The sequence below is a fragment of the Chelonoidis abingdonii genome, chromosome 2 (genome assembly GCF_003597395.2).
Source record: "Chelonoidis abingdonii isolate Lonesome George chromosome 2, CheloAbing_2.0, whole genome shotgun sequence".
Classification (NCBI taxonomy): Eukaryota; Metazoa; Chordata; order Testudines; family Testudinidae; genus Chelonoidis; species Chelonoidis abingdonii.
The window spans coordinates 238,233,285-238,305,373 of record NC_133770.1 but is presented as its reverse complement, the minus strand read 5'-3'; positions in this window follow the sequence as shown (position 1 = coordinate 238,305,373).

The following is a 72,089-nucleotide window of genomic DNA, read 5'->3' as shown; positions in this document are numbered from 1 at the left end:
GGTGCTGATTTATCTAGGAAATCATAGTTAAAGTGACAACACCTTTCCAATTGTAAGGTGCTTGTACTACTGCGGCCCATTTTGTATCTTGTATTGATAGAAAACTTATCTACTATGCAATTTGGCACCTGCCAGGAGCACTGCATACCTGGGCACCAAGCATCTAGCTACTAGCATGATCTTTTGGATATATGTATAATTTCAGCATTGTCAAAAATAATGAGACAGGCCTAAAAAGCTCATGAGATTGGTTTAAAATAATGAAATTTAAAACAAAAATAATTGAGGTTCTTATTCTTCTCATGTTTATAAGCTGCCCTTTGCAACCAACTATTTCCTAAAAGTGAAAGCCATCTCTCATAATCACTTAACTCTTGAAGGTGGAGCCTAATCAAAAGCATCAAATATCATGAGACTTGTGCTAAAATTATGAGAGTTGGTAACACTGTACTATATTCGTTCAAAAACATTTTAAAAAACCCAGTTTTTACTATTGATTAAATCCTGAGTTTCATTGTTTAATCAATCATTTATTTTGTTAAATGCTACATGGGAACAGTTTTATTGCTTAAATGAACATACCTACCTACCTATGAATAATTTATTTTGATTCAATGTTCCCTTTTCTTAAAACTGCTAATAAATTTGGAGGAAAGGCTGGTGGAAAAAATAGTGATTGGTCTCTCCAATTTTGATTGGATAATGCTATATATTGCATAGAGGCTGAATATTTGGTTTATTTTAGGATTATAAATAAATTTGATATGTACTCAATACTGATATAGTAAAAATTCACCTGCTGGGCTGGGTTAAATAAAAAGATCCATAGATGCACTGTATAATAATCAATTAATTGATTGTTTAATAAAAAACTTTCACTAGGTTTTTCAGGCAGTAGACAAAATGTCTTGAGAAACAGAGGTTACTATTTGGTTTAATAAAAAATACAATATAATCAGTGCAACATATTTACCGAGAGTCTAAATGTTCATATTCAAGCCATGTTAGGGCTTTCTCATGTTTAAAATCTTTCCATTAGAGTAGGTGGAAGGGTCATAAAGCATTCTGTGAAATCAGGCACTGATATATCACTCTTGAAGGGTGTTAATTTGGTTCTCCAGTTCTGATTTGTTTAATAGATCATATTAATTGCTTGGTGAACAGAATTAAACTATTTGTGCTCTGAAAAAAAATAGAAATCACTGAAAATAAATAGCTGGATCTTAACAGGGGATTCATTCTGATTGCAGCAGCTTGTTTTGAAGATGGAACAAGATTATTTGATCTTTTGGGATCCTTGGACAGCTGTTAAAAGCAAACCCTGCTACAGATGAGAGATTAATGCAGTGAGATTTTTATTTTCAGGCAAATATTTTTCAGATCATGTTATGTGGTCTGCCTCTGCATCTCAACTCATGCACAACTTGCCAGTCAGAAAAAGGATTTCAGAAAGCAATTTTACTTGAAAGCAAAAGTGCAGGGTTCTGTCACAGCTGCTGGGACAGGAGAGACTTTCGGGCCCCAATCTGTAAGTCTGTGTAGCTGGACTCCTTTGCTGAAGTCAATGAGGTTTAACCTGGGTACAGATGTCCACCTTTATGGAGTTTATAGAAGTATCAGAACTTGTGTGCTTAAGTTCAGAGTAAAGATGAGACCTTAACAACTGAGATCCTGTGTGCTTGCATGATCTTTAAACATACCATGACACATTGGGTTGGCATGCTAACACAGTTGAAAGCTAGCACAAGTATCTCTGTGAGCTGGGAATCACACCCCTAGCTCATAGTGTAGACGTAGCCTTAGGGTAGAAGTTTACCCCTGTGTCTTTGGTCAGATGGTAGAACATAAAAAGACTGTGAAAGACAAACAGTAGTTATCCATATATTAAAAAGTGAAAGGCAAATGTTATGCTATTATCTCTCAGTTCTTCACAAAATAGATCACATTTAATAGAGTTATAACCAAATGAATTATTTAGAAATTTATCTAATACATGAAGAATTTGATAGAGAAGGATATCCCTGCTGCAGAACTCTGTAAATTGGTTTAAAAATTGCATAGCAATGCTATCCTTCTCTATTCAATTCTATAGAACTTTCCCATAAAGGGTACTATTTCTGATGTATGCTGCTTAATTTTTGTACATATAACAGTCCAACCCAGTTTATTCCTCTGATTTGCTAAAAAACCACAGAATGTAGCTTTATCTTGTGGATAAAAACAAAAAGAGAACACCTGCTGCACATAATCTGATTTTAATAGAAGTTTGTATTCTCATGATATGATTAAAGTGATGTTTGAGAGCAGACAGAGGTTAAATATTTAGGGCAAATGTTATAGGATATAAACGGCATCTCTACTTCATGGATGTAAACTATCTGAGGCCAGGAAGTCATTGTGATTAGTTGTTACTGTATATTTATAGTCATAAAGTTGTAAGTGTGCTACCACTCATCTTGATCCAATGTGTTGCATCAAGCCACTCCTATCTCTTTTGTGATAACAACGGAACAGAAAGGCCACTTGAGCTCTTGCTTTCTATGCTTCTAGAAGCAAACTAAGAGCTGATATGAATATCAAACAAGATAAGATTTTAAGGTGTGATATGATTTTAGCCAGTGGTTTGTTTTGTTTGTCATATTAGCTATCTGTGCCAGACCTGGCCAGTGCTCCCTTTTTGGAAGCTTCTGTTTTTGAATATCCTTATTTGGTTTTCCTTGAAGTTATGTTTATTTTTTGAACATGGCAGGCTTAAGGACTAGAGCACCTGGTTGCCCTTTCCACCTAATACGTTTGTGGTGCCTACTGCATTTCTGTAACACCCACCATTTTTTCTTTTTAAACTCCTTGTGCACTGTGTGACAGGGTGAGGATTCTTGCAGCAGGAAAGAAACTCCTCAGGACTCCCAAGCATGGCAGGATAAATCCCTCCTGGCTATTATAGGACCTCGATCAGTGTATACTTAAATAGGTAATAGGTTAAAGTGCCAGTAGATGGCACTCAAGAATATGCAGCATCGCTCCTTGCTTTTGTAGGCCCAATAAAGCTTATTGTGTGCACTACAAATGACTTCCTCAGGCTGATCTTCACAGCAGATCTTAACACTCCATTCTCAAATTAATTTACCTTTCCCCCCCTCTCCCTCAAGGAAATTCTTTTTTAAAAAACCAATCTATAGCCACATTCTCCTTATCCAGCTTAATCCTGGCAAATTTCTGTGTGAGCCCAGCATCCTTTTAAGCTCCACCTGTTTACTTGAGAGGTATTCAGGAGGTCTAGGGCTACAGCATGTTAGGTGCTGTCTACATTAGAGAAATTTGCACTGGTGTCACTAAGCTGGCGGTGCTGGCTCCTAACATAAATGTACTGCACAGATGGAAAATGGGTCTGACCCTGGTGTCACATACTCCAGTAATTAACTAGACTAAGGACAAACTGGTGCTTAGGTTGATGTAATTTATGTCACTCAGGGGGGTGGTTTATTCACACCCCTGAGCAACATAAATTCTGCTGACATAAGCTAGAATGTAGACACAGCCTAAATCACGCTAATGTAAGCTGTGTTGATATAGTGACACTGGTGCAAACTGTTTTAATGTACAGTGGGCTTTATTCCCATCTCAGGAACTTGCTTCCAGATGGGAGTCAGAAACCCGGTCCAGCCTCTTTACTGAGATTTAGTCATTGCTATTTAAGTTCACATGTAAACTATTTAAGGATATGTGGTGAGAAATCTAACAAACTCCGCGAGGTTGGTGTGTGGGTGTCATGGCAGTGAAGTGCTCAATGGCTACAGTTGTGCCAAAAAGAAGAACACCGGAGATTTGGGAAGGAATAATCTAGCCTCTTATTAACAGATGGAAATCTCTTCCTGTATATTGTAGAATAAATACTGAAAAAAAGAAGAAATGTGAACATAGTCTAGATTACCAGGTATCACTTATTTAGCACTGATAATATGTCTCTAATAGATGCAGATGTGTCAAATGTACCTTTGGAGTCTGTAAAATAAAATCCAATCTCAAATCAATTTGAAAACTTTTTTTAAAAATTATGGCTTTCAACATATACAACAGTGAACACGCAGTAATATTAGATTGTGGAGCAATGTGTGTGGGGGAAAAACGTTCTCCTCTGTGGTGCACCTCCAACTTACTACAACGATTGTCAATGTATAGCAAGAAACAATAAGTCCATTTAAAAAAAATCAAGTAAGATGTCTGAATAAATACTCACAAAGAAAAGACAAGTATATGTATCAAAATGACGTGTTGTACAACAACAGCAGCAGCAACAATTTTACATAATTTCCATGGAGAAAGCATAGACTTTATATTTTCCTTTTCCGTGTCAATTAGCTTTCCTCATGCTTCATCAAACTGCTTTTACGTCACCTAGAATCATTATGATAATGGGAGTCCAACTTCACAGGAGAGGAGTAGTTCAGAAAAGGCCAGAATCTGGGAGAAATCTGCACTTAACAAAAAATACCTCTCATTCATAGACTGCAGTAATACAGTACCAACACCCATCACTGAACACAACATACAGTGTTACTGCAGTTCCTGCAGTTCATTACCCATGTACGAGGCAGCAGAACAGCATTTGCAAACTGATATCATACAGCATATACAATGCACAATATGTAGACTCACCCATTGTGTGTAACAACAAACTGGGCTACAATGGGTTGGATTCTTGGCCTTGTTAAGGCTACTTTGCCCAGTTTCAGCAGCACAAAGCAGTCTTGAAAATGGAGTAACCAGTCAGTCGGGGATTCTCCCCTGTCTATGGCAATTTATGGGTGGTGCAAAGTCAGTTTAGTAGCTCCATCCTTCCCATGTCTCATTTAGGGACAGTAGCAAGAGCACTCTTGCCCTCTTGTGAACCTTGGCTGCCAGAGTGCTGGTCCTCTACTATACGAGTATCTGTCAGCATCATATTGGGGTTTTGGGGCTATTAGATGGTGCAGTTTAAAGCTGCTGGAAGGCTGCTGTAAGTTGCTCCTAGGACCAGCCTAGTGCTCTGTGACGCAAGGCTTAAAACCTTCTCTACACACACGCACAACCGAGGCTGTGCCAAGAGTAGAAGAATCTGCCTCAAAGATTTGGGCCCTTTATTATTTTTGCTTTGTCTTGATCTGATTGTTATGTCCCTTTGTCACCTACAGATCTCACTTTGGTATGTGCCTCATTAATGGGGAAACCTCGAAGTAAAATTAAAAGGACATTATTTTTTCTCTTACTTAATTTCTGAAGAACAGGTCCAGTTTTGTATGCGGTCTAGGCCAGATTCTCAGGTGGTGAAAACCGGCCTTAGTCCATGGAGGACGTGGCCTTCTGTGGCCCATAATTCTCATTCTCAAAGGGAGTTCTGTGTGCTAAGCTCTTGCAGAAATAGGCCCACAGTAGACTCTGTCTGATTTGCATATTTTTGCATGTAAATAAATCTTGCTATGAACTACAGAACAAATTTTGTTTGAACTCTGTGTCCCTCATAATTTTTTTCCTTACTATCCTCAATATGTTTCTGCATTCAGGGTCTGGAAGACCTTCTGCAGCTAAATTAACACATACCAATTCCTATGGTTCATAATAAAACACTGTTAAGCCTAGTAAAATTTTTCACAGATGCTAACCAAAGATTGTGTTGGATGAGGTGCTTGGCCTGTATGTCAAAGGTACTGAGTTCAAATCTTGAAAGGATGTATGTTTTAGCTTTGTGATTTGTGGGCTTGCTAATGAAAATACAGAACTCTGAACCAGATATGGCAGTATTACCACAAATAAAAGCAACACACAATTATTTTGTTACAATTGTTATTTAACATTTCTATCCAGTTTCAGAGGAGCACATGGAGCTTCACACAGAGAATAAAGGCACAGGGGCTGATTCTCCAGTGCCTGGCACCGTAGGTGGTCATTTATATGATGCTCTTACAAAGACAGGCACATGCTTAACTTTAAACATGAGTGGTCTCATCAAAGTCAACTTTACTACTCAGAGAGTTGAGTACATGCACATCAGGGTCTTTGACCTGTGAAAAAGGAATGTAAAGCACTACCAGATTTGATTGGAGGTGTTATACATTAACTTGGCCCAGATTTAATGACTACACAAGGCTAAGGTTGCCAACTTTCTGACTGCAGAACACCAAACACCCTTGCTCCACCTCCTGCCCCACCCCTTCTCCAAGGCCCCTCCGCTACTCACTCTGTCCCTCCTGCCCTCTGTCGTTTCCTCTCCCCCACCCTTGCTCACACGCTCATTTTCACTGGGCTCAGGCAGGGGGTTGGGGTTAATGGGGGGGGGCAGGTTGTGGGCTCTGGGAGGAAGTTTGAGCGTGGGAGGGGAGGAGACTCAGGCCAGGGGCAGACAATTGGTGTGCGGGAGTGTGTGCACTCTCCAGGAGGGAGTTGGGCTGCGAAAGGAGCTCAGGGCTGCGGGAGAGGGCTCTGGGTGGCACTTACTTTAGGCAGTTCCCACAAGTGGCAACATGTCCTCTGGCTCCTAGGCACAAGGGTGGCCAGGTGGCTCAGCTCTGCATGCTGCCCTCGCCCGCAGGCACTGCCCCTGAAGCTCCCATTGGCTGCGGTCCTGGCCAATGGGAGCTGTGGAGCAGTGCTGATCGGAGCTGCCAGGGTCCTTTTTTGACTGGGTGTTCCAGTTGAAAACTAGACTCCTCGCAACCCTACACAAGGTGCAAGGCTGTAGAGAATTGGCCTCTCTGTGCAAAAACTGGATCTTGCGGCATGGGTGTTACAAACATTGATTGCCACATACAAACTAATACAAAAAAGGCAAACGGTCCTCTCTTTGGATTCTAATGTGTATTTTAAAATTAACTTCCTACAGTTACACAGACTCCTTCCCTATTAGGAGTAACTTTTTTTTTTTAAAAGGTAGTTAAGGGGGTTAGATAAGACGACACTGTATACAGACTGATGACAGTGAATCGGACCGACTTGTTTATACCAATCAAGGTTCATAAAACCCAGAGGGTTTTTAATTATTAATGAGAAACATATTGTTCAGGGTAAAACAAAATTACAAATTTGTCTGCCCAGTAGTATCTGAGTTAATTCAGACTGACAGAAAGAGAGAGAGAGAGAAAGCTATCTTGAGTGAATTACTACAAGCAAGAAAAATAGGTCTCTGCATTCAGAGGCCTCCATTAGAATATACAGTAGCTGGGCCAAATGATCCCTCTTCTTAGGAACTATGGCAATAAGCCTCTGTGTCCAGTGCGGTGCCTGAGCAGTTTCACAGGCATGTTATACACTCTAGTTTTAACAGGAAAATGCAATTTGGCAAATACAGAACAAAGCAAATGTTCTGTAAATATGACAGCTGCTCCATAAATATTTGGCTCAAGTTGGATACGCCTGTGTTCTCTTCTTAGCTGTCCTGTAGAACTTGGGCTCCAAATCTCGGGTGCATCTTACAGCTCTGGAGAGCCGATTAAATCATGATGGGCCCTTTTCCTCAAATGTAAGCAGGAGTGATTAAAATACTTCATTGGGTTTGGATCCCAGCAAGCTTTCAAGGAAATATTGCAAAACTTTACAAGTGCAATGATTGTTCAATTATTAAATTTTAAGGGTTAATAATAATTATGATAATCCCCTTAGGGTTTAGTATAAAAGGGAGTGTTGGCTACTATTACTAGTGTTTAATAAGTGATTTTTTACTTTCAGACAGCAATGTTAAAATAAGTCACGTTAGCTCTTCCCAGCTTAGCCCCCAAGCCTGAAAACACGTATTCATGTGTTAACCTTTACTCAATGAATTAAAATAATTCTAGTTACTATAGTTTGATCTCATGAAGTCAATGGGATTACTCTACTCATGTGAGTAAAGTTAAGAATTTAAATAGTTTTAGCATCACAACCTTACTCTTTATTTGAGAAATTCAGCACTATTCAGAGGACCACTTCAAATATTCAAAGAAAAAGAAAGCAAGGTTTTAAAGAAAACATATGGATTTAGAAGCATTTTAAAATAACAATACACTCAAAGTTTATAGGCTGAACTGTTTATACCTTCTGCCTAATATTAGGCTTTTAAAATCCATATTTGGGCACCTTTATAAAAGTGACTTTAGCGCCCACTGAAATCAATGGGAACTGCAAGTACTCAAGATCTCTGGAAATCAGACCATTTTATGTAAGTGTCTAAATATGGGTTTAAGGGCCTAACCTTAGGCATCGAGTTTGAAAATTTTGGCTTAGGCCTTTTCAGGCCCTTCTAGAATTACAGATTTTTGGATTCTGCTTTAAAATGAGTTTGCTCACATCTGTGTGATATAAGCGGCAAAATCCTTTTAAAAACATTTTTAAATTAGTTTTTGTATACAGTGTAAACTGCAAAATATTTTATTGTCTCCATGTTAAATTCACCAGACGTATGGGCACTTGGAATTTAAGCAAGATCATGCATACTGCATACCCTACATAGGCATAACGTTTTATTAGTACAAAAATGAAAATTATTCTTGCTGTTGATATACTCTGGACATCCCTGGACTTGTATCCTGACAAGAATAGATACAAGCTCTTATTTGGGGGAAGGGAAAAGAGAGCTCTTGTACGCAGACCTTGAATGAGTTACATGGAAAATGAAGGCATAGCTTAAGCACAGGTCTGGGATGCAGGAACTGAATTCTAATCCTGCCTCTGATACTGACTGCAGTTATGGCCTAGGACAAATTTAAAGCCAGATTTTTGCCTCCAGCTTTTCACTCACAGTTTTGTAGGCGCTAGGAATGATGCTCAGGCATCTGATTGCAACCTCAAATTGGTCAGTTAGACATCTAAATGCCAATTTTACGACTGCAAAATTGCACCTGCAACTGATTGTGGCTATCTGGTTGAAGGTCTTCTTGGGACACCTTTCAAAATAAGGCTCAAATCTCTCTGCTTTATTTTATCTGCCTGTGAAAATGATGATAATACATATCTATCTGCCTCACAGAAGTGTTGCAAAGGTTAATTCATGCTTGTTTTGAAAGGGAAAAGTGCTAAGAACTAATAGTATATTTATAAAGGACTAGACATTTAATCTTAGAGGAAATTTTAAGAGAACTGTAAGTTGAACAGAGCATGTAGGTCCATGTTCTGCCCTTTAATGCATGTGAGAGCTCCCACTGAAAGGCACACATCCATGGGTAGAATTGGGATTAAAAGAGCATTGAGAGACCTCTCAGTTAAATGACATTCACAAAGCTGAATTATAACCACTACTCAATATTCTGTTGCACTATCCTGCAAGGAGTTTGAGTGGCTTTAACTTCCCATAGAAGTCAATGGCAACTGGTGTTCAGCACCTCTCAGGATTGGGCCGAATCCTGCTACAACAGATTTATGTCAGTAATCCTTATTCTGACAAGTCCTACTGACTTCAGTGGAACGATTCAGCTGACTAAGGGTCTGCAGCATCAGGGCCACTAATTTCAGTCATTAACCCTCAGCTAGTAAGGAATTCATATCACATCCTTAAATAAACAAAACATTATATACCCCAGTTTTCTGCCTTTGGACATCACAGTCTATCTCTGATGATGCAAAGCCTTTCTGCTCTCTTCTCATGACACAAATGGGGTAAAAAAGCTGAGGAATTGCTTTTTCATGAAGAGAGTCCCTCATGGTATACATTTTTTATTTTTGGATAATCATAACTTTGCTGGTAACTTTAATAAAATTGATAAAGGATATTAGATGTTGTTCTTGTGAATATATGTGTATGTAATACGACATGTTAGTTATTCACAACCATAAATGAAAGATAAAATGAAGTAAGTGGCTACAACAGGGAACGTTACTATTAGTCTTTGCTAGCCATGAATGTCTGAAAATTTCACAGTTGAGTCTCTAGTGATCTTATTGAAAGGCTTTGTGTGGGAGTGGTTGAAAATATGGTACTTGGCCTTTGGTGCCAAACTTTCTGACAGTATAATCTGTCTTTACACAAAAGATGTGGCAGAATATGTTACTTCCTATTTAATATTCAGAGCTCTGTTACTCTTGTCACCAGAATAATATACATGTGAAGGGGAATGCAGATTGTAGGTAGTCGATGTCTACCACACCCTCAGCTAATGAAGTTTCCGTGTCCAATCTCCGTGAGTTTGTGTTTGGGTTTTTTTCAGGGGTGGAGGTGGGGAGCGAAAGGGGGTCTGAGAAAACTTCATATAGGATACTGCTAAATTCAGCCTCTCTTTCATTTGTGCTTCGTCTGTTTCTCCCATTCAAATTAATTGCCTTGCATGTCTTTTTTTCCTACTGCAGTAATTGGTTGCTATGTAAATAGTGCTTTAATTTTAAACTCCCAAGATGCTCAGTCAGCTTCCCTTGGTTGATATCTATGCTCTGTTGGATGCAAATAGCTTGAACGGTGTTTTTCTTGCCAATGGAACCTGCCACACTTGTGGAAGGAATGTTCTCATTCAAGGTAGCAGGAAGCATCACTGAAAGCGTGGGAGAATGAATACACCCTTATTCTACTCCCCTTCTTGTTGGTGCTTCTTTTCTTTCTACTGTCTTGTCAGGTGAAGCCAATTTAGCCCTGGAGTTGCAAGCAAAGATAGGTGGATTTGAGAATGAGAAAGAGATACCTGTATGAAGAGAGGTCCTGAGGGAGGGTGGGAAAGGGCCTTGAAAATGAGGATGAGGCCAAAGAAGGATGAGAGTAGGAGAAATAGGAACAAACACAGAGATATAGCCCATAGTAGATATCAAATGACTGAGGAGAGCTTGGTGCCCAGGAAAATGTCAGCCTTGCATTTATGTGTGTCTGTTTCACCATGAATGTGTTTATCATTTTTCATTTGGGGGGAGACTAGCTCAGTGGTTTGAGCATTGGCCTGCTAAACCCAGGGTTGTGAGTTTAATCCTTGAGGGGACCACCCAGGGATCTGGGGCAAAATCAGTACTTGGTCCTGCTGGTGAAGGCAGGGGTCTGGACTCAATGACCTTTCAGGGTCCCTTCCAGTTCTATGAGCTAGGTATATCTCCACATATTCTTTTTAAATTAGGTCCATGACAGTCAATGGCAAAACTTTGCAATGGACATTCAGTACATGGCTGCTGTGGCATTCTCTTGTGAGCCACCATTTTGGTGTGAGGTAAAATGACGATTGCTTTACTTTGCTGAGCAAGGGCCCACAACAAATTCCATCTCTGAACATTTATCACTCCCTTTCACTTGCGTGCACACACATACACACATATTGTAAGCACGGTCATAATGGCCCGCATATGGTTTAGATACACAAAAGCAGGCTACTTATTATTTTTGAATGGAGTATTTCAGTTCATATTTATAAAGAAGCACAAAATCCTCCTCCCCCAAATAGCCACAACACTCTCTTCAATATTCAAGATAACACTGAAAAAAAGTTTAGTGCTCAGTAATTTAGAGAAAGTGTGTGTATGTGTGTGTGTATAGATGCATATATATAAAATAAAAAATAAACTGTTCTTTCTCTCTGTAGCAAACCATATTGCAGATTAACCACTGCTTTCATAAACTACAAGTGGGCCATTTAAACTATTTCACCACTGGTTAATGTACTGTCTTGTGCTCACTCTTTCTATAGTACCTAGCTAGTGTTTTGTTTTTATTAGAAATTCGCCTATCCTTGACTACTGAGGAGAAAAGAAATTACCCTACAGAGCCCTGCAGCCCATAAAATGGCAGAGATTCCTAAATAAGACTGGCCTGAAACTGAAACCTCTGTCTGCCTGCACTGTAATGAAATGCATGACTATAGGAGATAATAATAATTGCAGCAATAGCTCGTTACAGCTCCCAGATGATTTGGTGCTGTCAGGAGTGCACTGTCCTCTGACATCCCAGGAGGCGAGCAGCATCACTGACTGCAGGCCCTGATTGGTGTGATGAAATATTGCTGGCAAAAATTAAAAGGTCTTGGTGTCAAAATAATTCATGATATGCATATCTTCCATTCTGATGAAATGGCTGATATCTGGATTAGCAAGATAATAAAACTGATCAGGCTACAGTTAAACAATTTAAGTTGGAGAGCTGTTCATTTTGTAGGTGTCACTTGTCAGATCAAGGGGTCAAAGAGGAATGAAAGGCTCTCCCCAGTAACCTTCTGATGATTTGGATCTGGAATGTTCTTCATGATTTGTCCAAAGTTTTCATCACAGTGCTGCCGAATAGCATTACCACAGCAGGCTGTATTCTGACATTCAAATCCTGGGAATGACAGGTTATTAGGAGAAGAGAACTGGCTGTACATACATTAAGCTCCATATCTCTGACCTGTAATTTGAACTGATAGTGATATTGTAATTGAGTGAGTAAAAAGGGGAATTCTTTATTAAAACACAGGAAGATGGAGAAAACGTTTATTTTCGGGAGATTTATGGGTTCATAAAATAAGCTTTTTGATGATGATTTATTTTACAGTTTTTGAAATGCTGAGCTGTGTGCTTAATATTTATTTTGTGGAACAGCTATTTAAAATAGCTCTCTACCTCTCATATATTCTCAGCCTGTTCTCCAGAACCCACATCTGTGCAGCTGGAAGGATATTTGTTTCATATGGGAGTTCATGTATCTGAATAGTTCAAAGATTATTCCAGTAAACTGGGCCTAGGGAAAATATTGTACCCAGTTAATGCTCATTGCTTCAGGGACCTCTACCGTCCTTCCTTGACACCTTATTGTAGGCTATTACTACACAATGGATCTTAAGTCAGCTGGTTATGGGGAGTGGGGCAAAGCTGTACTCTCAGGGTAATTGAGTCCATTGTAAGGTAGTGTTATACACTTGAGTAACTAATTTAGTGGGATGTGTTTGCATGTTCTTCTGCTCAGGCTCTTGCTGAATAATTCTCCTGTCAGGTACAGAGAAATGCAGGACAGGTGAGGAGGGTCACAAGGGCTCATGATTTCCCAAGACAAGACTGTTCTGGAGCACAGGCGCTCACACAGCTAGCACCCAAATGAAACTCATCGCCAACAAAACAACTGCCTTTTAACTTGAATATGTTTAATTAGGGTTAAGAACAATTCATTACTTTCAAAGGGATCAAAGCTGGACCATAAATATATAAGAAACATAAACAATAAGACCTTCATTTGCCAATTGTTCCTGAAGCAGTTCATTAGTTTTTTTGTACAATTTAGTTTTAACAGTTTACCACAGGTAAAGCACATAAATGACATGTTGAGAGAGGCAAACATACTATATATCTGTCTGCTGCAAAGCTCTGCATGTGTGTGAAGGATAAGGGCTCAATTGGGCATTCACTGAAATTGATGGGAGTTTTGCCCCAACACAGTTTTTTGTATGTGTTTTTTGCAGCATTTATCAACCTGTACAGAAAAGGAAAGGGGTAACGGTGTCAACAGAGCAGCTGGACATGTAAGTGCTGAATATTTACAAAGCCATCCCAATTCCCCTCCTCTTCCAGTGAAGGCAAGCAGACCTATTGCTTGCTGCTATATTTCAGATGCCCCATTTGTTATTTCTGTTCCTAGCGATGAAATGAAATGAAGCCCCAAAATGCCTACAGTGCTACAGTGTCAACTAGTACTTTTATTTCTCATCAGTTACAGTGTATCAATTTAGTTTGAATATTTTGTCATTTATAGGCATTTGGTAGCTGAGGTTTCACACAATATTTATTTTCACAAGCAAGAATACTGATCACTGACAAGTGATGTACTTATGATTTTGTTGTTGGGCATCTCCGCTCAGATAAAGGAGGACTTGACTTACTCGTAATTCATTAAAAATGAAGAACTCAATCCTGCAAACATTCACATCACTTTAAATGTGCGGTTAGTGAGTTCAGACTACTTTGCCTTTGCATTTGGTACATTCAAAAAACAAAAAGAAAAGGTTCACTTCATTTAAAAATCATAACTACCCACTCTGCATGTAATTATATCATATTTATGAGGTGACTAAAGGGTTGATCATGAAAGTACAGTGTGCTTATATATTTGTATAATTGTAAAAATTACACTGTTTCAGAGTGTAAATTTTATGGCTCCAATCCTGCAAAGAGATTCACAAAAGGCTGACCCTCACACTCAGAGTACCACTGAAATCAGTGCAATTATTCTGCACATAAGTAATTGTTTGCAGGATCAGGCCCAAACACCTCAGCTGTATAAAGGCAAGACCTATGAATTTGATGCAGACTCCCATGGACTTTGGTGGGACTGTGTAAGGGTCCATATGCATAAAGCTTTTGCAGGATTGGGAGGCCATTAGAGTTTAAGCATTGGAAGCAGTTTCTTTTTACATTGTACAAACATAATATGTGCACAATTTGTTTTCATGATGATTGTTGACCATTAAACTACAAATGTATCAATATTTCTTTCATAGTTGCACTGTAATCCCAAGCAAAAGAAATAATTATTTTGATTTTGAAGTGAATTGAAGCTTGCAAGATATTTTCTTCTGTATGTACCAAGTATAATCACCAAGCAACCTGCAGGAACATGTGTTTGTATAGTTGTGTAGCCACATTGTATTTCTAGCTAGTCAGAGCAGGATTTTTACTGGCACTTATTACCATAGTGTTTGACTGTCTCCCACGGGGAAAGATCCATAATGAACTTCTGCAGGCCTTCAGCTCATCTCCCTTCTTGGGTACAGGGCTAAATTCTTGCTTTATTTGCTTTTGTTTTTTTGGTGGAGATGTGTAGGACTGCTTATTGTAAATGGCTTCAGGGTTATGGTAGAAAAAAAATATGAAGCTTCCTCTTCCCCATCTCCTTCCCTGCCCCTTTTTCTAGTGCAAACCAAAACCAACTAACTCAGGTTAGTTCTCTTGTTTATGTTTATTTATATACATGACTGTAGTGATTTTGTCCTTACAAACCGAAGTCATGTCTCCTCTATTTCTGCATTTCAGACTAGAATTCTTTTTGAAAGGTAAACCCTTACATAAACCCTTACATTTCTCCTTCTCAGTAAGTAGTGAATCCTGTTCAAAGAGAAACTAATTGTTTATTTTCAATGAATTAGCACATTGTGATTCAACTTCATGTTACCTATACAATATGTAAAAATATCTATTAGCCAATTCAGAAAATACATAAACTGGGCAAGTTTCATTTTGTAAAACATATTGCTTGGTAATATAGTTTTATATTTAAATGATACTTTGTAATACTGTCCAATCATGATATAATGAGATGGGCCCATTCTTAGTATTTCCAATATATTTACTATGTTATCACATATGTCTGTCTATAGCTAAGTTCAATTAATTGATCATGCATGTATAAATATAGATGAATATATTGTTTCCATATGAGATATACATTTTGGGATTGTCTAACAACTGACTCAGTAGATAAGCTTATTTGATTTTCCTTAATGGGTTGAGGTCTCTACCCCATTTTAATTTTTCATTAGAATATAATAATAGTCACAGGAAAGGGTGATTTGGTATGTGATATATTTCATTATATTTCTTTGGTAAGGGCAGAATCTAAAGTGGGAGAGCTCACTAATTTTTCGGCAGAGTAATTTATTCCACAGTATTTAAATGTTGTAATTTTCACACTGAGGCACATGCTGCCACATCGATCTTCCCCTGGACCAGTCTCTGTCTTGCTCTTTCCTTTTCATCTGTTTTGTTTTTTGCATTTTTTCATAAATTCGACAGATGGCCTCTTGATGAATCCTTGATAATACTGTCATGTAAAGCTGCTAAGACTAGAAATCATCTCGCAACAATTTTTCATTGCAAAGAGAAAATTGAACCAAGACAAACATCACTAAGTCCATCACAACAGCAACAAAATATCTACTTCATGTAAATAAAGAAGACAAGCTTTCCTCATACTGCTCAAGCACAAATGCCACTATCCTTATAAAGCCCCTTGATTTTTTTTAATGCTACATTTAATTCACGTTTCAAGCCTTGGATTTGTTTAGTATTTTGTTGGTTTCATATTCAGAACATTTTCCAGGCTTTTAATGTGTTCTCCCTCCTCCTGTTCCCCCTCCTTTTAGGTCTTTATAATTGTGGATCAGGTGAAGTTTGATTCCCCTCATTTCAAGGTCATGCACCACTAGGACCATTTTCCTGACTCAGAGGGCACGTAATTTCACAGCCGTGTACTCCTCATTAATCCACCCTGAGTGGGTGCTCAGGAAGTTCCAGATCACAGATTTGTTTTTGTCTTGTTCTCTGACTCAGTGCTTCACAAAAGGATTAGATTAACCCCTTTTGATTGTATTTATATCTTACGGCATCATGTTAGAAATAACGTGATTTCTTCTTCTCTCCACATGGTACCCAGTTTTGGAAGTGGGAAAGGAAGGGGGTTCACATCATTTCTTTACAAATAGGTCTTAGTTAGTTAAAGTAAAGCTTGTGGCAGACAGAGAATTATTAGTTTGTTTTCTTGTTCCGTTATTACTGCAGCTTCAGTGATTGATTCCCCTCTTCCCCAGTTAGTGACTTGTTTATAAACTCTGAATGATCTCTGTATAAATGAAAACTGCCGCAGTCCACTGGCCCTGAACTGGGTCTCATCTGGACCTGAATTATCCTGGTCCCAAAAAATTAGATGTGTTGAACATTGGAGAGGATCCATTTTGTTTTTGGAGAAGGGTTCCAGCCAAGAGCATGAGCAATAGTTCTTCACTGTGAGGCATTCTTTCCTCATTTGGTGTCCAATTTCTTCCCCATAGGGGCTGTAGAAGGGGAGTATTTCTCTATACGGTGGTAGTGTGACCCTGTGGTTAAAGCTCTTGACTGGTATGTTAGAGGCCTGGGTTCTGGTCCCAGCTTATCAGAGTGATCTTGTGTAAGTGACTTGCACCTCCTTAGGCCTTAGTTTCCCCATTTTGTTGAATGGAGATAGTGATGCTTACCTCCTTAGGGCATGTCTACACTTATGGGTATATTGGCATTGCTGCGATTGACGCAGCAGTATCAATTGAGCAGGTCTGGTGAAGACCCTCTAAATCGATGGCAGAGGACTCTCTCATCGACTCTTGTACTCCTGCTCCCCAAGAAGAGTGAAGTAAGTCAGCAGAAGAGTGTCTCCTGTTCACACAGAGCATTGTGGAAACTGCCGTAAGTCGACCCAAGCTATGTTGACTTATGTTATTCATATAACCGAAGTAGAGTAACTTAAGTCAACTTACCGTGGTAGTACACAAAGCCTTAGTCAAGAACTTTGAGATCTACTGAGGAAAAATATTATACAATAATGTATTATATGGCAGCATGGGAGGAAGTATGGTTCAATATTTAGAACAGCTGACTGGGACTACAATTTCTTCCCCCAGCTCTGGTGCTGATTCACTATATGGCCTTGCTGAAATCTCTATGTGTAAATGGGGCTAATGTTTGCCTGCCTTTGTAACATGCTTTTAGAAACCTTAGTTTCTTTCTTCCCTCATCTTCCTCTTAGTTTTGCCAGTTTTGGTTGGATATATTCCTGGAGGTTTCATCACATGACATTATCTTTAATTAAAGATTAATCTTTGATTCCTGGAGACTCTAGGACAATCCTGGAGGACTGGCAACCCTACTTCCTCCTGGAGAGAAGGAAATACACAGACTCGACTGTGGGAGCTAATGTAAGCAATTCTCCTGAGTGAGGTCTAGTGGCTGGGAGGATTGAAGAGCTTGTCCTCAGGGACACCCCAGAATCATTGGGTTGGGCCCAATATTGCCTGTCCATTCAGGGGCTCCAAAGGGCTAATGGGGAAGCCCCACCAACAGGGGCAGCTCCAGACACCAGCACGCCATGCGCGTGCTTGGGGCGGCAAACCGCGGGGGATGCTCTGCCGGTCGCCATGAGGGTGGCAGGCAGGCTGCCTTCAGTGGCATGCCTGCGGATGGTCCGCTGGTCCCGTGGCTTTGGCGGGCCTCCTGCAGGCTGCCGCTGAATTCACAGGACTGGGGACCTCCTGAAGGCAAACCCCCGAAGGCAGCCTGCCTGCCGTGCTTGGGGCGGAAAAATGCCTAGAGCTGCCCCTGACCACCAAACTGCTGCAAAACACTCCCCCAACAAGGAAAAACTTAAATGCTCTGGAGATTTCAGACTATATGACCCTGCTTCCTTGGATCTTGCTGTGCAAAGAAAGCATGTAGGCCTTACGTTTAGAAGAAGAGGAGGTTGTTATACTGCAGTGGGGGAAAATTTTTCCCACTTGTGATCATTTCAGATTACTTCTGTGGTGTGTTACCTTAAAAAAATTACCACCACCCAGTTGCTTCTTCTTTGCACCTAAAACACTGTTTCTTTTCATAGGTTCATCATTTCCAGTGCCAAAAGGGACCATTGTGATCATTTGGTCGGACCTCCTGTAAACACAGGCTATAGAACTTCCCCAAAGTAATTTCTTTCCAACTAGAGCACCTCTTTAAAAAATACACCCTCAATCTTGATTTAAGAATTGCACTGATGGAGAATTCACCACAACCCTTGATAAATTGTCCCAATGGTTAATTACCCTAGTTGATAAATATTTGTGCTTTATTTTCTGTCTGAATTTGTCTGACTTCAACTTCAGCCATAAAAGGCCAGGTGATTTTTCCCATTAGATATACTATAAGGATGATCTTTCTCTCAGCTTTTTCCCCGTAAGCAAAGGCACTGGTTTCTTTCTTTGGAATCACAAAGTCAAAAGACCATGACATGACTATGTCCTGCATTTCAATTAGGCAATAAGAAAAAGCAGAGCTGTGTGAAGCAACCAGCTTTTCTCCTCCATGAAACATTTGCTATGAAAACTGAATTTAGCTTGCAAATGCTGAGATATGGGGCATTGCCTATTGTTGGTAGTACACCACTTCTTGGTATTTTTAAGGAGTTCTTGTTAATATTGCACAAATTTTCTCTAGAAAAAGAGGTTGCCTTTGCTATCGCATGAAATACCAAGAATTTTAGATAAACATGCCATGGCTTGCATTGCATGGCTTTAATCCTCATGCACAACTCCCATGCCATCAAACCAGTGTTTTAGGCATGAAAGGAAGGTATGTTATGTCTCCAGTCAGCTAATCAGAGGTAATGTTTTGTAAACTTCAGTCACACTAGGGACATCTATGCTGTTCAAATTTACTGGCTCAGAGGTCAAATACTTAAATGTGCTTACAGAAATGCAGTAATATGGGATCTGAGAAAGAAGATCTGAGATGTTAATAGGCTTCATTTAGAGTACAAAATGTTCATTTTAGATGTTTTTATGAACCATTTCCATTGTTAATGTGGTTATTGTTAGTTAGCATCTTTGTTGAAGTAGCACCTAGAGAGTTAAACCAGGGTGGGCTCACATTGTGCTAGGCACTGTACAAATATATAATCAGTTTCTGTCCATGCCCCAAAGAGGTGTGACACTTAAGTTTGTTAATAGTTTTAATTTTTTTTCTTGAGACTAGGCTGCACTCTACATTTAATTATCCTGTTTAGAAGTATTTTTGCAAAGTTATGTCATATCCACATTGGTGGCACAACTTTGCTAGGTGAAATCAGGATTAAAAATGACACTCCTTTTGCCACCTAAAGGAGACCAATATGTGGGAGGTTAGGAGTTGGTGGGTGCAACTGAAATCTGGTGTGGTGATTTTTATAAATGGAACATCAGTATAGATGGCTACTGAAGGAAAGTGAGAATGGAAAATACTCAGACCAGCTCTTGAGCAATTTTAATCAGAAGACACAACGTACATGGGGAACTCTAATTGTCCTGATGTGAGGTGGACAACTAGTACAACTAACTGACTAACCATCATTCGGAAGGTTTCAAAGTTACAAAGAAGATAATGTTATGATCCACAAAGAGAACAGAGTAGCATCTCCAACAATAAGAAACGCAATCTTCTCATTGATAGGAGTGAGAATATGAGAGTGATAGAGAATACAGCAAAGAATGGATTGAGTTAACAGGACATATCCAGTCAGGAATGTGCCAGTTCTCAGCACGCTGAATGCAAGTAGCTTTCAATCTTCTGTCTTTGTGGGATACCTGAAGCCTGTGGATATCTTGGAATAATTACATGATTTGTGCTATGGTATGTTGCTTGCTTATGTATATATTTTACAATGCTCAACAGATAATAATGGGGTGGAAGTGAGCATAATGTTCACAATATATCACGTTAATAAATTACATTGCCAAAGTTCTGGTGGTATTTTTATATTTCAGGTATTTTTTTCCATGGGAAGAAATAATATAACTTTCTTCACTGTCCTTTCAAGTTTTCAGCATATTTTCTTATTAAGTGTTCCTCCCTGGTATTTGACTTCTGGCTTTTATATTGCAGGCTGGATCTGCTGAGTGCTGGGCTTACAGACATTTAGTTGGTTTTAGAAAAAACAGGAGGTTTTTTTTTGTTTGTATGTGTGTGTATGTGTATGTGAGAGAGAGAGAGAGAATATTTCATCAGGCAAACTCCTCTCCCTCTTCTTGCACAGAACCCAAGTAAATAGGCTTTGTTTAGGGACCAAAGTAGGAGCTTGGAGGGTGAGGATCGAATTGTCTTTCAACTTGCAGAACGCAGAGTGGATCACAGCCTCTCTGCAACTTCCATTATAATAATGAACTGTGACCACTGCCCCAGTACCAGGTTTTCTGAGCCACTGGATCAACATAAATATGGATACAGCTGTCCTTCTATGATCTGCTCAAAACTTAATCAGCATGGGCTTGGAGACCTCTGTCCTGGTGTGCAGATGATTCACAAATCCTCCTTTGTGGTCACTGCATCCCTTCTCTCCTCCCAAGGGGATCACAATTGCTTTTTTGGAATCCTGGAATTTTTTTTTTAAGCGCAACTGCTAATGGAAGTACATGATTTTGAATAATTTACATTTCCATCTGGTTTGAAAATCACCAGGTGGAGACTGCAGATCAGGATGAGTCCAAATGGAAGGAAATCTTTGTTTAAAATATTAAAGCAAAAACAAACATTTATGTGAACCACATTTTTATGGTCCACAGTGATGACTTCTTATATCTTCTCTCCCATCGTTTTGGTCGTACAAGGAATGTGCTTCCCTTCCTCAGCTGCATTACATGAGTTATTCAGAATTAGCATGGGGGAACCGGGGAGAAGGGAAAAACGAAGAGATTGTGTGTGGAATGTTGGAGGAATTAGGGGTTAGAGGGTTTCTTCAGCATATTCCTTTGAGCATTACAATGATCTCCTTTCTGCTTTTCTAGGGTACCATATTGAGCCCTTACATGCATGCATGGGACTCCCTTTATGATCAATGGGAGTCACCTGTATTCATCTTAGGGCTCCCATTTGAGGCTGCTGCCTCTCCCAAGAGGACCCCTGGACCCAGAACCATTCAGGGGAGAGACCCCCTCCATTCTGGTGGCACTGCCACACAGGTGGTGCCTCCCCTCTCCTTGTCATGTGACCTTGAGGTAAAACTGCAGAGGAGCCAGCCAGAGACTCCAGCTGGTAGGAGCAGAAAACAGGGACCTCTGGGTATTCACAGAACTTTCTACAGCTTTAACTGGCCTTTCTCTGCCCTGTGCTGATTGTCTGTTTGCTTCAATCCTCTCTCTCACCCTCTGTCGTAGTCTCTCCACCTCAGTTTCACTCCACGCCTGCCCCTTTTACTCTCTTCTCTCTTGCCCTCTCCTCCTCACCCCTCCTCCCTTCTCTTTCCATTTAGCTTCACCCCTCTTAAATAACCCCATCAAAAAAATTGTGGAACTTATACGTTTGTTACCATCAAATAGTCCACTCTGCTTATGTGTTGTAGCCCTTCTCTCCATCCCTGCCCTTCCCCCCTGGTGTGGCTGTCTTGTCTATTTAGATGTACATTCTTTAGGGGCAGAGACCATCTACCACTCTGTGTTTGTACAGTGCCTGGCACAATGGGGCTCCATTTTTTGTTGATCCTTAGGCGCTGCCATAATAAATATGATTAATAATAATAAGAACAATGTAGCTCCTTGAGGGGTTTTTTTAAATTGTGTTGGATAAGGACTGAAAGATTGGCCCCTCTCTGGTCAACATTCTAAACCACCCACCAGCTAAGAGCTATCCTTCCTTCCCACTTCCCTCACTGCTGAGCCAGCTGCCAAACTTTTATTCTAAAAAGAGTATAAAGATCATCAAAGGCTCTGTTTTGTAAAACTTTTTCTGATAGATGTTCCTTGTATCTTAGCAGTCAACACTATGATGGACTCCCCCAATTTCAGTGTACATTTTGCAAGAGCAGACTAAATCCTTCAAATCAAGAAGAATCTTATGGTGAGGCTCCGCTCTATTAACTGTTTTCCTACAGACGTGTTCATACCCCTTCCTGCAGAATTTTTCCAGATGATGAAACTACTGCAGATGGTCAGTTTAAAAGAAACACATTTCTTATACCGATCTCAAACAAATGAGCTACAATAATATTTCAATCAGACTTTCTTACTGTTTTTTTTTAACCGGACATTACAAAGTCTCATTGTCAGCCAGTCATGTAAGCCAGTAATCTTACTGGACCAAATTCCTCCCTGCTGTAATGCAATTGATTTTAATGGTGTTACCTCAGGGTTGAATTTACCTCACTGTATTGAAACTCCCAGTGCTACAAAATGGAAAAGATTTTATACATACCGGTATTTAGATTAAAAATATTTGAGACACAGTTAAAGTTGTCTTTTAATCTTCCAGTACTGACCCAGGATGGCCATTCTTACGTTCTTATGTACGGTGTTCCCCTTTAATGCTACCAATCATCCCCCAGAGAGCTTTTGTGTTTGATTGACAGATACCAACTGGCCTAGAGAAAACTGTACATACTGGCCTGTAATCTAAATTTCTCCTCCCAGCTATGCTATGGGGACCCATTCCTCCAGAACATTGGCCAGAGACTGTCTCACATTGCCATCCATGTGTGGTCCACAAAGATCCTCTCCACTATTCCATTAGCTCCTGAAAACTTCATCCTGCCCTAATCACCCTGCCTAAACTGGTCAATCCGCATACAAGAGAGAGAGTAACTTTTTCCATATGTACCCTGAATGGATAGGCTACAGACTCCAGTGCTGTACACATCCTTTCAAAATGAGCCAAAGATCCCCATGTAGGCTGGATTTTTAAAGGGGACGAAAACAGCAAGGTGCACAACTTCCATTGAAAGTCAATATCCCTTAGAAAGGGTGGATGCAGATTGTATTGTCATGCAAGACCCCGCAGTCTGCATATGCAATAAGAAGGCTTAAGTATCTATAAGGTAGCAACTAATGGGGTTGTCTCTCCAGTAGATACAGTTTGTCTGAAAGATACAATAACATTACAATTGACCGATTCTAGGAAAGGGTGGCTTTTTTTATGGGAGAATGTGAGGATAGATTCAAACTGGTTGGAGACTTACCATGGACTTACAAATGGGAAGGGCACATAATCATCAAATTAATTAATTTTTGTTGGGGGAGCTTACAGTGACAGTGGACAGGCACAAAGTAGCAGATTTAGTTTACTTGGATTTTGAAAAAAGGCTTCCATACTGTACTGCATAAGACTAATGCCTAAGACTAAAAAGTATGGTATTGTTAATGAAAGATTAGATAAAGACTGGCTTGCTAAATAGAGGGCATATGCAGAGGGTAGCTACTTACTTACCTATCAGCTAGGTGAAAACTTGAGTGTTTTAACAATCTGTGTTGGATCATACTCATGCTGTAGACCAGTGGCTTTGAAGAAGGAATAGTGGTGAAATGTGCAAAATTGTCAATGAGACAAAGGTGGAAGGAATTGCGAATACCAAAGAGAATGTGCTTGCATCTAACCTGGGGCATGGGCTGAAAGTGGTTAATGCAATTTAATATAGTTAAATAGTGAGCATATGACTGAAAATATCAAAAGGGATTATGCCTTCAATTGTTACTAGTTGCAAGGCACAGATCAGAAGAGTTAAAGGACTTCAATGAGACTCAAGGATGCTCAACAGCTCACAGGACTGGGCCTCAGGGTGAGGGCATGAACACTCCAATGCTGTAATTGCACCTACAGATGGGCTGCATGGGTCTCTCCTCCTAAAACGATACTTTGTTGTTGCTTGGTTAAGATGAATATAGACCGCCTTTTAATGACCTTATCACTGACTTAAGGAGTCTGACCTGTGTTTGGGAGGTGTTGTGAGAAGGTTTTTTTTAAAATTGTTCCTCTTCTCCTACCTCCATTATTTTTGTAAACATCCCTTACCCTATCTCATTAACATGTGACCCTGTGCGGTCTTTGGAGGCATAGCTGAGAGGCTCTTCATCTGTACACATGAAAGAACTTACATTTTGTACATTTGCATCTTAAGCTTCTCCTATATTTGACTGTATAGTAGATGACTTTGACTTTCTTCTAGTTTCCATCCCCTTTTGGAAATTTTTTTTAGCAATATCAAAAAAAATACACTCTATACAATATCATTAAAGGTAAGTAAACTAATAACACATAGATTTAAATGTTTACTGGTTTGTGTCAGTGTCTGGCAATACAATGAATAATTCATATCAAACTAGTAGAATGTAACATTTACATAAAATAATACTTTGCAAATTTATGGTAAGTACTAATTACTTGCCTTATTTGCCATGACTATGATATTAAATATTCATAAAAATGTGATTATTTCTTTGATTTGGCAGGCATTTAGATTTCTCTACAGCTTTTCACACTGCTAATTTTAATCCAGTAAATTATCTGGAAGAAAACAGTATGCAGCCTAAAAACTGTTCAAAATTCACTCCAACATTGAGCACATTATGGACGTAATGATCCATTACAACCAAACTTCAAGAAGGTCTTGCAAGAAAACTGAGAATTAAACAAAGAAATATGGAGACTATCATGATTATTTATCAGATATATTCATTAGGGTGTTTTTTTTTTGTTTCTTACATACAGTGGAAAACTTTTAAATAGTTACATCTGCGGTAAATATACTCCCAAGTGGTTAGTTCTTTGTCAGATAAGTGTTTAATAAAACATATCTGTATTGATGTCACAGTTTGATATTCTGAGGATTTATCCTTTAACCGGTTTAATGAAAGAATCTTAATTTTGTGATTGAGTGCACTAGAAATATATTCTTTGTGGCTATCACTTAAAGGAATAACAATAAGCCTGCAGCTAGGTATTTCTAAAGTGGCTATCACCTTGGGATCTAGGATAAACAAAACAATACTTTGCACTTATTGTATATAGTGTTTTTCATACCTGAGTTCAAAGCTGTTTACTCATATAAATTACATCTTCATACACATATCTCTGTAGAAACATACTCTGAATCAGGCAGAAAAGGGACTAAAACGTGGGTCTCCCCCATCCTACTCAAATGCCTTCACCACTAGCCTACTGCTGGTTATTTTTTTGTGAAAAGTTTCAAATGGCCTCGCTTTCATGTTGCATTAGAATAAAAACAAATGTCAAAACCTCCAAATTTTCCCCCAAACAGAACTGGTGTATTTCCAACCAGTCCTAATGAATACATCTAGGTCACTGGGCACCTGTTAATTTTAAATGTTTGTTGCTTGCAGAGGCCCCAATTCAGCAGGTACTTCAACATGTGTGATACTTCCTAAGGTGCACAAACCTTTTACAAACTTTGATTAAATAAGTTGATTGATAACTTGAAAAATGTTGCTAACCTTATGTAACAATACAGGATTAATGTACCATGCCTTAAAATAGATTTTTGAAAAAGATTTGAAATATCAGCTCTCAATCACTCCATACGTCAGAAATCAAAAACAAAACATAAGTTTCTAAACCTAAAGACTAAGAACCAAATTTTATCCTTGGTGTTTTCAGTGGGCAGTGCAGGATGTTTAGTCAAGGCAGAATCTGGCCATGAGAACGGTATTTTTTTTCCTTGTCTAGAAAATGTGGGATAGGATATGTAATCTGAACATTGCAAATTAAGACTTAAGGAGTTTCAGAAGCATTTTTCCCTGTGTGGGAAAGATTTTATAATCATATAGGAAGAGACAGGGAAGGTGGACTTTATCCTTCAGTGATGTAGAATATAAACGTAGAAATTCAGTTCCATTCCTAAATTTCTGGGCCTTCCATATGGACGGGTGGATGCTCTTCTCTGCTCAACAGTGTCCTCTTGCCATGGCTCACTCAAGAACCATGCTTCTATATGCTTCTTTTCCCTGTGCAACACATTTCTTCCTTTTTTAGTGGGGTAGGTTGTAAAGGGTCATCATCACATCTTGTGATAATATCCTCTTGGAAATGCCCTTGGTTTTGAGAGACAGTATTAAAAGAGCTCCTGGCTTCACCAATCACCAGCTCTCACACGTCTATGAAACCTCAACTGCATGTCCTTGAAGGGGAATATGCAGGCTCAAGGAAAGCATTCTGTTTTCACTCTGCTCCCCGTTCTGTAGATCTAGGACCCATATGGCTTTTTTTCTGGTTTATTTGCACCTCTCTCTACCGTACATTTGAGGAGAGCACAGGACTCTAACTAAAAACCTCAGAAATGCTATAACACAGCATGAGACCATGATGACCCAGTTTCTTGTTTGAGGGAGACGTCCTCCAAAAACCTTCTGCAGCATCGTATAGTTTGACACTTTTGTACATGTAAAAATGTTGGCAAGCGGCTTGTTACCTGTGAATCCTGGATATAATTAAATTCTTCCTAAAGTCAAATGTTTTATTTATTTAAATTGCTTCTCTAAATGAAAGTAAAACCATTTATTGTATGTCTTTGCCAGGTTTTGACAATGTGAAAATGGGACAAGGACACTACGGTGGAATAGAGACTGAAAATCCTCAAAGTAATACTAATGAAACCCATCCTGTTCTCTCTGCATTGGTCATAGGAGCTCATTGAAAATAAGTGTTTCCCATGTGTCAAGGAGAGAAACTATTGATTTGTACTCCTATTCACCAAGAACAAAAATCAGTCCCTTCAAACTGGAAAAGGACTTGTGTATAGTGATGAAGTGATCCCATGAGCTGCATAACAGAGGCCTAGTTCTAGGAAAAGGGAAGCCAAAGGAAAATGGCATTGAGGAGGTCAAAACAGTTCATATGGCTCATTACCAGCTGCTTGCGCCATCTGACAGATCCAAAGGCAACTTCAGAGCAGTCTGTACAATATGTGGAGCTAGAAGCTGCTGCTATAATGTCATTTTCCCTAAAGGAACTTGGCAAAATTGGCACTATGTTCTTCCATGGACTGTGGTGCCAACGATAGGCATAATTTGCAGCCCTAGTGCTGGAAAAGAGAGGAAGGAATTGGAGCTTGTTGTTAACTGTAAATTAAATGCTGTTAAATGAAAAATATGTAGCAGAGCCTGATTTGATCAGTTTGAATCTAAAATGAAACAATGAACTAGAAGAGACTGGGTGACACAATGTGTTACTGATCTAGACTTTCACCTGTCCACGGACCTCTAAGTTTAAATTTGGTTTGGGTCACAAGTTTGATCTCAGTTTTAGGCTACACAGTAAGAAGGTTGTCTGTGTGTGTGCGTGTGTGTAGAGGGTAACATCTTTTACTCATCAAGGAGCATTAGTGGTAGACATGATGTGGTAACGAGGGTGTCTTTTTGTTTTTGATGACTAAATGATGTCTTAGCTGCCTAATGTCATGTCCGAGTTACAGCAGGAAGTGAGTCTGAAGAATAGGAAGGGGTCTTGCGGATCAGCTCAGGTAGGGCACATTGATTTTTGTTGTATTAAATCTATGGTTGATGAAATACACTAAGCGCAAAACTTTCAGTTGATGACAAATAAAAATAGGATATTCCCTTCTTCTGCCTAACTGCCACACTACACATAGGTCTTTAATACAACATCACCGTCCAACTACACATTTGAATCCTGATCTGGCAAACGCGTACACAATTCCCTTCACCTAGGAGAACCACTGACATCAGTGTGACTTCTTGGGTGAGTAAAACTTCACAGCCGTGTAAGAGTTTGGGATGGGACTTTAGAAAGGGGAAGAGAGATGAAACTGCTTTTTTGACAGTGATAAAATGGTTGATGGTAAATCCAATACAAAGGATCCCTCCACATACTAACCTGAACAAAACCATGGTACATTAATGATGAGCAAAAATTTTTGTTTAAAACTTTTTTCACCAAAATCTTTTCTTAATTTGTGTTAATAATGGCAAATTAAAAAAAAAAAAGCTGTTCCACTTTGTCTAGCTAATTAAATATTCATTGGACCAGGGACTGGAAGCTATGTGTCCTGCCTACCAAGCAAGTGTCCAGGAAGTATTTTACTATTTCTACTAAGTGGAACAGTTTCAAGAGAAGAGGTTGAGAGACACATACCCCAGAATAGCCTTGTGGTTGTAGGCCAGTGACTGGAGTATTCAGCTGGAGGGTGCAGGCGGGACAGGGACATTGGGTTCAAGTCACTACTCTAGAATGGGGTTTTGAGTCTGGGTCTCCCACGTCAGTTCCCCACTCACTGGGCTATTGAGGGTGGGTGCATCACCACCACTGTTGTTTTGTGACTGGCAGTTATGTTTCCTTGTGCATTAAGTCTTCTGTTTCAAAATTTCCTTTGTTTTTATTAATAAAAGCATAACAATTCCCAGAAATGAAACTGCTTTTCAGGTTGAATGAAACAATTTTTTTGCATTTTTTATTTTTTGAAAATTCCAAAAAAGTTCAGTGTTGGGTTGACATGAAACACATTTTTTTTCAAATATTTTGAACTGCCACAAAACTGAAAAATCAGTTATTCTCACAGAGTTACTCTACATAGTCTTGCCCCAGAGACTGGTATTGTAAGGCATAGCTTGTACAGTGCACAGCTCATACCGTGCTGTGATGAAAGACACTATGTAAGTAGCTGATTTATTTTAATGTACTTTACCACTATATCAAGACACATATCAGAACCCATCTTGTGCTGTCCCTCTGGAAAGACAATCTGCCACAAGTCTGGGTTTTGAGGGATCATTCTGAGAAGTGTTGGAATTGCTATATGCAGAAATAGAAGTGTTACAAACTTCAATCACTGCAGGAAATTTATTAGAAAATGTGGCTGCTCAGTTAATGAATCTGGACAGTCAGATGGGCACAGTGAAACAGGAGGAGAATGTACTGAAACTAACATTTCTGCTCAAAGAGCTGGCCATTAAATGTTTTAAGTCTTATGAGATTCTACTTAAATGCTTTACTGTTCACTATTGCTACTGGTGAGATTCAACTGCTGCTGCCAAAATGACATCACCAGCCAAGGCCCATAAAACCCAAGGAGCAGGGCCAGATTAAGGCAGTCTGTCACATGGGCTCTTCTGAGCCCACTCCTGTTTGAGGGTATAGAGGTAGAACCCCTCACACAAGAGCCATCTACTCAGATAGTCTGTGGACCTGCTGCTACTCCTGTTGTGTGTAGGCTAGGACTTTCCTGACCACAACAGCTTCCTGTGTCCCAAACGGGTTGGGATCTGTCTTTGTGGGAGATAAGAGGAGTCCCTGTTGACACCATTCAAGAAGTGGTGTGTGTGTGTGACCCGCCAACACCACTGCAGAACAGGCTTGACTGACAGAGACACCCCTTTCCCCCAATAGTCATCTGCTGAATGTCGTCTGTGAGATTTGCTCTATTACAAACCATGAAGTTTGAATTAGAAAGGTGGGCCCCATAGTCTTTGTCAGTTTTGAGTGCATTTATTTATTGAAGGTGTATATTTTCCCAATTTCCTTATCATGTTGTTGGCTCTCTCTCATCAAAGTTCCGCCTAGAGTAAGAGTGGATTGGAAGTTTCAGACAAAGGAAAATACTATTCTGCTGTAAATTCCTGATACTGACTAGGATAGATTTCTGCCTTACTGGCTACAATTCAGAAAAGAAAGTGATTGATTGGGAAAGTATCAGGTTTTCAAATTTCCTTATTCAATATCATTCATGATGAAAGTCAGGAATTTGATATAAGTGAGAGCTCTTTTATCCAAAGAGACCCCTTTTGGGGAAATTAAGGAAGCGGGCTGGATTTTCTGTTGTATTCAGTAAAAACATTTTTGTGTATGTCCCTCAAAACAACTAACCATATGTTGTGAAGCAACTCAATATATGTATGAACAAATCAGAACATGCAGCTCTTTCAGTAATAAGCAATAAAACAGCTAGATATATGAGAACCTTTATCAGTTAAGAGAAGAAATTATAGCGGCCCCACCTCTTCATTCATGCACAAATTGTTTTTTAACTCAGTCTGAAATCTGGTTTATACCTTGTATCTTAGAACAATGGAATAAAGTTGGATCTGGAGCTTCATGCTCATCATTCGACCCTTATATAGAAAAAACGATATGAGAGCCACAAAGATCGTGAGAAAACACAAAACTTTCTTTACCCATGGATTTAGCACATAAACAGAACTAATACAAAATGGTAATTGCACTTTCTGAAGGAGGGCCCAACATTTGTTGATAATATAAAAAGAGGTGGAGATTTTATGGCATATGATGTAGGATTTGCTCTATATCCTTCTATCACCTCCATTAACTTAGGGTTGTGTTTCATAGATTGATGGTCAAAATGTATAGATTTTTTTCAAAGAGGAGCAAAGCAATCCAGACAAAAGCTTACATGGCATTCATGTTTTTAAGAATCCATCCTTAGCCTTAAAGATCTCTGACGGCAAACACCACACAACAGTAACACTATGCATTCAATCAAACAATTCTTTGCTAGTGCTACTAGAGGAAACTCTGGTGCATGTAGTGATAATTCCCTTTTCACATACACCATAAGTTACAATGAGCAGAAATTCACATTGTGGGCAATTTCCAGAGGCTTTGGGACGCAGGCTGATAAAGACGTAGAACACATATTCTGTTGCAGAGGTCTTTACACTCTGAAATGGATAGCTGATTACAAAGCAGCCTGAAGATCTAATTACAATTGGCAATCGGGAGATGAGGAAAGACTGCAGACACATCTCCTCTACTTTTATACACAGTCCTTGTGGCACTCACATTGCTTTCAATAAATGTGCTTCTGGCAAAAACTGTCAATTATGGTAATAGCCTGGATGACTGGGTACTGAGAGACTACAAGCCTGACCTTTGCTGTTGTAATCATCATCATCAGCGTGAGTATGCATGCCACCCAAAAGACAGAACAAAGTAGCTTAACTAGGCTGTAATTGCCATTTGTTGATGATGATACCATTGATGATGCATTTTTGTTTGTGTTAATTGAAAAGATAGTATACTGGGTGATCTCTATAGAAGGTGGAAGATTAATGCGCAAGGGAAGAGAAAGCATGTGCCTAAACTAAAGTAGGAAGAATAAATACTTCATATGTTACATACATTCTGATATCTTCACCTTACCAGCATATGAAAGTAACATGCATAGCACATTTCTGTTTAAAAGGGAGGTTTATGTAGGCACAGAGCTCAAACATCTGATTAAAAATGAGTTTAAAATGCTTCATCTAAACAACTTGACCCCATAAACTGTCTAAGCCTGAAAAGTTTTGGTCTATAATCATTATCAAAATTGTGTATGGGCTCATCAGTGAAAACAGTAGTGGAGCAAAAGAGGTATCTTGAAGTATCGTTTAAGTTATACTGAGGACAAATGTTGAATTCAATGGAGCTGTGTTTGTGTGAGAGAGAGGAGAAGTTGGTCTAAGGACTCTCCCAGCGTACAGCACCCTTCTACAGAAATGTTTATGTTATGGTGGCACCCAAAACAAACAGATAGGAAGATAGCCTCTGTCTTGAAGAGCTTGTATTCTAAAAAGTTAGTGCCCAGTTGTAGGAGGGTATATATATAACAAACCAACCCACTGATCAGGGTGATGGCTGGCACACGCCTCTTGTTCATGCCTTGCTTTCATTTACAGTACAAAGGCATAGCCTTAAATTTTTTTTAAAGGGGGAATTACAGATACAGCTTGGAGGAGGCAGAATTGTTTGCATAAGAGAAAGTTGTATATAAAGGGAGTATGATGTCAGAAGGCTGTGAAAGTAATACTGCTGTTGAAGTTCCTGATGTGGTGGGAAGAGGGGACTGGTGAGCACAGTGCCCTTGGTAGGTCTTGTATCTCATGTCAGGAGCTGGAAAGCTAGGATTCACCTCTGGTACCATTGAGTTTAGCTGTCCTGGCTGACTTGAGAGGGAGCATGGACGGTCAGTGACTCATTCCCCATCAAAGTTGCAATAATCTTATATTAGATACTTTATTTTCCACAGTGATCATTACAGATTATTGTCTTTCTTCTAGTCTAAATCTCTAATGGCATTTGCAACATACATAACAGACTTTGGAAGCTTGTTGTTTGTGCCTTTCTTATCATTGACCACAACTAAAATAGATTATTAAATGTGTACTCACTCATCTCTGGAGAGAAAGCACTAGATATTAAGTTGTATTTCCCTGTAGAATGTCCTCCTTAGTACTTCCTACTCTTCCTAGAAGTGTGGAAACCCTAATTAAAAATAATTGCACCATACATATGTTTTTTGGGGGTTGGAGGGTTCTTCTCATTAGAATTGATTGGGAATTTTTTGACAATGTTTTTTTCATGGAAAACAGCTGATTTGTCTAAACCAAAACTGTTTATGAATCAGAGTGAATCTCCCAACCTGAAACAAAATTGAAAATAAGTTTCAAAACTGAAACAAATTCCACTTTTCTGATTCACAAGGAAAAGTCATTTAGAATTTATACTAATTAGATTAAAAAGGCTTTTTAAAAAGTCAAAAATCAAAATATGTTTCGATTGACCTGAACCAAAGTTTTTCTGATTTTTCAGGTTATGAACATTTGACATTTTGACTTTTTGTCATGATTTGAGACAGGGAAAATTTTTTTAGCTCTTGAAAATACTCAAGAGATGGAAAAAACGCTTCCTTCCCACTTTAATTGTCCTCTACTTCCTCTTTCAACCAATTATTAAACTCTTATACTTTCTTTTCAACTTCTTGTTTTTCTACTTTTTTTCCTGAGGTGGTTGGTCAGCATTTCTTCCCTCATTTTGTTATCCTGGCTTTTTCAATAGCTGCTTGAATTTTATGGTTTCTGCAAGAAACTCAAATGTGCACTGGCAGCTTTCTGAGCACTGCTTTATATGCCACTCTCTGAGTTATGAAACCTTCTTCCTCCCCCACCAACAGCCTCCTTCCAGAGTTCATAAGCAGCATATTTTTATTCCTACTTTTTGTCAACTCTGTGTTTCTCGATAGTGGACCAAATTCATCCCTGATGCAACTGAGCTGATTTCATTCAAGTTATACCCAGGATGAATTTGGCTTAGTTTTTCCTTTCCTTGCATGATCTGAATGATATTCTCCTTTAGCTCTTTGAAGCTTGCAAAAATCACTATAATAAATGAAAAAATTTAAGAGGTTCAAGGCAGAAGTTGCTGACAAAAGAATGGAGGCATTTCTTCTGCTGCAGTATAACCCACCACTGTTCAAAACATTTTGCCTATTAGATTGAATTCAGGAAAAATAATGGACAAACTATATGGAATATTTTCAAAGGCGTCATGTAGGCCACCAAAAGCAATACGGGTAATGGGGCAAAATATCTTGTAAATCATCTTCCTCTTTATTAATAAAATAGAGCCGAATTCCACCCTGAAACCCAGGCTCAGACACTCATCCAAAAGGGAGCAGCAGGCTTCTATCCAAGGTCTGAATTTAGCTCATGTAGCTAATCATTCACAAGGGACCCAATCCTGCGACTCCTGTGATCTGAAAACTTTCACTGATTTCAGCTGGAATTTTGGGTGTGGAGAGCTTGCAGGTCAAACCCCAAGGATTGTCCATTCCTAGAAATTATCATGTGAAGTTGGAGGCTGTGCAAGCATCTCAAATTAATTGTTAGTGTTTACAGATATATAGATGGGTTCTCCACTCCCCAGAGCCAAGGCTGTGTCAATTAAACATACTTGGTTATTTTCCACAATTATAGGGAAACCAGTGCTATGTATTAGATCTAGAATAACCTCTCCAACCAACAGTTCAGGTGGCACAGACGCATGCCTTATGCCAGTGGTTCTCAACCTATTTATCATTGTGAGACCACAGTGTGTTGTGGGCCACATTTAATACTACCTGTATGGCCCTAATGATGTCACATGGGCTGCAGCCCTGTGTTGATTGGGCCAAAAGTGATCTGCAGGCTGCAGTTTGAGAACCACTCCCGTATGTCCTGTGTTCATCTTTTCACTAATCCACCAGAGCTTCAATATCAGACATATGCATATTTTTTTACCACAGCGTTTTATGGGTATAAATATCAAGCATGCATTCACAAGTCAGGTATATGTGTATACACTTGGCCAGTTTGCTGATGACTAGTTACACAGTCATTACTTTTATATCTTCCCTTGGAGAAATATTATATAGAACTTAAAAGGGACAAGACTAATGGGTTTCTATAGAAATTACATAAAAAACCTGTGGAATGTAATAAAGAATAATATACCTCCTATAGAATGATGGCTTAAAAATTCTCTAAAAGGGTTATCGTTCTCTTAAGTTCATGTTATCTACAGGAGCATGTAATTACATGGTAGTTGTTATCAATGGCAAGAGTGGACGAGTAGAGGGGGCAGAGTTTTTGTAGGGCTTTGAACTTGATGCAAACAAAGAGTGACGGATCAAAGACTTTCTCAAGAATGAGCCTAAAATTTGCTCTTGATTTAGTTTAAAGATCATTAGGTCTTGGTTCAAATCTGGACCATACTGATCAAGACTGAAAGTTGTTACCATCCACTAGAATTTCAGCAGCCTGCATGAAATCAATCAATCTCATACAAATTCCTGTGGCCATGTCCACATCACAAAGAACACCATTACAGAGGACACTAATTGGCACTCTTGCTGACTGACCTAGCCTGATAGACTCAAAGATTTCAATTGAGCTGGTCCCCAGAGGCAACATTGCTGCTCATGTTGTACCCCTTGGATAAATAAAGGACTTAATATAATATAGCACCCTTTCAAGAACACTATATTCACTTAAAAATAATTATGGGCCAAATTCATTTCTGTCTTAACTCTACCTACTTTGTTCAGCTTACATCAGGCATTAATTTGTTTCAATATCTTTAAATCTTGGATCTGCAAGATTAATTTCAATTCTACCCAAATCAAATTTGGCAGCACTTCCAATTACAGCATATATTTCAATGTGAACTTGGTGTCAGGATGGACGAGATACTGTTTGCTCCTCCTCTAAGGGTATGTTTGCACTACGGGATTATTCTGATTTTACAGAAACAGTTTTTTTAAAACAGATTGTATAAAGTCGAGTGCATGCGGCCACACTAAGCACATTAATTCAGCGGTGTGCGCCCATGTACTGAGGCTAGTGTCGATTTCTGGAGTGTTGCACTGTGGGTAGCTAGCCCATAGTTCCCGCAGTCTCCCCTACACCTTGGAATTCTGGGTTGAGATCCCAGTGCCTGATGGGGCAAAAAACATTGTCGCAGGTGGTTCTGGGTACAGCCTCACCCCTCCCTCCGTGAAAGCAGCAGACAACCATTTCGCACCTTTTTTCCTGGGTGAACTGTGCAAACGCCATAGCTTGGAAAGCATGGACCCTGCTCAGCTCAAGACAGCAATCATGGATGTTGTAAACATCTCGCGCATTATCGTGCAGTCTGTGCTGAACCAGGACCTGCAAAACCAGGCAAGGAGGAGGCGGCTACGGCAGTGCTGCAACGAGAGTGACGAGGACATGGACACAGAATTCTCTCAAACCGTGGGCCCCTGCGCTTTGGAGATCCTAATGATAATGGGGCAGGTTCTAGCCATTGAACACCAATTTTGGGCCCGGGAAGCAAGCACAGACTGGTGGGACCGCATAGTTTTGCAGGTTTGGGATGATTCCCAGTGGCTGCAAAACTTTCGCATGCATAAGGGCATTTTCATGGAACTTTGTGACTTGCTTTCCACTGCCCTGAAACACCAGAATGCCAAGATGAGAGCAGCCCTCACAGTTGAGAGGCAAGTGGCAATAGCCCTCTGGAAGCTTGCTACGCCAGACAGCTACCGGTCAGTCGGGATTCAATCTGGAGTGGGAAAATCTACTGTGGGGGCTGCTGTGATGCAAGTAGCCAAAGCAATCATTAAGCTGCTGCTACGAAAGGTAGTAACTCTGGGAAATGTGTAGGCCATAGTGGATGGCTTTGCTGCAATGGGATTCCCTAACTGTGGTGGGGTGATAGATGGACCCCATATCCCTATCTTGGCACCGGAGCACCAGGACACTCAGTACACAAACCGCAAGGGGTACTTTTCCATGGTGCTGCAAGCACTGGTGGATCACAAGAGACATTTCACCAACATCCACGTGGGATGGCCAGGAAGGGTTCATGACGCTCGCGTCTTCAGGAACACTACTCTGTTTAAACGGCTGCAGCAAGGGAATTACTTCCCAGACCGGAAAATAACAGTTGGGGGTGTTGAAATGCCTGTAGTTATTGCTGGGGACCCAGCCTACCCCTTGATGCCATGGCTCATGAAGCCATACACAGGCAGCCTGGACAGTAGTCAGGAGTTGTTCAACTACAGGCTGAGCAAGTGCAGAATGGTGGTAGAATGTGCATTTGGCCGTTTAAAGAGCGCTGGCGCACATTACTGACTCGCTCAGACCTCAGCCAAACCAATGTCCCCTTTGTTATTACTGCTAGCTGTGTGCTCCACAATCTCTGTGAGAGTAAGGGGAGACCTTTATGGCGGGGTGGGAGGCTGAGGCAAATCACCTGCTGCTGATTACGCGCAGCCAGACACCAGGGCAATTAGAAGAGCACACCAGGAAGTGGTGCGCATCAGAGAAGCTTTGAAAACCAGTTTCATCATGGACCAGGGTACAGTATGACTGTTGTGTTTGTTTCTCCTTGATGAAAGGCCCCCCCCTTGATTGACTTCATTCCTGTAAGTCCACCCACCCTCCCCCTTCGATTACCGCTTGCTTCCTAAGGAAATAAAGTCACTCTCGTTTAAAAATCATGTATTCTTTATTAATTATTATTATAAAAAGAGGGAGAGAACTGACAAGGTAGCCAGGTGGGGTTTGGGAGGAGGATAGGAGGGAAAGGAAAAGGCCACTAAAAATATTTCAAAATAATGACAGCCTTTTGGTTGGCTGTCCACTGGGGGAATGGGTGGTGCACGGAGCCTCCCCCCACACGTTCTTAGTCACGTCTGGTGGGTGAGGAGGGCTAAGGAACATGGTGAGGGGGAGTGGCGGTTATACAGGGGCTGCAGCGCACTCTGTGATCCTGCTGCCATTCCTGAAGCTCCACCAGACACCGGAGCATGTCAGTTTGATCACGCAGCAGCCCCAGAGTTGCATCCGCAACACGCTGATCTTCCTGCCCACCTCTCATCTTGAGAGTCTCTCCTCTCATCTCACGTTCGTCCCTCCTATCCTCACATTTGGTCCCTCCTGTCCTCATGTCACTGGCATCTTTCCTGTACTTTGATACCACGTCCTTCCACTCATTCAGATGAGCTCTTTCATTGCAGGTCACTTCCATGATTTCCGAGAACATTTTGTCTCTCGTCTTTTTTTTCCGCCACGCCTTATCTGAGATAGCCTTCGGGATGGAGGAGTAGGATACTTGAAAAATTTGCAGCTGCAGGAGGGAGGGAAAAAAGAGAGAGAAGTATTTAAAAAGATACATTTTACAGAACAATGGTCATACTCTTTCATGGTGAACAACACACTATTCATCTTACATAGCACATGTGATCTCACTACAAGGTCGCATTTTGCATCTTAATATTGAGTGCCTGCGGCTTTGGTGTTAGAGATCACAGATGCAGGTCCAGGCAGCAGAATTCAGCTTGCATGCGGCCATGGTAAGCCATTGTCTTTCAGCTTCTGCAGCCTTCATATATCCAGGCCCTCCTTTCCCAATAGCAAGCAAAGCCCGTTGAGTGCTGCTTCTTTCCTGTTAATGTGCAGCAGCAGAACCGCCCCCCCATCTAATTCTCTGGATGATCGCTTTACCCCTCCCCCCCACCGCGTGTGGCTGGTATCACGGAAGATCGCTGCTAGCCACCCTCCCCCACCCGCGTGGGCTGGTAGCAGGGAAGATCCCAGCTAGCCAAACGCGAAAAAGCTCAGCGCCAATCCCCCACACACACACCCCCCGGCTTGGCTAAATGCAGGGAAGGATTTCTTTTAAGCCACAGACAAACAGCCCAGTAGGAATGGCCATCTCTGTCCCTTAATTAAATTCCTGAATTTCAACCAGGTTACCATGAACGATATCACTCTCCTGAGGATAACACAGCGAGATAAAGAATGGATGTTGCTTGAATGCCAGCAAACACCGGGCACCGTACGCAGCTAGGCTTTGTCATGCAATGATACCAGATTACTTGCTACTTGCATGGCGTGGTCAAGTGTCCTACCATGGAGGACGGAATAAGGCTGCCCTGCCCAGAAACCTTCTGCAAAGGCTTTTGGAGTACCTCCAGGAGAGCTTCATGGAGATGTCCCTGGAGGATTTCCACTCCATCCCCAGACATGTTAACAGACTTTTCCAGTAACTTTACTGGCTGCAAATGCATCCCAAGTCCTCAGGGCAAATTAATCATTAAAAAACGCTTGCTTTTAAACCATGTTTTATATTTACAAAGGTACACTCACCAGAGGTCCCTTCCATGGCTTCATTGTGTGGGATAGTGGCTTGGGAGGGCTGGAAGGGTAATTCCGTCAGGGTGAGAAAAAGCTTCTGGCTGTTGGGGAGAACGAAGTGCTGTGTGCTGTCTGCAAGCTCGTCCTCCTCTTCCTCCTCCTCATCTTCCCCATCCGCAGAATCCTCAGCCATGGCTGAGATTACCTCCCCCACTTTGAAATCCACGGACAGGGGTGAGGTACTGGTGGCGGACTCCCCCTAGAATTGCATGCAGCTCAGCGTAGAAGTGGCATGTTTTTGGCCCTGCCCCGGACCTTCCATTTGCTTCTTTGGTTTTCTGGTAGGCTTATCTGAGCTCCTTAACTTTCACATGGCACTGTACTGAGTCTCTGGTGTGGCCTCGCTGCATCATGGCCCTGGAAATTTTTTCAAATGTTTTTTCATTTTGCCTTTTGGAACATACAGCGATCAGATCCAGTACCTCCCGTGCGGTCCATGCTGGAGCTCTTTTTCGATTCTCAGGAGACTACATTGTTACCTGTGCTGATGAGCTCTGCGTTGTTACCTGTGCTGGTGAGCTCTCCACGCTGGCCAAACAGGAAATGAAATTCAAAAGTTCGCGGGGCTTTTCCTGTCTACCTGGCCAGTACATCGGAGTTTAGATGGCTTTCCAGAGCAGTCACAGTGGTGCACTGTGGGATACTGCCCGGAGGCCAATACCGTCGAATTGCGACCACACTAACCCTAATCCGACATGGCAATACCGATTTCAGCACTACTACCCTTGTTGGGGAGGAGTACAGAAATCGGTTTTAAGAGCCCTTTATATCAATATAAAGGGCTTGGTTGTGTGGATGGGTGCACAGTTAAATCGGTTTAACTCTGCTAAATTCGGTATAAATGCGTAGTGTAGACCAGGCTTAATAGTAAGTATCTTGTGGGGCCTAACGGGACAGCAGCTAAAATCTGACTACTATTTAATTTCACCTTCTGAGGTGGAATTAAATGTACTTACTGATACATTAATACCCAGTTTTCTGGCCAGGGATGACTGAATATTTATGAAATTGAATTATAGGGAAGGACATCTTTATGTGGAGGGTAAAACCAGGAGCTGAGTGAAGCAGGTAAAGGACTGTACATTTATCCACATCAGTATCTCATTTGAACCATGAGTGAACCAACATAGAGCTTGACTTTATGTATAATGTTTCTGAAACACCTTTATGCATAGAAAATGTAATATCTTCTGGAACTAACCTTTTTTGTTGTTGTTGCCAAAGACAGCGCTAGCTTTGTCCATTCCTCCACAGAAATAACTTAGAATAATAATAATTTATATTTACAGTACCTAGCACTTTTCATACCAATGGACCCCAAAGCACTGTGCAAATATAACGAAGTGGTAGAGAGAACCGATGTAGGACAGTACAATGGACACCTATAAAATAGTGCCGTAATTTATAGTTCTAGTTATAGGAAATGTAAATAATTGCTGTGTCTATACCCTTGGGAAGTGACTATTGGTAAGTATTGACTTTTTAATGGTGACCACTACATAAAAATAAATTAGTTCTTGTAAAATACTGGACTAGAATGTGTACTGCATGGAGACTTAAAACTTATGAGTACAGGAGAAAGGCAAGGTACTTTCAAAGTTGTCAGATAATTTATTGTATAGGCACTTTGGTTAAATCATTTGTTAAATCAAGTCTTGAATTTACTTTTTATTATGCAAAAATATGCTCATTTTATTGTCATCTTCTAGTCCCCCTCCTACATATTTATCCTTTAAATCCATCTGTCGTCTTGTCATAAACCTGGCTTGTAAGCTGTCTGGGGTCGGATCTGTCCTTTTCACTAAATATCTATAAAGCACCTAGCATGAGCAGGGCCCTGTTCTTACACTGGAGCCTCTTTACTAATGTAATGTAAATAATCAGTAATAGATTTCTTAAAAATTTTTACAACAATTTAAAATTCTCCTGCCTTTCTCATTCAAATTGTGAACTGCAGTTTCTGCTGGAAGATGTGTGGGCAAATCCTCTGTGCTCTTTTAAAAATGTCAGTCACCAGACTTTATCATAACAGGTCATTTCATAATTTTGTCAAGTCCAGTGTCCTTCTCCCCAGGGCAAATAAGTAATTCTTCAAAAGATGGCAAAAACTTCTACAATGCACTTAAGCAATTGTGCATCGCTGTTCTCACTGAGACACCAGTGCTATTTAGGGACACTGAAATAGTAATAAGTTTTTTATATATACAAACCAAACCAAAACTAGCCATACAAAAAACCTTCTCTTGAAAATCCATGTGTATGTGTGCACATAATTAATATAAAATACACAATCAAGTACTGGTTGCAGTTTCACCCACAAAGAATTAGAAGCAAAAATGTGCTACTCACATTTTGTATTCAGAGAGATTTAGTCTTTGGAATATTTTTGAATATTCAGGCAACACTTCAGCGTTCCCTTTCTTCCTTTGGGTGTTGAGGAAGGCATAGTCTCCACAAACAGCTGTTCATTATGATGCCACTAAGGCCCTTTTCTGTACTTCTAGCTTTGGAATTCAGAGCTACCATTAATTGATGTATGTAGATCTATACAAACATCAAAAATAAACCACAATAAATTTGAACCTGCCCTCCAAATGTTCAAATATTTCAAAATTAACATTTAAATGACTTCTATCTATTTTTTTAAAAAATCCTCCATATTTTGTAGCCTATTAAATGTAAGTACTTGAAAAATAAAGAAGTCATACAAGTTTCTCTGGAGGAAGAAAATATATATTTTAATTATGAAGAAAACCACATTTTTTTCTAGCCAAGAATGTCAGCAAACTTTTGATATTGAAATCTGAATTCACTTTTTGTTAGATATTACTAAATCAGTGCTTTTCCCTGCTAAACTGCATGCTACTCTTAATGATAATTAAGATGTTAGGAAAGTGGTGTCAAACTACTTCCCAAGCAATCTAGCAAAAAGGAAGGAGAATTTGAATGACAATAAGGATGGTCCTGACCATGATATAATTTCAGAGGCTTACTTAGTAAATATGATTAGATCTGGTTACTTATATTGCTTTGTATTTCATTTTGTTTGTGTTTTGTCACTTATGATATGAATTCTAACTATTGTAGGTTAAAAAAAATGTCAGGTTTGAAAACCAAAACCTGAAAAGTTTTATTGTAAAAATTTCCGTTTGGGGTTTCTGGGTTTTCATAAATATTCTTTAACTTGGTAAAAAAATGTTGATGAAAATATTTCACTAGCTCTAATAATGATTGCATTATGACTTTAAAAGTACCAGGAATATGGCAAATCTATTACAGTAGTCATGTAATAAACTCTACTTGTATACTTTATCCACATCTGTATTGCTATACTGTAATAGCTGTCTTAATGCTAGGGTTTTATCACCAGCTCTACATAGTTCCATTATCAGAATGAATCAGAGTTTCCTGCTCATTGCACAACTGGACAAAAAAGGGGAAAAGAAAAGCCTGGTGGCCAAGACCTAGCTTTGGCCTGAAAGATCACCTCCAGTCCTACTGAATCAGATACTTCACTAGAGTGCTGTTCTTTATCAACACAAGGCAGTGTTCCTGAAGTGCCATAGCTCCATCTGACGTAGTCTGGGACACCAAGTTCACCTGCTGCCCAAGACCCATAAATAACTTTCTCATTGTCTTCAACAAGATAGAGGTTAATAATGTGGAAATGTTAGATTCCCTGATGTTTTAAATAATTTCATGGAAAACTTAATGCTGTAGGACACTGGTTGGAAAGGCTATTACCCTCATCAAACGACTGCACTTCTTTCTTATTATTTTCCACCAATTTCTTGGCCTTGTACCTCCTCTCCCTTCATTTACTGCAAATGATTCTTCAAAATGACACTCTGTGGTTGGGTGGAGACAGTACTGAAGAAAACTTAATCCCTAATCAGTGTTCTGTCAGTGCTAGTAGTAGTGTGAATTTTTCTTCCTCCTTTTGCTTGCTGGAGCCTATATACAATGCAGGGACCTAGAAATTCATTGCATTGTTGTCATTTAAACATTTCTTGTCCGTTAGCCAGGCTGCCTTTGCTGCATTCTTGTGAAAGACTTAGCCAGTGGCCTGTAACTTAACTGACCAAACAACATGAGGGTGTTCCAAAATATCCCAAGCAAATAAACAAAATCTCACATTTCGCTTGTTTATTCCCTTTCCTGTTCTTTTCCTTTTGCATTGTTGTCCTTGTCTGTAACATCTCATGCTTCTCTATATTTTCATTTTTTATCTAAAATGTTTTCATGGTATTTTTTTCTTTTCTAATTTGACTTCTTCTTCTCTGTTTGTTTAGCTTCAGCATGTTTCCTCACTCCCCTCCATTTACTCTCATTTGCTCCTCCCTCTGTCCTTTAGTTGTTTTAGGAAGTGATTTAGAGCACGAGGCCTGTTCAGCTGTTGTGGGTGTTCTAGATCGTTAGCTAGTGGAAGATTGAATTGACAAGTGTCAGTCAATGTGCGTGAGTTGAGATCCCAGAGCTAGTCACTTGACCTGTCAGTCACTGAGGAAAGAGATGGTTTATCCACCTCCACTGTAGACTGAGGTATTGTGCATAATCCAGTGGAGATGTCAAGGGCTACTTCCATCCCTTTGGGTATGTCTATTCTGCATCTGGGAGTGATATTCCAAGCCCGGGTCCACGGATCTGTGCTGGTGGGCTTGTGCTAGTGCACTGAAAATAGCTGTGTAGATATTACTTTGACATTGTGACTTAGGCTGGAGCTCGGGCTCTCAACCCTAAGCATCTTGTGGTGTGTCTGAGGCAAGCCTGGCATATTTTAGTCTTAGGAATTAAATCAATGCATTGTGCTAATGTACTATTAGAGCTGGTCAATTTTTTTTGTCCAAAATATTTTTAATGAAAATGGCCTTTTTTAAAAATGAAAATTTTCATAGACAAGCAAAAATATTTTTCCTTAAATGTTATGTTTTTTTTTTAACAAAACAAAATCTTCTCAGTTTTTACTTTGTTTTTCATTTTCTCATTTGGTTTTTGTTTACCCTCTTGCTCCCCCTTTTTTCAATGGCAAAATGGAAATGGCAGGGAGGGAATTAAAATGTTTTAAAATTTTAACTGAAATAAGATTTTGTTTTCATTTTTGAAAAACAAAAGTATTCATGCCTTTCTGAAACATACAGAATGGGAAATTATGAACTTTTCAATTTTTTTTGCAAAAAGTGGTTTGTATTTTTTGACAATGTTACCATTTACTATAGATTTGTATGTGTTTATTAGAAATGACCAATCTAAAAACTGGATCAGACTTTTGCTGCACTTTGGATGAGTTTTGTAAACTGGCTCTGGACCTGCATCTAATTTTCAGAGATGATTCCTGATGGTAAAATCCAATCACTCCTGAACCCTGGGTTGTTCAGTATCCAAATCTGTATATAAAATGTGTGGTTCAAATAATATTTGAACATGTTTCTGAAGATTCATGTGAATTTTCTACAACCAAACATAGTAAAATAAATTTTGATTTCATTGACTGGGACAAAGACAAGCTAAGATATTAGTAAAATATCCTAATATATTTGGAATGATTAAAAATGGTAATTCTCTATTTCTCCCAATTTTCTATATAGTTATGAAGCTAGTAAAACACATTCTGATCAAAGCCTGAAAGTTATTTGATATAAAGAAAATCTGTATGAATTCCATAAAGGTTTGAAGGAAAATGAAAAGTGGTGGGAGGGAAACATTCTCATGTGTAATCTTGGAATCTGTTTACAATTAAATGTTTTAAAAATTTTATGAGGGTCTAGTTGGAGGGGGTAAGCAAGAGTTGGCCCAATCTAAACAACGATTCCTAGGTGACATTAGTGATAGGAAAGTAAGTGAAACTTCCCCAGAATGTTCTGCCTAAAAGCACTTTTGATTTTGCAGTTCATGTAATGTACATTAATTAGCAACTTCTGCAGTAAAGTTGAGATGGCTATAGGAAGGAAGGTAAAATACTAAAAGCTGGAGACCAAAGGTTTTACTTGAGACCCAGCATCACCTATGAACTATATTTTAAAATGCATTTTGAGATTTCAGCTAATAATGTGAATGACATTCAGTGAGATTGCCAAATGCTGGTAATTTACTTTCATTTTCACATTAATGTGGGCCCACCTGTGATGAATTGGAAACTAAATAAGCACATCAGTTTTAATTAGATATTTCAGAGACTGGATCTAGTTAAACAGCAACATTCATTCTTATCTATTAAACAGTCAAAGAAGGAGTAAGTTTTTCTCCTTCTAGTTCACCTTCCTTGCTTTTTTCTTAGGAAAAAAAACAACCCCCTTTTCTTACTGGAATATTTTAAATGAGATTACTTAAACTGGTATATACATACGTAATATAAGGTTAATACCATATGTATCACCTAATCGACTAAATTAATTATTTTTCCAAACTAAGAGAGAGAAATTAACCTCTAAGAAGACTCCAAAAATTGCTATCTGCCACAAAACAAAATCATTCAAAAAACCAATGCAGTTTGCATGAATTTTCACTTCAGGCTTCACAACACGGTGATTTATTTCCATCAGATATTACCTTTCCACTATGCCTTTGGGATCCAAAACTAGCACTCTGTGTACCAGCTAGGAAAAAACTGCTTGAGAAAGGAGTCAGACTGACAACTATAGAGATTGGAAGGTCTTCTATCCCTTGGACAGGTACAGCATGGGCAGGGACAGCCAAAACTTCCCATGCTGTCCCACATGTGTACTTCAGTTTTTCCATTGGAGGGTTTACCTCTAGGGCAGTGTGTCCCAAACTTGGGATGCCGCTTGTGTAGGGAAAGCCCCTGGTGGGCTGGGCCGGTTGTTTACCTGCCCTGTCCGCAAATTTCGCCGATTGTGGTTCCCACTGGCCGTGGTTCGCTGCTGGAAGTGGCACGGGCCAAGGGACTATTCACCCACGAAAGCTTATTCTCCAATACTTCAATTAGTCTATAAGGTGCCACGGGACTCTTTGCTGCTTTTTACAGATCCAGATTAACAGGGTTACCTCTCTGATACTAGATCACTTTGAATTTTGAGGGTCATATAGGAAGGTTCATATCCTCAGGTTAGAACATGTTTTTCAGTTTTGCTTCTAAGCCAGATTTAAACATGGTAGGAGCCTATTTTTCAGTTTGTTTACATAATATGCACAATACGGAAACAATTCTTTACACAGAAGCACCTTCCTTGATGACTGCTTAGTCCCTAGTGATGCTCCTTAATGGAGAGTTGTCCTTTTATCAGGACTTTCCCAGCATGCCATTCTGTGGCTAGCCCTTTACATTTGGCAAACATACCTAAAGTGGCCATTCTGTAACTGGCTGCTGCTTGTTGCGTCTCCCTCTTTTCTGGTTGGTAAGCACTCTTATGTTTTGTTACTTTTTCCTTTTCTTATTCCTCAGGACATGGCACAGTCTCACAGTTCAAATGCAGTCAAAAATAGCAGATTTTAAGACTGGGCTCAATCTCACAAGATTTCTGCAAACTCTTGAAGGTGCTCGAGAGATTTTTGCATCACAGCCTTGAAATCCTAGCCATAATTCAGTCCCTGACCTAACTCAAATCCAAGTCAGCATACTGCCTCATCCTATTTCTAACAGAAAGGCCCCTGCACTGTTTTTGTTCCCTGCTAGCTGACCCAGTTAAACAGTTTTTTGATGTCTCAAAGTGCCAACAAAGTGGTTAGGACGGAGCATACAATACACATCCTTTTCCTCCCCCAACAAAAACACATTTTCCTGCTTGCATTTTAGCAATCCTGGGAACTAACTGTGTGTTGCTATGTGGATTAGTAATGCTGAACCAGGTGTGTGTTTGTTCAATGGTCTCAGTCCAAGAATCTGGGCAAAAGTTACATCACAGGGGAATGGGGCTTTATTTAGCTTGATAATATCATAAATGAGCAGGAGAAACTTGGAATATGAGGTTTCCTATAACCTGTGCATCCCAAATCAAAATCAGTGAGTTTGATAAAGCCAAATGTGACAACAGCCCATCTCTAGTTTAAGCAGTTCTTGGGCTGCAAAGCTGCTATTTTCACAAGTCAAAAATGCAGTTTAAAAAATATCATGTTGATCCTAGCTTTCTATAATGTCCAGCATATCTAGTAAATCCTTTAAAAGTGTGGATGCATATCAACCTTTGGTATCTAAAACATCCAATCCGTCCTTGGCAGAATATCTTTTTTTTAAAAAAAAATCTCTTTAAAAAACAGCTGTGGTTTCCTTTTAAAGTTGGTTAATGTAGAGAGTGTACCTCATGAAAGAGGAAGTGTGCAGTACAAGAATGAACATAGCATTACCAGTCAAGAACGTCCAGATCCTAGTCGTTCCCAGCTTTGCCACTGTATTGCAATGTGTCCTTGGATAGTCTGATTTTCAGAGGGTCTGACCCTTTACAACACCAATTGAAGTCAATGGGCGTTTTAGATGCTCAGGCTTTTAATCCCTCTACTTCCCTTTCCTGATCAGTAAAATAGGGAAAATAATATTTAGCTGCCCCAGTGGGTGTTGTGATTAAAGTTGGTATACAAAGCAATTTGACTATTGTAAAGTACTAAATAGAGTAAGTGTTCAGTAAGGACTAAGACATCCACAGAGTTTAATAGAAATGGGTTTCCAGCAATTCAAATAAATTGCTTTACAAACAAGGCAGAAATTTTCAGGACAGATCTCACTGAGAATGTACAAAGGGGAACAAATGGTTAAATACTCTAGGCCAATGTTGACTCATCATGTAGCAAAACCTGCTAGAGCTGGTTAATGATGTGTCTGATACTTGAGCAAGTGACATAATGTTGAAATTTGGAATCAAAGCTGTCAGGAAATTGCTCTTCACTCAAACACAAAATAATCAATATGAAAACCTGTTGAAATCCCCCTCTCCTGAGCCAACCTACTAATGGGGCAAGAGAGGGCATTGCCTCACCACAGAGCTTCCTGATCCTTCTAGAAATGCTGCAGCTTTGCAGAGAAGTTTATGGTTGCAAAGAAGAGATTGAAATCATGAACCAGGTGTAGATCAATGCAGTGGCATTTTTCTGAGTCTGCAGACAGCTTCCAGCAGAGAGTGCAGAGGGCTTTCAGGGAGGAAGCCACTAGACGTCATCACCACCATCAGAGCAGTGCCTGCCCTTGTTGCCCTGGAAGGTCCCATTAAGACTGCTATAAGGGTATGTCTGAGATCCCGGATTGTCTTTATTCTGCTCCACATATATCTACCCCTCAAGGTTTATTGCGGGGTTTGGCAACCTTTCAGAGGTGGAGTGCCGAATCTTCATTTACTCACTCTAATTTAAGGTTTGGCATGCCAGTAATACATTTTAACGTTTTTAGAAGGTCTCTGTCTGTAAGTCTATAATATATAACTAAACTCTTGTTGTATGTAAAGTAAATAAGGTTTTTAAAGTGTTTAAGAAGCTTCATTTAAAATTAAATTAAAATGCAGAGGTCCCCGGGCTGGTGGCCAGGACCTGGGCAGTGTGAGTGCCACTGAAAATCAGCTCGCGTGCCGAAGGCAGCACTGGTGCCATAGGTTGCGTACCTCTGGTTGATTGTGAGGATTAGTGTATTCTTTGATTATAGAGACAGCATTACCCCTGCAATTTTGATTTAAAATAAGTGCCAAATGGTGCTCTGGGGATTCTTCATGTTGAGTAAGGAAGGGTGGGACCAAACCCACTGTCAAACCTGAAAAACAACTTCTTAAAGTTCTTAATTCTTCTGTGAACTATAGGTGGCGTTTGAAATCTCTGGGCCTGTTAGTGTCATGTTACAGTGCAAGCTACGCTTTAGACCCCTTTCAGTCCCTCTCGAGTTACATCTCTTTGGGGCCAGGTTTCTCTACCTTCCTCCTCTCTGGGTGGAACACATAGTCCGACCACTCTGGGACTTCATCTCTGGGTGCCAACCCCAGCTTTCTCAACCATGTTAATCACCCAGGACCAGCTCTGTTTGGTTCCTTTTTCTGCAGGAGCCCATGATATCAGCTGATTAAAGTGACTCAAAACCAACTTTTTCAAAACAATGACCCCTTTATTTATTCGTCCAAAGTTACATAGCATTTAGAGAACAAACGGTAAAAAACAACAAAAGCCCTCACTGCATATCTCCTTACCTACACTTAATCCCTCTCTCTCCATAGCTCAGGTAGGTCCAATTTATTCCCATCTCTGGGGTGAGACAGTCAGCCTGCTTGCTGTAGTTCCTGGGTCTCTCTGTCAGTTGGGGTGTCAGCTTTAGTCTGCTGACGACTCACTCAGCCCCCATACTTCCTGAGATCAGAATCTTGAAAATTTAGGATTCCCTTTGATTCTGGATTTTGGTCTGGGAAGAATAAACCATGCCAGCCTGGATGGAGCCAGATAGGGAACTACTTTCCGGTCAATGACCCAGACATTGTTAAAGCCATTTGTCCCAGGTGTCTTATCTTGCAATTGTTTCATTTCCTGTTGGTTTCTCCCTTGATGGCCTCCTTTGATTTTACTTCTGGAAGTCAGGCTGGTTAGTATGAAACAGATAACTCGAGGGGCATATGAGATTTAAAAAAAAAAAATACTACGTGTAACTCTGTCATTCTCCATATGCAGCATGAGATTAATAAAAGATACTACAGGAGGAGAGGAAGGAGGAGGGGACCGCCCGCTGCTGGAGACCACGTGAAGACCACTGTGGAGGGGATATTCCTGGACTGAGTCTGTTTCAGCCTGTGCTCTTGTGGTGGGGGTTTGGACTGTGTCTGTTGGGACACCGGGGGTGTGGCGTGGAGCCTGCCCCCGGTCCATATGTGTTCCCCTTCGCCCCCACCACCATCGTTGCCCCCTCCACCACCCCCGCTGGCTGTTTTCCTTCTGCTTTGGACTCCTTCCTCTGGGACTGAGCTGCTCGCCTGACCCACCACGCCCACTTCCATCGTTTGGGCCCGCAGCAGCAGCAGCCTACCCATTGACTTTTGGCACAAGTGCCTGTGGCGCACCACCTCTCCCCCCCCCCTGGACTGGCCCCTTTCCTTTTTTGTCTGCCCCACCTGTTTCCCTCTGTGGCCCTGCTAGTTCTGCCCCAGCCCTGCAGCTATCCCCGTGGTCCCTCTGCCCATTCCCAGCTCGCCCTTCTCCCCCCACCCTGTGCTCCCCCAGCCCTGATTGGTCCCTCCCTCGTGCGCCCCACCCCCCCCCATGCGCTTGTGCCCTTCCCCCATTTGAGTTTCCCCTTGTTCACTGCACCCCCGCCCTCTGCCATTGTCCCCCCTGATCCCCCAGTGCAACTGGAGGAGCCGGAACTCCCCTCTGCGTCGGTGCCCTCATCCTTCCACCCCTAGGTCCTTGTTGCTCCCCACGCCCCTTTAGCCTTCCCTTTCTGGCGCCCTCCTCCCCTGCCTGCAGCCTAGTGGGGAGGGGTGGTTGCCTCCTCTCCTTCCCCTCCCCTCGCTGTTTGTCCCCCTCCCCGCTCTCGTTATGGCGGGGGACGCGGCGGGGGAGACCCCTAGCGATGCTCCCACCGCCCCTCCTCCACCTGCCCCCGTGTCCACTGCCCTAGCCTCTACCTCGACCGCCGCTGCCGATCCACCTACCGCCGCCCCTACTGGGGCACTGGCAGCGGCGAGTACTAGGGAGACCTCCGCTGCTGCCACGTCCCTCCCCCCTTCTGATTTGGGAGGAGCCACCCCAGCCGGTGGGAAGGGTCGGGGTGGGAAGAAGGGTAAGGGCCCTGCTAAAAAGACCAGGCCCTCCATGGCGGAAACTGCTCCCGCTGCCACGGCCCCACTTCCAGCTGCGGGATCCCTCCCCGCTATTCCCTCCACCAGCTCTGCGGGTGTCCCTCCCTCGGCCCCCAGAGAGTACGCCCAGGTGGCGGCTGCCCCCCCGCCTGCCGCTGCTCCCCCGACTGCTGCTTCCGCCACCATCTACAGCGGCCGGGGCCCCTTTCCCACCTTGACCAGGAAGCATGGCGTCCGTTGCCTCCTGGTGCCCGCCTCGCCCCACGTGGAGACCTACGTGCGGGCTTTGGCGAGGGTGGTGGGGCCCACGGCCATCATGGCGGCCTCCAAAATGTATGGGAAGGTGGCCTTCTTCCTCGCATCAGAGGCCGCCGCCCAAGAGGCGGTAGAGAAGAGCCTGGCGGTGGGGGGCGTGTTCGTCCCTCTGGAGCCACTGGAAGACCTGGGGGTCCGCTTGGTCCTGACCTCCGTCCCTTCCTTCCTGCCCAATGCCGCCCTGTTGCCCGCCCTTTCTGCCCTGGGGTGCCCCATCTCCTTCATCAGCCCTCTCCCCTTGGGCTGCAAGGACCCTGCCCTCCGTCATGATCTCTCGTTCCGCCGGCAAGTGCAGCTTCTACTGCCGCCGGCGGCGCGTGGCGGGGAGGCGCTCGAGGGGTCCTTTCTGGTCCCCTACCAGGGGACCCACTACCTGGTGCATTATTCGACGGGGGAGGCCCGGTGCTACCTCTGCCGGGCGATGGGGCACGTCCGGAGGGATTGCCCCTTGGCCCAGCACGGAGGAGCATCCGGGACCCCTGAGCCCCGCACGGTGCCGGCCCTGTCATCGCCGGCACCCCTGGCCGCCAGGCACCCGAAGCTGCCCCTCCTCCTCCTTCTCGGTCCATCGCTGTAGAGGAGGGTGCAGCGGGGATACCGCCGGGCGTGGGAGAGGGCTTGTCCCAGGGGGAATCTTCCCTCACTTCTGCCGTCCCACCACTGCCTCCTGGAGTCCCTGAGCCATTGCCCTTGCCCCCCGATCCGACCCCTGTTAGCCAGCCCCCGATGATGCCATGGAGGGCTGGTCCTTAGTGCAGGGGAAGCGGGGCAAGCGGAAGGCTCGAGTCTCGTTAAACCCTGCAGATTCGGAGGCCCCCCGGAAGAGCAGGAAGGGGGGCCAAGCGCCGATGACGAGCCTTCCGCCTTGCCCCCTGATGACTCCCACTTTGTGGTGCCGGCTGGGGACATCGTGGCAGCACCGGAGGGTAACGCCGCCCCTCCTCCGGGGTCCCTTCCCGTGGAAGCCCCCAAGGGAGCCTCTCTCACCCCCCTCCCACTCAACGTCTCTGCGAGTGCCGAGGTGGTGTGTCACCTCGGGTGCTAGCGAGGAGGGCCCCCTGGGGTGGTGGAGGGCGATCTCCCTTCCATCTTTGAGGAGATCGAGGCCCTGGGTCTGACCCCAGTCACGCAGGGGGAGGACGACCCTCTGCCAGCGGGCCTCGATCTGGGCGACCTCACCCCGGTCCCCCTGTCCCCGAGTTCCTTTCCCCTTACCGCTACTTCTGCTCCCCACCTCTGAGGGGTCCCTGGATTCCTCCCATCGACCCGGCTGCGGGTGGCCCTCTGTTGCTGGCCGCCGAGCCCATTAAGGCGACGGCCAGTGCCCCGCTGCCGGGACCCGGTTCCCAGGGGGTATCCTTCTTGGGTGTGGAGAACCCGCCCTCTTTCCTAGGCGGGGACCCCATTGACAAACATCTATCTCCAGATGCCGAGGCTGCCCCACGTGCCACTCTGGCTGCGCCCGGCATCATTAGGGGTCCCCTTCCCACTTCCCAGATCCCTGAGCCTGACCAGAAGGAGCCACCGTCCAGTGGCTCACCTATAGGGGCTCAGGATCCCGTCTCTGCCCCCTTCCCAGATTCTCTCCCTGATCCCCCGCCCTACTCCTGTTAGCCCTGTCCTTGTCCCCCCACCCTCCTGTGATGCCAGTGCCGCCCCTGGGAATGCCCCCCAGGGTGCGGCTCCGCTTGGTTTTTCCTTTCCCGACCCACCACCAGGGGCTGCTGTTCTCCTTCCGCCACCCCTTGTTGAACCGGGGAGCGGGGCGGGTCGCGTGGCGTCGGCCCATCGGACGCCACGTCGGGGGTCTGCCCCCTGCCTGCCCGCCTCGGTGGGCCACGGGGCTGTGACGGGGGCCCCACTGGGGGACAGTCATCGGTCGGTGACCCCACCCCCCATGCGCTGAGGGAGGAGAGCTGCGGGAGTTCCTCGACGACGTCCGTGGCTCCCGTAACAAAGTCCATCTTGCGCTCCAGCGCTGGGGGGATTTCCATCAGGTCCTCCGGGCCGCGAGGGCCCTCATGGGGGAGGGTAAGAGGAACCGGGAAGCAGGCCGGCGCTACCAGCGGGCCCACCCCTACCAGCGGGTCCGCCTCTTCCGTGACTCGTTAGTCACCTATGGGGTAGGTCACGGATTGCTGCGCGGCCTGCCCGGAGGCTGTGGGCGTGTCTGCTGGCGAGGATCCCCCCCAGCCCTCCTCATGGCACATTCCCCCGATCATCTTTGCAACGTTAAACACCCGACCGGGGCTGTAGGATGGGTCTCCGCAGGAACCAGTTGTGCTCTCCTACCTTCGGAGGGGGTTTACTCTGTGATTTTTCCTGCAGGAGACCCATACGGATCCGGCCGCTGAAGCTAGCTGGCGGCTGGAGTGGGGGAACGAGGCCTACTTTAGCCACTTCTCGTTTGCGCGGCCGGGGGGTGGCGACCTTGTTCTCCCCCGACCTACGGCCCGAGGTGCTGGGGGTCGCTGAGGCTGTGCCGGCCGCCTGCTGCACCTCCGGTCCGCATGGAGGGGCTTGTGGTTAATCTCGTCAATGTTTATGCCCCGACATCGGGCCCGGAGAGGTTGCATTTTTTTCAGCAGGCGTCCGCCTTCCTCGGCTCCCTGGATCCTCGTGAGTGCCTGGTCCTGGGAGGGGATTTTAATACCACCTTGAGGAACGGGACCGCTCGGGGGACCGAGCAGTGCCCGGCCGCCGCGGACGTCCTCCGCGGAAGATTGTCGAACGCCACTCCCTGGTGGACGTCTGGCGCGACCACCACCCGGCCGACGTTTCGACGTTCACCTTCGTCCGGGTGGAGGCCCATCAGTCGCGCCACTCCCAGCTGGACCGCATTTATCTGTTACGTTTCCACCTTTTACGGGCCCACTCCTCCGGCGTTCAGCCGGCCTCCTTTTCGGATCACCATCTTGCCACCGTGACAGCCTCTCCCTGCGCGGAGAGGCCGGGGCCGGCCTATTGGCACTTTAATAATAGTTTGCTGGAGGATACGGGGTTCGTGGCGTCCTTCCAGGAGTTCTGGCTGGCCTGGCGAGGGAAGAGGCGCGCCTTTTCCTCGGTGTGGCGGTGGTGGGATCTGGGGAAGGTGCGCGCCCGGCTCTTCTGCCATGACTACACCCGGGGTGCTGGCTGGCGGAGGGATGTGGCGATAGAGAAGCTGGAGCGGGAGGTCTTGGAGCTGGAGAGGCATCTGGCCGCCAGCCCCGAGGATCCATCCCTCTGCGGAGTGTGCCGGGAGAAGCGGGAGGAGCTCCAGGCCCTCGAAGACCATCGGGCCCGGGGTGCTTTTGTTCGATCCCGCATCCTCCTCCTTCGGGAGATGGACCGCGGCTCCCGCTTCTTCTACGCCTTGGAGAAAAGGAGGGAGGCCAAGAAGCACGTCACCTGCCTCCTGGCGGAGGACGGCATCCCCCTCACAGACCCGGTGGAAATGTGTGGGAGGGCCAGGGCCTTCTACGCGGCCCTTTTCTCCCCGGATCCGACCGATCCTAACCCTTGCAGAGTGCTCTGGGACGGACTCCCGACGGTCAGCATGGGCGACCGGGACCGGCTAGAGCTGCCTCTCACTCTGGCCGAGTTCTCGGAAGCCCTCCGTCGCATGCCCACCAATAAATCTCTGGGCATGGACAGGCTGACCGTGGAGTTAAACTGCGTGTTCTGGGACATTCTCGGCCCAGACCTGGTCACCGTCTGGGCCGAGTCTTTGCAGAGCGGGGTCCTCCCTCTCTCGTGCAGGCGAGCCGTGCTTGCCTTATTGCCGAAGAGGGGGGACCTCTGCGACTTACGGAATTGGCGTCCCAGCTCACTCCTCAGCATGGACTACAAAATCATTGCAAAGGCCATCTCGCTGTGGCTAGGGTCTGTGCTGGCGGATGTGGTCCATCCAGACCAGACCTACACTGTCCCGGGCTGCACCATCTTAGATAACTTGTATCTGGTCCGGGACCTTCTGGAATTAGGGTGTAGGGATGGTCTGTCGTTCGCCCTCTTGTCCCTGGATCAGGAGAAGGCGTTCGACAGGATGGATCACGGGTATCTCCTGGGTACTCTGCGAGCGTTTGTCTTCGGACCCTGTTTTGTGGGTTTTCTCCAGGTGCTGTACGCTTCTGTGGAGTGTCTTTTCAGGCTCAACTGGACCCTGACCGAGCCGGTCAGCTTCGGGCGGGGAGTGCGGCAGGGGTGCCCCCTCTCGGGCCAGCTGTACGCCCTGGCGATCGAGCCCTTCCTCTGTCTCCTCCGCGAGAGGTTGACGGGGTTGGTGCTTCGGGAGCCGGAGCTGCGGCTGGTCCTGTCGGCGTACGCTGACGATGTGCTCCTCGTGGTCCAGGACCCGGTCGACTTGGCGCGGGTGGAGGCTTGCCAGGCTGTGTACTCGGCGGCCTCCTCCGCCCGGGTTAACTGGGTCAAGAGCTCTGGCCTGGTGGTCGGGGACGGGTGGCAGGCGAGCTCCCTCCCACCCGCGCTTCAGGCCATCCGGTGGAGCGCGGGTCCGCTGCTCTATCTCGGCGTTTACCTCTCTGCCACGCATCCGTCTCCGCCGGAGAACTGGCACGGTTTGGAGGGCAGGGTGGCGGGGCGGCTCCGGAAATGGACGGGACTACTCCGGTGCCTCTCCCTTCGGGGGAGGGCACTGGTGCTTAATCAACTGGTCCTGTCCATGCTCTGGTACCGGCTCAACACCCTGGTCCCGGCCCCGGATTTCCTGACCAACCTCCGGACGAGGATTCTGGAGTTCTTTTGGCCAGGGACGCACTGGGTCTCTGCAGGGGTCCTCCACCTGCCCCTGGAGGAAGGGGGGCAGGGCCTGAAGTGCCTTCGCACTCAGGTCCGTGTCTTCCGCCTCCAGGCCCTGCAGAGGCTCCTGTATGGTGCGGGTAGTCCGGCGTGGAGCGTACTGGCGCACGCCTTCCTCCGCCGCTTCCGAGGGCTCCGATACGACCGGCAGCTCTTTTACCTCCATCCGAGAGGTCTTCCGCGAGACCTCTCCGGGCTGCCGGTCTTCTACCAAGACCTCCTCCGGACCTGGAAGCTCTTTTCCGCGACCAGGTCCGTGGCGGCCACCGTGGGGGCCGACCTCCTCGCGGAGCCCCTGCTACACAATCCCCAGCTTCGTGTGCAGGTGGCGGAGTCCCCCGCGGTGCGCCGGAGGCTGGTCTTGGCGGGAGTCACCAGGGTCGGAGACCTCCTGGACTACGAGCGGGGAGATTGGCTGGATCCCCTGACGCTCGCCCGGCGCATGGGGCTCTCCAGACCTCATACTCCCAGGCGCGTACTTCAGGAGGTGAGGGCCGCTTTGCTGCCTGCTGCTCGGGCTTACCTCGACCGGGTCCTACGAGAGGGCACGCCCCGCCCACCCCCCACCCCGGGCCCCATGGACATTTTTGTAGGGCCCCTGCCCCGTGGACCCAATCGGCCCCCTCACCCTTTCTCTGCAAGCCGGCTGCACGATGTGCAGCCGGTTCTGTTCCAGACCGCGCCACGGAAACATCTGTACACGCTCGTGCTCCACACCCTTCACTACCTCACCCTCGCGTCCCGCCCCGATACCAAATGGCGGGACCTCCTGCCACCTCTCGAGGGTGAGCAGCCCCGGTGGGCCAGCTTGTACTCTGCCCTGGTCCCGCGGCCCGCTGGGGATGTCAGTTGGCGGCTCCTTCATGGGGCCGTGAGCACGGGTGTGTACTTGGCGCGGTTCACCCCTGTCCCCGACACCTGCCCTTTCTGTGGCGTGAAGGAGACCTTGGCGCACGTTTACTTGGAGTGCGCCAGGTTGCAGCCCCTGTTCCGGCTTCTCCTGAATATCTTCTTGCGTTTCTGGTTGCACTTTTCCCCTCACCTTTTTATCTACACACTCCCCATCTGTGGCCCCACAAAGTCGCGGGATCTCCTTCTCAACCTCCTCTTGGCCCTGGCCAAACTAGCCATCTACAGCACCAGGGAGAGGAGGTTGGCTGATGGGATTTCCTACGACTGTGAGGCCTATTTCCGCTCCTCTGTCTGTTCACGCATCCGAGCGGAGTTCCTCTGGGCGGCGTCCACTGGCTCCCTTGATGCCTTCGAGGAGCAGTGGGCATTGTCTGGGGTTCTCTGCTTGGTGTCCCCATTGGGTTCCCTTCGTTTAGCCCTGTGACCTCACTCCTGCTCCTGCTTTTTTTTGATTAGTTGTCCCCCGGAATTACTTGGTGTTCTAGACCTGTGGATCCTCCCCTTAGGCTGGGGAGAAGTCCTTTAGAAGTGGGCGGGCTTTGCCCGCCCACCCCTGGGATGCCAATAGGACCAGACTCCTGTACCCCACTGGTCTGGGTCTGTCACAATATGTATATATTAAAGTGTGAATAAATCTGTTAGTACTAATGAAAGTGAGGCATAGTATTGGAAAGCACTGTGCAAATTTCCGCACAGCACCACCATTATACCCCTTGTTACCTGCAACTCCCTTGACATTCTTATCTTGGGCTTCTCTTGATCAGAAATGGAGAATCATAATAAGTTGTGCCAAACTATGATTTGTGCGATGTATTCATAAGACAACTAGCTCATATGTTTGTTTTTTCATTTGGTTTATACAATTTTAACCATTATTTTAATTAGGGAAGTAATACCAAGGGAACACAAAACAGAGGGTGACAAGTTGTAGGTACAAATTAATGTTAAGCCTGTGATGCTTGTTTGTAGCAGATAAAAGGAAATGTTTAGGATTTGGTATAGGGAAACTGATTAGGTAAAATCCCTTTCTTCCTACCACCCCTGCTCCTTTACCCAAAAGACAGTCTGACCCCACATTTGACTATTTAGCTCTTTTGCATGGCTATGCTCTTCTGTTTTCAGCCAGGACAGAAAGTATAAGTCCCAAAACACTGTCAGAAAGGCTGTTTCCATGGTACTTCTGGCTGGGAGCAAGGAGCACAGAATATCTCACAAGAAAGTCTGAGCTTTTTATCTCAGTTTTTTCAAAACCAAGAGTTTCAGATAGTTTAAGCACTCAACCTTTCGGGTGATTCTTTAAAATCAAACCTTCAAAGTTTACCTGGGAGAGTGCAAGGTCCACGAGTGTAGTGCAGGGTTCTGAGACTTTCTATTTCCATCTGTGCAGCTTGGGTAAATCACTTGACCTGTGTCCCCCTTTCCCTGTCTGTCAGACAATACTGAGCTATCCCACAGAAGTGTTATAAGGGTTAGTATTTGTGAAGTTCTTTGAGATGCTTCTACAAGAAGTGCCACATAGGTACCACGTGTAATCATTTTGTGATCTGATCTGATAAGTATCTATTTGCTACATTGAGTACTGTGGGAATTTTGTCACCATTGCAGTACCTTTTTGTTAGCAACACAGGAAGTGCTATTGTTGGAATTTTTGAGCTAAGGTTCATGAGTCAGTGGAAGAATTGCTAGCAGTCATACATGATGGCAGTAGTGCAGTGGTGAGGGATTTTCAGAAATGACTAGGGTAGTTAGAGTCAGTATATGGCTGTCAAATCGTTTTATTGAATATTAAAAAAAGGATCAGAAGACCTTTTTAACTCTTTGATTGAATCACTGGGATCTTTAGCACAGTCTAATTTGGGGGAACTTCAATGCTTTATATAAGGAAAAGCTATTGTACAGCATGCTCCTCCATTGCTTATAATTAGACAAATGACTCATGCCATCTTAGCAGTAAGCATAGCATTCAAGGGTTAAGCAGATTTTAGAACTGGCCAGAAATAATTTTCAGTTTTCATGGGAGTTGGTCATCTATTTATTTTAAAATTCATATTTCTATGGGTGAAAAAAAATCTAAATTCAAATAAAGCTAACATACATTACTTTGTGGCTACCTCAAACATTGCGAAAGAATTTTAGTTAAAAATGTTTCATAGCAAAAGAAATGCCTTTACGCTCAGCAGAAGTATATCATACTCACTTTAGTACCCATTGCGCTCAGTTTTTCAATTAGAACTTTGAATCACATTCCTTGATTAGTAACAGCAATCAATCATAATTAATTAGTTAAAATGTTCAACCGTTAAAATCATTACCATTAATTAAAATAATTATCTCTATTTTGGCTGCACTTCATTACCATTTCAGGGAAATGTGTTGCTTTAACTGTACCTTTTTTGACTCAGTACAGGATTTTGGTGAATGAAATGCACACTAGAGTTGGTGTATGACTACCAAGAAGCTGGCTTTTGTAGTAATTTTTTTTAGTTTGCTTTAAATAGACAAAGGTTACTAATATACTATTATTTTAACTAAAATGTTTATAAAATAAGCTTTATACCTATATCCAAAGGTTGAAGAGATGCATCAGTAGGGGAGTGAGGTTTATTCTGAGGGATTTATGTCTCATAAGTAGGCAATTATCTTTTGGGTGCAAAATGTGTCATACAGTTTTGGTGTAATATACCTGGTATCATTCACTGTCATGGACTCTCTTCTTGTAAATGTATATGCTGGTGAATGCAAACTTCTGTTGAAAAATGGAGGAAAGAAGATGATCTGTCTCTATTGGACAAAGAAACTTGATTCATTAATGAACACTTTGTGTTCTAAATACCTAGTGCTAAAAAATGTTCTAAATACCCAGCTTCAAATTTATTTGTGTAGCTGTAAGTCCAAGAGCCAAATCCCACTCCTTAAGCTGGTTGTATGGAGGGCTGTACACCAGAGAAAGTAATGAAATTTTGCTGTAGAAAAGAGGACAAAGTTTGGGGACCTTCCATATGGAGTCTGCATCCTCATTTGCTATCATACAGCCCTGTTCTAGGAGTGTTTGTTGGACTGCATCAAGCGGATATATTTTGGGGAGTGAGAAGGAACAGGCTGAGAAGAAGTGAGGATGGGTTGGATTTCCCACTATGCAGATCCACTGGCCACTCTAGGACAGTGTGCATTGGGAGAGAGGATATCGATGAAGTTGCTATATAGCAACCTTAGAGCGGCTACTCCACAATTTGGGTGGGGAAGGCTTCCTGTACTCACAAAGAAATGTAGCACACCGCTGGGCTACTCAGTCTGCATCTTGGGTTGAGGATTTGGTGCCAAGGCCACATAGATCTTATTTGCTGGCAGAACAGCTTTCTGATATCGTTCATTGCAAAACCTATGTGAGCTACTGTGCTGAAATGTATATGATGCCGCTAATCAGGGCTGGCTCTAGGCACCAGCGTTCCAAGCATGTGCTTGGGGCAGCCCTTTTCAAGGAATGGCACTCTGGCCCTTTGGGTGTGGCACTTTTCAAAGGGCGGCACTCTAGCTTTATTTTTTTTTTTGCTTGGGGGCGGCAAAAAACCTGGAGCCGGCCCTGCAGCTAATCAATGACAGAAGCCTTGCGATTTCTAGAATCTGCATGGTATCTTTTTATTGATTTGATGAGTGATGGACAAGGAGGCCCATTTTTTTTAATGCTTACTGTGTTATAAGGCAGATGGATGGCCTGTGGGTAAGGCACAGCACAGGAGACTTGGGTTCTGTTTCTGTTTCTTCCCATTGACTTTTGGATTAGGCCCTTAACCTGACTGTGGCTCACTGCTCTATCTTTATAGTAAGGACAGTAATATTTACCTGCCTCATGAGGATGTGTCAGAACTAAATTCATAAATATCTGTAAAGTATTATGGGATCCCCCTGGGTAGATAGTGCTATAGAAGTACAAAGCATTATATCACCTTTAGAAGCATTAATATAAGTGTTAGCATTTTCCTGAAAAATCATGATTGCTTTTCACCACCTTTTTAAAGAAATACTTGTCATTTCATATTTTTCCAAGGAATTCAGTATCCTCTGGCCGCCCTTCCTGCAGCCCCCATTGGCCTGGAGCAGTGAACCATGGCCAGTGGGAACTGCGATCAGCTGAACCTGCGGACGCGGCAGGTAAACAGACTGGCCCAGGGTGCTTACCCTAGTAAGCTGCGTGCCAAAGGTTGCCAATCCCTGCTTGACGCATGCAGGGTTCAGTCTAGAAACATACCTCCATGGTTTATTGCATCTACCAGTGTGATGGCAAAGAGAACTGTAAATAAAGTTTTGTGCATTTGAACTTTCAGACACTAAGGTAGCAGAGGTCATTCACATTGAGTTATATGAACAAGACAATGCACCTAGATGTGACATGATGTCACAAAGTGATCCTTCAGCCTGGCAAACTGGAAACAGTTGTCAGAAAGGTGAGGATGGGGAAGAGGTTCATAGCTTTTCTTAAACATTGTTTTATAAAGGTAATCTAATAAAAAAAGAAGGTCTTACTTTTACCTATGGGTGATCAGTGTGCAAGCTGGTATATAATCTCCTTTCTGGCATATCCAAACAATGCTGGATGGTTCATTTCATATCTGTGTTTGGGAAAAAAACAAAACTAAACTAAACAGACTCTAATCCCTGGTTTGTTTTTTTAAAGGTTTGAAATAGTTCAGATTTTTTACCAAGTTGTCTTCATATGCATACATGCTTCCTGGGTTTGTCTGAGATCAGAAGCAGTCATACCCATACAATGCAAGACAAGATATTTTTGTATTTCCAGTTTGGCTAGAACCACAAGAGACTATTTTAAGTATAGTTTTCGTCTTCAGATCATGAATTCCACTCAACATCCAAGCTTCTGATCATAACAACTCAAGCTTATCTGAACCAGCCCTCCAGATCTTGTGAAGTTCCCGTCACCAACTGACTTTCACTTGTTCTGATATAGAAGATAAACGGGTAAGGATCTGACATACACTTCCTGTGAAATAGAGATTAGTATGAGTCGCCAAGTTCAGAGCCAGGTCTAAACTTTCCCCAAAATCAGGAATGTTGGGCTATCTAGTATTCTGTTTTGAGCTCATCTCTGCTGTGAACATATTTGTTCATAGCTTATTAAACTACACATTTCTACTGAAATGTCACATTACTCTCTCCCCTCTATTTATGTAAGAACTTCAGATTTTGGACAAAATTAGCAAAAACCAAAGAAACCTTTTTTAGTAATACAATTGAATACAGAAAATTGATCCTAGGTCAAACAACGTTAAATATTAACTGTGCCTTGAAATTATTTTTAAATATGATTTAGCCTTCTACTCTTGCCTTCCTGGTTCAGATGCTTTGCTAATTGTACCTGTAGGTTCACAGAAGTCCACTGTTGTGTTCACTGACACTAGCACTGTCAATCTTGTTATAGCAGGCAGAAAACCAGTATACTTCATAGTCCGACTCGTTTGATTTGATGTATTGGCAATAATGGAAAAAGCTACTTGAAGAATTAAAGAACTTGCTAATCAGTCTGTTAATTGAGGATATGAGCTTCATATAACACAAAGGCAAACTGTGAAGGTGACAATGGTGGCCAGACTTCATCTGTTGAAGTCAGAATTAACGATGAACAAAATCAAGATCCCTTTGTGGTTGATTCTCATCCAGCTGCCCCCAACTGTAAAAGAACCATCAAAGAAATCAACTCATTAGTTGATAATTTTATACAACTTCAAAAGGAAATCCATAAACCAATCTTTGACAACATCTTCATGGTTGTGAGTTGGTGGTAAAAGTTACATTTAAAAACAAACAAACAAAAACAATAAAACTCATTCTTCAGACTCAAAGAAATGGCCTGCAGGAGCTGGCTTAAACTAGAGCTTTTAAAAACAAATCTATCCATAGGTAGAATAGTCAAGATGCAAATCTGTTCTGACATGCAAAATCTCCCCCAGTCACCCATGTCATACAGTGTCAATGGTCTGTCTGTTTCACAGACAAAACCCCACTACATTTAAATAATCTTAATATTGTAACAAAAACTGACAAAAACCAGTGAATTCAGAAATGAGGCTGCCACTCTGCCCTTAGCTCACTGCCATTCTGTCGGTAACTTTCCCCATTGGGGAAAGTTGCCAAACCTGGGGTGAAATAAGAAATTGTGTCAGTATTAAATCTGAATGTAATAATTTTTCAGGGCTTGGTCCCTCAACACTTACTTATGCAACTAGCCTTACTAACAGGACCAGTCCAGCTGGCTAATGGAATGTCTAGCTGTAAATTTGTTGAAATGTATCTCAGTGGAACTACTTATGTGAGTAGGGATTTCAGGATTGGGCATTTAATTTACAGATTTAGTGCCTGGGATTCTATAAATTGCTGTGTTTCTCCTTCAAGGTGCTGTACACTCCTGCCAGGTGTGCCCATTAAACTTTTATATAAGACTGTAATTATGTCTGTCATATTGTCTTTACATTTCCTACTGGCTTTTAAATGTTGTTAAAAGGGTAACCGAGTTGTGAAGTGAATAAGAATTTAGATTTGTGTAAAGCCTTATTGTGGTATTCTATTTTCATAACAGACTGAAATGGGAATATATGTCTTATTAGGCTTTTTATTCTCTTTTCATTAAGTTGTATACAATGTATTGAGCCATCTAACCATCACAATGTTGCATGTATATAATTATTATAGTATGATGGTCCAAAACAGCTATTGTAGTCAATAGTTAGCTGTGTTTTGTTACATGTACTATTTTTTTAATGCTTCTACCTTATTTTATCTTTGCCATTGTTACCATCTGTCCTTCAAATCTTGCATTGCAGGGTAAGTGCTGTACTCATTTTGGAAGTTCCCTGTGAGAAATTTGCAAGTGTAAGCATTTTTTCAAATCACAGGTTGAAACAATAGATCACAAAGGCTACATTTAACTGCATAGTCTTGATTCTTCTTTGATGGTGTCATATTGTTTGGATGAGGGATGTGCACAGGAATGGAACCTGAGAACTCAAATGAACTACCTGTCACATTGGGCAGATTGGGATTCAGAGTCAAGTCCCTATTTGTCTACACTTTTAAGTCCTTTCCTCTTACTTTTTACAGTGATTGGGATTATTGGGGAGAGAAGTAGGTGTTCTCTAACACTCACTCAATGCAGTCCTTGAGAAGATGTTAAATTTTACTTCTCACTTGTATGGTCCAATGTAGTAGTGGAGAGTCTTCTATCCTCCCAAATATTCTGGCTGTTAGAATACTGCTGAGCAGCCCTTCCCCAAATGAGTGGAAGGTAATATGACTCTGCCTAAGACCAGGCATTGCTAGTGATCTCTGGTCAGTACACTCAGCAAGCAGATCAGTTGCCTAGTAAAAATCAGTTCAGTGCTTGGGGTGCATTTTCTGGAGTAAACCCGCTCATTTTGATGAGTCTCAAACAGACTCTCACTGCCTCTAACCCCAAATGTCACAGCCATATTTGGGGATTTGGGTACAGTGACCCCAGATTTGATTTTTAAACAGTAAAACTGTTTAGTGCCATGTTGTAAGACCTGGCAATTCGTAGTCCAGTCCAAGGCAAACACTCTTCACTCAGTTTGAAAATTCTGAAATGCAAGGTTTTTAGTGGAATTCCTTAACTATACTAGTTTGAATGTACTGTTGTTGATTGTGCTGCTTTCTAAGGGCCTGGTCCTGTTGGATGAGGCTGAGCATCAACAATTACCTCAGCACTTGAAGGCACTCAACCGCTTGCGAAGTTGTAGCCTTCACGGGGTGATATGCAGATCCCAGGAGGAATATATTAATCAAACTTTTTCAATATTGCCCTTACCAAAAGGAAATGGTTACAACTAGATCTGGCTGAATTAGTAATTGTGAATAATGGTCATTGTCTGCTTATCCCCTTTTTTCTGTTTGTGACTAATTCTGATTTCTGTGACTGTATTTACAGGGAACTGGGCTTATTTAGTCTGCAGAAGAGAAAAGTGAGGGGGGATTTGATAGCAGCCTTCAACTACCTGAAGGGGAGTTGTGATGTTCCCCTCTGGTGTTGTCTGGATTGGTGATCTTCTAGGCCACTCCAGTCCTTGACTCTGGGAGCCAGCCTTACCCTGCTCTGCTGAGAGAACCCCCACTCCTGGGCTGTTCACACACAGCGTCTGGCATGTAAGCTGCTCCTTAGTTGTGCAACTGAATGACACTAGCCAATATCTCTGGTCCCACACACAACCCTAGGAACCTCCATCTTGCAGTGTCCAGTTATGCCCACTGGACGCTGCAAGCTTATATGAGTTTGTCAATTTAACAAAGAAATTGATATGTATCAGGCTTGTCATCCCAAGGGGTGTCTCTGACACACTTCAAACCAAAGGCACTGCATCAGGTAGAATAAACAAACACATTTATTAACTACAAAGATAAATTTTAAGTGATTATAAGTCAAAGCATAACAAGTCAGATTTGGTCAAATGAAATAAAAGCAAAACACATTCTAAGCTGATCTTAACACTTTCAGTAGGTTTACAAACTTAGATGCTTCTCACCACAGGCTGTCTGGTTGCTCTTCAGCCAGGCTCTCCCCTTTGATTAGCGCTTCAGTCCTTTGGTGGTGGTGTCTGTAGATGTAGGTGGAAGAGAGAGAGAGCATGGCAAATGTCTCTCCTTTATCATGTCCTTTAGGGTAGGGTTCTGTGGCCTGCTTTGTGCAGGAGGTCAGACTAGATGATATATTGGTCCCTTCTGACCTATGAGTCTATGAGTCTATGTCCTTTCTTCCCTCTTGCCTTTGCCCCCCTGCCCCCTTCAGAGTCAGGTGAGCATTACCTCATCGCAATCCCAAACTGACCAAAGGAAAGGGACTGACTCGCTCGAGAGCCTAACAGAGTCTCTTGTTGCTGCCTAGGCCAGTATCCTTTGTTCTTGTGAGGCTGGGCTGGGTTTGTCCCATACATGGCCTGATGAGGTGTGACCTGCCTCTCAGCTCTTGGAGAGTTTTTGCCTGGGCTTATTTTAAACCATGAGGATACATTTTCAGCCTCATAACTACATACATGAAATTATAACCTATAACATTACTATAACAACGATGATCAGTGCATCATGAGCCTTCCGAAGACACCTGATATGACAAACTTTGCATTGGATACCACACAATAATTTTACAAGGATGAATATGGGGGTGTTGAGTGTTCCCCTGAGGTACAGAGCATCACAGAGGTTCCAAAGAGGATGGAGCTAGGCTGTTCTCAGAGGTGGCAGATGACGGAACAAGGAGTAATGGTCTCAAGGTGCAGAGAAGGAGGTCTACGTTGGATATTGGGAAACACTATTTTGATAGGAGGGTGGTGAAGCACTGGAGTGGGTTCCCTAGGGAGGTGGTGGAATCTCCTTCCTTAGAGGTTTTTAAGGCCTGGATTGACAAAGCCCTGGCTGGGATGATTTAGTTTGGGTTGGTCCTGCTTTGAGCAGGGGGTTGGACTAGATGACCTCCTGAGGTCTATTCTAACTATAATCTTCTAGGATTCTATGAATAGAGCGGACCAACTTGTTCACTTAAACTATTTCCCATTCATGTGGGATCAATCACTGAAGTCACATAGTTTTGTTTCTTCTCCCTGATAGGATGACTAAGACTATTACAGCTAGAAAATAACAGATTAATAGTGGATGGATATTTGGACAAACAATTTATGTTAAAATTCACATACTTTGGAGAATCCCCATGAAACTCAAGAGTTCCCTGATCATTCTGAATGCTTGTGAACAGCATAGCCTCACAAAAACAAATTAACTCAGTGCTTTTATTCTCAAAGTCAGTTTTAATATTTGATCAGTGTCCATTTAAAACCATGGTATTATCATGAGACCTTCAGCAGGAATGATCTGCAAATATATTAAAAAAGAGGCAATACTGGGAGACACGTGGAAAATATTCAAATAGGAAGAAAGTAGGTGGGTGAGTACATGTTGGTGTGAGTGGAACATTTTGTACAGCAATGTGTTCCTTCTTGCTGAATTCACAATTCATGAACAAATCCTATAATTAATATGTTACCATTACCAATCAATGCAATGACATGGAATTAAGGAGAATTGGCAAAATTGCTGTTACTTATGCAGAGTCCATTCCAATCAAACTCCTGCAATGTTAAAAAATGAACGTAAATTGGAGGAAAGGTGCCATAAGTTGGTATTCCGGGTGTGAGCCTTTCTGCTCTTCAGCCCTTTGGTTTCTGTTGATTCTATTGGATTTCATTCAAGTTAAGTTGGCATGTGCTGTTGCCTAGTGACAGCATGCAGTCTACTTTTGTACTAGCCCATAGAAATGCTGTCTGTCTGGAACGTGCCATTCAGCAATATGGCTCTATTAAATTGAATCTTTTAGGAGCCCTTCCCAGTTCCTGTGTTAGCTGAACAGTCTCCAGAAAGAGATCGCCGCCGTGCTCTGAGATTACCCACTCATTCTCTTTACCTAATACCAGGCAAAATGAAGGCTAAGGAACTAGAAAGACCTGCAGTGAGCTGGTCTGTTTAAGGCCATGATAGCTACAGGAATAAGGACAACCAGAATCATTACAATGCATGAGTAATATTAGGCACAGCATGTCCTCCCTGCTTGACGAAATCTGTGTTCTCACTGCTATTAACTGACCAACTACTCACTCTGTATGCTTTTAAACTCTAGTATCAGCACCTTATTCAAATTTAACCCTTTATGTAATGTGTGTATTGATGCTACCTACATCCATTTTCTTCTTGGATAACATTTATACTAGTGATTGTTCTGTTTCGCACAAATGGCTCCAGCTCCAAAATAAAAACAATCATCTATGTTGATATTGGGCCTTGGGAATTATCTCAGTTGGATAAGAAAATAGATTGTGCCTGATCAGACAAGGCCATTTGATCTATGCATTGTGCCATGTAGTCTCTGGCAATGGCTAACATGTGATGCCTCAGAGGAAGAAAGAACTCCCTCTCATAATTCAATGGCTATCTATGGAAGATGAAAAAGTTCCCTCCTGATTCCTGCAGCAGCTCACTTTATGCCTAAAACATGTTAATTGGGCACTCTTTCTTTTAACTTGTTGAAGATTGTATATATTGTTTTTAGACTGGGGTTCTTTTTTGCCCTGCAGTTTCTTGCAAAGCTTTTTGTCTTCCATAATCATTGTAAGAGCTTCTTCATGAGTCTATTTGGTTTTCCCGGGCTTCCTCAGGAAAACTTCTTCCTAAAAATTTAAAGCGCTGTGCAGTGACTGAGCTACACAACTCCCATTGAGAGTTTCTGGGCCAGATCCCAGCACACCCAAAATGTAGGGGCCAGGTCATCATATATGCCAATGGTTGGTCTTCATTGTGCTAATGAAGGTCATGCCAAAAAAGTTTTTTTGGCAAAAGTCTTGGCTTCCTTTTACCCACTGGAATACAGAAGTGCTTTGTTAAATGCATTTTCCCAGTCTAATGTTGTTGCCCTAAGTGCCTGTGGTTATTGAAATTATGGAGCAATTTTAATATATTCTATTTTACTATACAGCACTCTCAGGATTATTCGACTGTTCATGCACACAGTATATTCAACACAGTTTGAATAATGAAACCAATGGTTCACCCTGAGAACAAACTTATTTTTTTCTAGAAAAGTAGAAGCATAGAGAAACTAAAATGTATCTCTCTTTGTTTTATTGGTGTTACCTGAAGACTCTTTTCTCCCCTAATTCCCATACCGCCCCAGTGATGGAACACTAATGAATCATACTGTCCATATAGGCCCTATGTAAACTTCCTCAAACATTTGACTTGATAAGGAACTTCTCTGTTATTCCAGGAGTAGCCAATCCTGAGCAGAAAGAATTATGACCAATTGTAAGGTGATTTTGTAACAATATTTGTTATGCATTTCTATAATACGGTTGATAGTATGCAGGTATATGCCCAGTGGTGTAGCCCTTTATTTAATGTTAATTGTTAATATTATTAATTAATATATAATATTAAATATTAATATACTACATTGTGTTAGGCTCTGGCAGCTACAGTCTCAAGTTCAATAGAATTATATCTGTTTGTTCTGGTTCTAAAGCCGATAGGAACACATGAACCATAGGCAAGTAACACATACAATCACAAGAACAAGGTCCACTACCTTTTAGCAGTTTTATTAAAGTTACCAGCAATGTTATAAATACCACAGCATATACAATTAGTAAATATATCCATGTAGATGGTGTTAGAGTCTGTTGGTCTGTTGATCATGGACTGATCATCAATACAGGGGTGGTTTCTGCTAGAGTTCCCCATAGGAAGCTCAATTTCCTTACTCTGGCTCCCTTTTTTACACTATTTGGTCAATACCTACATTCTCCGCATGTACATGAAAGTGTCAACCCTCTCTTTCTTATTGGTCTGTGTCCCATAGAAACACAAGGGATCTCAAAGTCTATAGGCTGTGTAGGATCTCATTAACACTGATGTACCACCTTTACTGTGTGGTTAAGACACATATTGGAGACACTATCTGCCGTTACAGCATTTTATAATTTAAAATTTAATTTCCCAGCTAGACTTTTGCAATATTACCAATTGGTACCTCTTTCCCCATAATATTTCAGGTTATTTCTCGGTCATTAATTTATGTCATCATTTCTCATTTCCAAGGCCTAAAATAGCTGAGCTAAAATCTAGCAGGCCTCAGCCTACAGGTTCTTGCTTTTCTGCTTGTCTGTTTCATGTCTAATATTTGGTTCCTCTAAATACTGATTAATCTAATACTTTTATAATCCTACAAATTAACTCTAATTGACATACAATGAATATATACGATATAACATGATTAATCATAGCATCACACAATAAATGGATAACAAACTAAAATCATTGGCTACAGTGGTGACTACATGGAGGTCACCACACTGATCTAAAGTTGAACTATTCCACAGAGCCACACCTAGCACAAGGCCTTTGTTTCAGAAAACTTAAGTAAGAATGTTTCCTAGTGTCAGTCAGTGGGACTTCATTTGCGCTCCCACTGGGCTTCTTCACATTTTATATGGAAGCTGAAAAGGCACCCAAAACTCTTGTTCATTTTGCCTATTGGTGAAAACTAAATCATGTAATGGCTATTAACTATTTTGAAAATAGTTTAGTCAATTTCTCCTCTTATTTCTCTGTAGAGGGTAGTCAGCATACCACAGGGCTTGCCAGTACATGCATGTATCATTTAAATATATGTTAAAGAATGGAGGGGATTGAGTAATTCTATTTGTACCAGTGATGAGAAAAAACTGATAATTCATAAAGCCCTAAGTGACTCACAAAGGTTTTTCTTTATGGATAGGATAAAGCGAACAGCTGTTCTACTACATTCCATTTGCTCAAGTCAACAGGCCCATTCTAATAGTTTGTTGATTGTTTTACATTTGTAAATATTGTGGTATGATTTCCATATTTGCTTTTTCTATTACTCAGATTGACAGTGTTTTATTTTGAGAGTTATGAGAGATCATATTGGGTAGGATGATCTAAATTATTTAGCATGAGTTGTCATTCTTAGTAGACTACTTTGTAGCAGGTGCAGCAGTACTCCAGGCACTAGATATGTATTTTTCTTGTTCTCTTTTCCCCTAATCCCCAGTCAAGGAAATTTTTTTCCTACAGTCAGTGACATAGATCAGTTAGATTTTTGTCACAAGCAGAACAGCTTGGCTGGCTTATTAAGTAACAGTGCTATTCTTAAAGAGGCAAATCACATCTTTCCTGCGCCATCACGGGATCGGGGGGTGGGACCATTCCTGCACACAGGCGAGCCACGTGGGGGCCAGGGCAGAAGCTGCAGGCTTGGAAAAGACCCTCCATTGATTCCTTGCTCACCCTTGGCAGTGAGAGATCTTCCATAATGATGACACCCTGTGGAAAGTGTGGGGACAGGAATGATTATCAGGCCCCCCCTACAGTGCTGGCTCTCCCCAAGAGCACCCATGCCCAGTGTAGAGCAGGGTCCGGGAAGAGTGATTTCCCTTGCCCCTGCAGCTACTCCCATTCTGGAGGTTTTGTGGCTCACGTGTGCTTGCTTGAGGTCAGCCAGTTAGTGACAGGTGTGTGAGTACTGGCTGTGTTTTAAAGCACTGAATCAGTCGTCTCTGTGTTGCAAACAATATTGCTTCTGTAAAATGTTGCATTTAAATTTCACAGAGAGGACTTTGGGAGCCCAACCTCCCTCTTTGTTATCAGTAGCTGGATGGCTGTGCAGAATTTAGAAAGCAGCCAGGAAGAACTAAGGAGGACTTTCTCCGTGAGGTTATGAAGCAATCTGCCTCTGAGAAACGGGAACTGAAGAAGTGGTGGGACAGCAAGAAGAGGGACTGAAAGGAGAATGTGGCACACCAGAAAGAAACCGTGGAGTGGTTCTTAAATGTTATGGAGCGCCAAGTGGATACGCTCCACGATACTAGCTCTTCAAGTGATGCAGCTCTGTGCCCGCCCTCCCCTGCAGCTGCTGTTGCAAAACTCTTTCCCATGAACACCCCACACACCACCAACACATTGTTATCAACCTCCTGGCTCCACTCTTTACCCGCAGCATTCCACTCCTCTCTCCTCACAGTCCAGTAATGTGGATTCCCACTATCCACTGCACTCAACACCCACCTGCTGAAGTACAGCACCCGCTGCATTGTACTCCAAAGGAGAAGGTTGGGTATGATCCCTTGACATACACAAATCTGTAGCTGTCCTGGGACCCCTCCTCCTCTTGAGACCTTCCCTTCCCCTCTTCCCTACTGATGAATGTTTTCATTGACTCTCTTCTCTGGTTGTTGTCTTTTAATAAAATTGTGTTGGTTTCAAAGCAATCTTTATTCTATAAGTGAAAGCAAAAAGAGCACTGCAAAGCAACATACAATAATGTTAAGCCCCCTTCTTGCATCATGTGCACCAATCACCTCCTACAAACTCTGCAATCCCGAACCTAGCAACAAATATTAGTGTCTTTCAGCTTCAACTTGCTGCCTCAAGGCATCTCTGATCCTTATGGCTCTGTGTGCCCCTCTAATAGCCCTGGTCTCTGGCTATTCATCTCAGCCTCCAGAAGCTGAGCCTCTGTGGTCCAGCCCTGAGTGAAGCTTTCACCTTTCCCTTCAAAAATATTATGGAGAGTACAGCACATGGCTATAAGCATAGGAATATTGTCATTGACAAAGTCCAGCTTCCCATACAGGCATCGCCAGCGGGCTTTTAAATGGTCAAATGCACACTCAACAGTCATTCTGCACTTGCTCAGCCTGTTGTTGAACTGCTCCTGGCTGCTGTCAAGTTGCCCTGTATATGGCTTCATAAGCCAAGGCCTTCAGGGGTGGGCGGGGTCTCCCAGTAGACATTTTGACTTCCCCTACGGTGATCTTCTGGTCCAGGAAGAAAGTCTTTGCCTGCAATGTCTTGAACAAGCTAGTGTTCCAAAAGATGCGTGTGTCATGCACCTTTCCAGAACAATATGTAAATGTCTGCGAAGCACCCACGGTGATCCATAAATGCCTGGAGAACCATAGAGAAATATCCCTTGTGATTAATGTACTCGGTGACTAGGTGGTCTAGTGCCAGAATTGGAATGTGTATGCATTGATCGCCCCTCTGCAATTAGGGAAGCCAATTTGTGCAAAGCCATCCACAGTGTCACACACATTGCCCAGTGTCATGGTCTTTTGAAGCAGGATGTGATTAA